At 44.3% G+C, this 72089-nt stretch overlaps 2 protein-coding genes across 5 annotated transcripts in view; both read left to right on the forward strand.

Annotated features, from left to right (window-relative positions):
- Positions 1-26765: 26765 nt before the first annotated feature.
- LOC123997481 (phosphatase and actin regulator 4B-like) lies at positions 26766-53271 on the forward strand. Its single transcript, XM_046301763.1, has 12 exons — positions 26766-28054; positions 28389-28469; positions 31588-32118; positions 40025-40357; positions 47511-47856; positions 48278-48549; positions 49634-49859; positions 49975-50030; positions 50481-50542; positions 51028-51165; positions 51343-51419; positions 51607-53271. Exons 1-12 carry the CDS (start codon positions 27766-27768, stop codon positions 51620-51622), a joined length of 2427 nt encoding a protein of 808 aa, XP_046157719.1. The 5' UTR covers positions 26766-27765; the 3' UTR covers positions 51623-53271.
- A 10722-nt stretch (positions 53272-63993) lies between these two features.
- LOC123997482 (regulator of chromosome condensation-like) overlaps positions 63994-72089 on the forward strand; it is a 9219-nt gene continuing 1123 nt past the window's right edge. The window contains exons 1-8 of one of the 4 annotated variants that reach the window (XM_046301767.1): positions 63994-64490; positions 65357-65488; positions 65680-65825; positions 67201-67380; positions 69254-69350; positions 69569-69691; positions 69843-69989; positions 71902-72021. In XM_046301767.1, coding sequence (XP_046157723.1) covers positions 65413-65488; positions 65680-65825; positions 67201-67380; positions 69254-69350; positions 69569-69691; positions 69843-69989; positions 71902-72021 — 889 coding nt within the window. In that variant the 5' untranslated portion in view covers positions 63994-64490; positions 65357-65412. Of the gene's footprint in view, positions 64495-65356; positions 65489-65679; positions 65874-67200; positions 67381-69253; positions 69351-69568; positions 69692-69842; positions 69990-71901; positions 72022-72089 lie in introns of all 4 variants that reach the window. The other 3 variants (XM_046301766.1, XM_046301765.1, XM_046301764.1) reach the window with 3 other exon arrangements.

Here is a 72089-nt window from a genome sequence, read left to right on the forward strand (position 1 = left end):
CCGAAGAACAGTGAGTTTCAAAGATCCATTTGCACTAGCTTCCTGTTGAACAGTGCTCTAAAACAGGTGGCGAGATTTTAAAAAAGTTTTTCAGGGGATAGGGGCGTTTTGGGCTCCTTGGGAAAGTGGGCCACAAGTCCCTGCGGTGAGTGGTGCTATTCTGGGGTAGGCTCGGTGATGACGTGTAGCCGACCCGGATTGAGAACAGACTCCATCTTCTGTCCGTATCCGAGAGGGGGGGCTGGGGAGCGGTGCTGATCGGAGAGATTCGCACGAGAGGGACTAGAGAGGCTGTAAGTCTGCCACTGCGCACCCAGCTCCAAAGACACCTTTGGCGGGGGAGAGATCTGGCATAAAGACCCTTCTGGAGCAGTGAGTATGGCACTGGGTCCACCTGCTTTAGACTCTGGTTCTGGACAACTGCAGTGTTTACCTTCTAGATGTGTTGTGCTAGATGCATGCCATTAGCTGAGAGTGTTGTCTTGGTGAAGTGTAGAGAACTGGGGATAACTATTTTTTTCTTCATTGTATTGGTGGCTGTTTGTGCCCAAAACCCAAGCTGCCCTGCTGTGAGAGGAGGTGGGCTGCTATTAAAAGATCACATAACCAAGCCAGCTGCTCCCGTTTCTGCTCTCATCTTAATTGAATCATCGCTAGTGGAGTGCGCCAGCCAGTGAGAGTGCACTCTACAAATGATTATACAGTGGTGACTCTAGCAACAAATAGTTTGTGATTCCTCCTGACCTGTGCTTTGTGATGCCTGATCTTTGGTGACTGTGGAGGGGGGGGATGTGTGTGTGTGTGTGTGTGTGTGTGTGTGTGTGTGTGTGTGTGTGTGTGTGTGTGTGTGTGTGTGTGTGTGTGTGTGTGTGTGTGTGTGTGTGTGTGTGTGTGTGTGTGTGTGTGTGTGTGTGTGTGTGTGTGTGTGTGTGTGTGTGTGATTGGGGGGGGTGCAGGCAATAGCAGGACTTAAAAGTACCCTCCGAGGCAGAGTTGTTGTAGGTTTAGTCTGTGTTGGTGGTAAAGAGTTGTTGTGGGTCTAGTCTATGCGGGTCACCTCAGATTGTTTGCTACGGCAAGATAATCTTTCATACCAATCGGAGCTGATCAGAATGAGTTATAAGACAACCACTGACTCTAAGTTCCTCGGGATAGATTCATTCAGCTACTCACCACGGTGGAAATCATTACGGTCTCTAATTAGTCAGGACTATCACTGACCAAGGTGTGTGCCAGGTCTTGCACCCTCCTGCTTGACAGTCAGTGTGAGGTGTTATGTGAGGTCAGGTGTTATCAGCTGTGGTCTGGACTGGAGACTGACATGTTATGATGTGTCAAAGGCAAGTGGAGTGTATTTCTGGCATCGCTATGTTGGAAAGGTGAGTGATTTGAAGTCTCTGGACTGTTTGACTTTGACACAGTGAGACTTGTGGTGGTGCAGAAAAGCATTGATTGAGCACAGCAGTTTCGCCCAGCAGTGAGACGGTTAAAAACTCAAAAGGGAACTAGGCCATGTACATCCCTTTTTCACAAGCACCATCCAGAGGGTGTGCTGTGAGCATGAGAGGGAGAGAGAGCGAGGGAGGGAGAGAGCACATTTCTTTGTTTCAAATTACATGCAGTGATGCATTCAAAGGCTGAGCATAAAGATGAGGGGATGACAAGATGTATAAGATCACACACACCTTTCTAAAATCGGGAAATGCTCGCCACTCTACTCCAGATTCTGCTGTTACTCACCAAGCCGTGGTGCTAGGCGGGTCGGGAGTGACTACTTGTCTTTCAATGCTAAAAGTCCAATGGCTGTGTGTGTGCGTGAGTGTGTCCATGCATTTATGATTGTGTGTGTGTCTGTGTGTAGTAGAGCAGTAGAACCCTGTGCTTGGCTGTGTCCTGAACATAATTATTACTTCATGGCAGGGCATTGATTGGATGGTGTGTATTTCTAGCTCTGGTCAATGGGGCCTCTCAGGACAACAGCCATCACATTGTTTTAACAGGCTTTTGTCCATGTAGTCATGGGTTAATAACACTGTTCATTAAAGAATAGTGATAGTCATTTGTAGGGCTGGGAATTGCCAGGGACCTCACGATATGATATTATTACGATACTAGGTGCCAATACAATATGTATTGTGATTCTCATGATTTTATATGTATTGCAATTGAATACTGTGATTTTATTGCAATGTTCAATGTTAGAAATATATTGCTCTCCATGTATGCTGCAGAGACTAGAGCCATGAGAAGTTTTGATCAGTTATGGAAATAAAAGTGCTGAAAACAAATTGGCTCTCTATAAAAAGAAGATTGAGAACAAGCTATGACGTTTTGGTGCAGGGAAAGCAAACTAGCACAAAAATGATACTGTGATATTTTCGAAATCATGTCATAACTTTTCTGGCCTTGCATTTATGGAAGTGTAAGTTGTTGTTAAATCATATATTAAGCATTAATCAGTTAAATTAGACATTGAACTTGAACCCTGTAAGAATCCTGGATCTAGCTGTCGGACAGTTTTTTTTTTATATAGAGATCTGAAAAATGCAGTCTAAGTAACATTTTGTGTCTCCTTTATGTTATAGGGTGAGCACACATCCAAAATGATGTATGCGATTGCAAAATCAAATGCTTCTAACTGAAAGAGTCACCTTCCCTTGTATTTGTATTTATTATGGATCTCAATTAGCTGCCAAGGCAGCAGCTATTCTTCCTGGGGCCTGGCAAAATTAAGGCAGTTATACAATTTTAAAGACATTTCAATACATTCATTACAGAATCCACAATACACTGTGTGCCCTCAGGCCCATACTCCATTACCACATATCTACAACGCAAAATCCATGTGTACGTGTGTGTATAGTGTGTATGTTACCGTGTTTGTGTGTATGTACGTGTCTGTGCCTATGTTTGTCACTTCACAGTCCCCACTTTTCCATAAGGTGTATTTTTATCTGCTTTTTAAATCTGATTCTACTGCTTTCATCAGTTACCTGTTGTGGAATAGAGTTCCATGTAGTCATGGCTCTATGTAGTACTGTGTGCCTCCCATAGTCTGTTCTGCTGCATGTCTTGTGGAGTATGCATGGGTGTCCGAGCTGTGTGATAGTATTTTAAACAGACAGCTGGGTACTTTCAGCTTGTCAACACCTCTTACAAAAACAAGTAATTGAGGAAGTCAATCTCTCTTCCACTTTGAGCCATGAGAGATTGACATGCATGTCATTTAATTTTAGATCTCCATGTACTTTTAAGGGCCAGCCGTGCTGCCCTGTTCTGAGCCAACTGCAATTTTCCCAAGTCCCCCTTTGTGGCACTTGACCACACGACTGAACAGTAGTCCAGGTGCGACAAAACCAGGGCCTGTAGGACCTGCCTTGTTGATAGTGTTGTTAAGAAGGCAGAGCATTGCTTTATTATAGACAGACTTCTCCCCATCTTAGCTACTGTTCTATCACCTCAACTTGCTCAATTTCAACATGATACATTACGAGATGCAGTTGAGGTTCAGGGTTAGTAAATGATTTGTCCCAAATACAATGATTTGTCCCAAATACAATGATTTGTCCCAAATACAATGCTTTTGTCATGTTTTGTCTTAGATTGTCTTGTCATTTTGCTTTTCCCTCTGTTCGTTTTCCCCCTGCTGGTCTTTTTAGGTTCGTTCCCCTTTTTCTCTCTCTCTTCCTCTCTCTCTTCTCTCTATCGTTCCGTTCCTGCTCCCAGCTGTTCCTATTCCCCTAATCAATCATTTAGTCTTCCCACACCTGTTCCCTATCTTTCCCCCTGATTAGAGTCCCTATTTCTCCCCTTGTTTTCCGTTTCTGCCCTGTCGGATCCTTGTCTATTGTTCTCCGTGCTGTGTCTGTGTATCGCCCTGTCGTGTCGTGTTTCCCTCAGATGCTGCGTGGTGAGCAGGTGTCTGAGTCTGCTACGTTCAAGTGCCTTCCCGAGGCAACCTGCAGTTCTTGATCGAGTCTCCAGTCTGTTCTCGTCATTACGAGTGGAATTATGTCTTATGATTGTAGATTTACTTTACTGGATTAAAGACTCTGTTTTCGCCAAGTCGCTTTTGGGTCCTCATTCACCTGCATGACAGAAGGATCCGACCAAAGAATGGACCCAGCGACTACAGACGCTCGTAACACTGCCGTCGAGATCCAAGGAGCCATGCTCGGCAGACACGAGCAGGAATTGTCTGCTGCTCGCCATGCCGTGGAGAACCTGGCCGCTCAGGTTTCCGACCTCTCTGGACAGTTCCAGAGTCTTCGTCTCGTGCCACCTGTTACTTCCTGGCCTGCCGAGCCTCCGGAACCTAGGGTTAATAACCCACCTTGCTACTCCGGGCAGCCCACGGAGTGCCGCTCCTTTCTCACCCAGTGTGATATAGTGTTCTCTCTCCAACCCAACACATACTCTAGAGAGAGAGCTCGGGTTGCTTACGTCATTTCACTCCTTACTGGCCGGGCTCGAGAGTGGGGCACAGCTATCTGGGAGGCAAGGGCTGATTGTTCAAACAATTACCAGAACTTTAAAGAGGAGATGATTCGGGTTTTTGACCGTTCAGTTTTTGGTAGGGAGGCTTCTAGGGCCCTGGCTTCCCTATGCCAAGGTGATCGATCCATAACGGATTACTCTATAGAGTTTCGCACTCTTGCTGCCTCTAGTGACTGGAACGAGCCGGCGCTGCTCGCTCGTTTTCTGGAGGGACTCCACGCAGTGGTCAAAGATGAGATTCTCTCTCGGGAGGTTCCTTCCAGTGTGGACTCTTTGATTGCTCTCGCCATCCGCATAGAACGACGGGTAGATCTTCGTCACCAAGCTCGTGGAAGAGAGCTCGCGTCAACGGTGTTTCCCTGCTCCGCATCGCAACCATCTCCCTCCTCTGGCTCAGAGACTGAGCCCATGCAGCTGGGAGGTATTCGCATCTCGACTAAGGAGAGGGAACGGAGGATCACCAACCGCCTGTGCCTCTATTGCGGATTTGATGGACATTTTGTCAATTCATGTCCAGTAAAAGGCCAGAGCTCATCAGTAAGCGGAGGGCTACTGGTGAGCGCTACTACTCAGGTCTCTTCATCTAGATCCTGTACTACTATGTCGGTCCATCTACGCTGGACCGGTTCGGGTGCTACATGCAGTGCCTTGATTGACTCTGGGGCTGAGGGTTGTTTCATGGACGAAGCATGGGCTCGGAAACATGACAGCTTTGTCCCAAATGCAAGTAACTTATTCCTTGCTACCCATTCCGAAACTACCAAGAGCTCTTTGTTAAGTGTTGCAGTCATTTCAGTCACTCTAGTAGCGGACGTATATAGTGTTGAGTCATGTGCATAGATAGACACACTGGCCATACTCAAAGCCAGTGGCATGTCTTTAGTAAAGATTGAAAAAAGCAAGGGGCCTAAACAGCTACCCTGGGAAATTCCTGATTCTACCTGGATTCTGTTTGAGAGGCTTCCATTAAAGAACACAATCTGTGTTCTGTTAGACAAGTAACTCTTTATCTTTTATGCTTTCTTCCACACAAAGTGCTGCTGGATTGAGCCTAACACAGGAACACAAGGGTGAAACCTAAATTCCATTATAGCAGGGGGTGAAAAGCCATAGCACAAGTTTTTCTAGCAGCAGACTATGAATGATAATGTCAAAAGCCGCACTAAAGTCTAACAAGACAGGCCCCACAATCATTTTATCATCAATTTCTCTCAGCCAATCATCATTTGTGTAAGTGCTGTGCTTGTTGAGTGTCCTTCCCTATATGCGTGCTTAAAGTCTGTCAATTTGTTTACTATGGAATAGCATTGTATCTTTTCCAGAAGTTTACTAAAAGTTGGTAACAGGCTGATCGTTTGGCTATTTGAGCCAGTAAGGGGGGGCTTTATTTACTATTATTGGGTAGGGGAATGACTTTAGCTTCCCTCCAGGCCTGAGGGCACACACTTTCTAGTAGGATTAAATTGAAAATGTGGCAAATAGGAGTGGCAATATCGTCTGCTATTATTCTCAGTAGTTTTCCATCCAGAGTGTCAGACCTTCACCTTTTCCACACTGACTTTAAGGAATTCAAAAATACAATTATTGTCTTTCATAATTTGGTCAGGTATACTTGGTTGTGTAGTTTCAGAATTTGTTTCTGGCATGTCATCCCTAAGTTTGTTTATCTTGCCAATTAAAAATTTAATTAAAGTAGTTAGCAATATCAGTGGGTTTTGTGATAAATGAGCCATATGATCAAATCAAATCAAATGTATTTATATAGCCCGTCTTACATGCTGTACAGAAAACCAGACTAAAACCCAAAACAGCAAGCAATGCAGGTGTAGAAGCACGGTGGCTAGGAAAAACTCCCTAGAAAGGCCAAAACCTAGGAAGAAACCTAGAGCGCAACCAGGCTATGAGGGGTGGCCAGTCTTCTTCTGGCTGTGACTGGTGAAGATGATAAAAAACATGGCCAAGATGTTCAAATGTTCATAAATGAGCAGCTTGGTCAAATAATAATAATCACAGTAGTTGTCGAGGGGCAGCAAGTCAGGACCTTAGGAGTAAATGTCAGTTGGCTTTTCATAGCCGATCATTAAGAGTATCTCTACCACTCCTGCTGTCTCTAGAGAGTTGACAACAGCAGGTCTGGGACAGGTAGCACGTCCGGTGAACAGGTCAGTGTTCCATAGCCACAGGCAGAACAGTTGAAACTGGAGCAGCAGCATGGCCAGGTGGATTGGGGACAGCAAGGAGTCATCATGCCAGGTAGTCCTGAGGCATGGTCCTAGGGCTCAGGTCTTCTGAGAGAAAGAGAGAATTAGAGAGAGCATACTTAAATTCACACAGGACACCGGATAAGACGAGAAGTACTCCAGATATAACAAACTGACCCTAGCCCCCCGATACATAAACTACTGCAGCATAAATACTGGAGGCTGAGACAGGAGGGGTCAGGAGACACTATGGCCCCATCCGATGATACCCCCGGACAGGGCCAAACAGGAAGGATATAACCACACCCACTTTGCCAAAGCACAGCCCCCACACAACTAGAGGCATATCTTCAACCACCAACTTACCATCCTGAGACAAGGCTGAGTATAGCCCACAACGATCTCCCCCACGGCACAACCCAAGGGGGGGGCGCCAACCCAGACAGGAAGATCACGTCAGTGTCTCAACCCACTCAAGTGACACACCCCTCCTAGGGACGGCATGAAAGAGCACCAGTAAGGCAGTGTCTCAGCCCCTGTAATAGGGTTAGAGACAGAGAATCCCAGTGGAGAGAGGGAAACCGGCCAGGCAGAGACAGCAAGGGCGGTTCGTTGCTCCAGAGCCTTTCCGTTCACCTTCACACTCCTAGGCCAGACGACACTCAATCATATGACCCACTGAAGAGATGAGTCTTCAGTAAAGACTTAAAGGTTGAGACCGAGTCTGCGTCTCTCACATGGGTAGGCAGACCATTCCATAAAAATGGAGCTCTATAGGAGAAAGCCCTGCCTCCAGCTGTTTGCTTAGAAATTCTAGGGACAATTAGGAGGCCTGTGTCTTGTGACCGTAGCGTACGTGTAGGTATGTACGGCAGGACCAAATCAGAAAGATAGGTAGGAGCAAGCCCATGTAATGCTTTTGTAGGTTAGCAGTAAAACCTTGAAATCACCCCTTGCCTTAACAGGAAGCCAGTGTAGGGAGGCTAGCACTGGAGTAATATGATACATTTTTTGGGTTCTAGTCAGGATTCTAGCAGCCGTATTTAGCACTAACTGTTGTTTATTTAGTGCTTTATCCAGGTAGCCGGAATGTAGAGCATTGCAGTAGTCTAACCTAGAAGTAACAAAAGTATGGATGAATTTTTCTGCATCATTTTTGGACAACGTTTCTGATTTTACAATGTTACGTAGATGGAAAAAAGCTGTCCTTGAAACAGTCTTGATATGTTCGTCAAAAGAGAGATCAGGGTCCAGAGTAACGCCGAGGTCTTTCACAGTTTTATTTGAGACGACTGTACAACCATCAAAATTAATTGTCAGATTGTACAGAATATCTCTCTGTTTCTTGGGACCTAGAACAAGCATCTCTCTTTTGTCCGAGTTTAAAAGCAGAAGGTTTGCAGCCATCCACTTCCTTATGTCTGAAACACAGGCTTCTAGCGAGGGCAATTTTGTGGCTTCACCATGTTTCATTGAAATGTGCAGCTGTGTGTCATCCGCATAGCAGTGAAAGTCAACATTATGTTTTCGAATGACATCCCCAAGAGGTAAAATATATAGTGAAAACAATAGTGGTCCTAAAACGGAACCTTGAGGAACACCGAAATTTACAGTTGATTTGTCAAGGACAAACCATTCACAGAGGCAAACTGATATCTTTCCAACAGATAAGATCTAAACCAGGCCAGAACTTGTCCGTATTGACCAATTTGGGTTTCCAATCCCTCCAAAAGAATGTGGTGATCGATGGTATCAAAAGCAGCACTTAAGGTCTAGGAGCACGAGGACAGATGCAGAGCCTCGGTCTGATGCCATTAAAAAGGTAATTTACCACCTTCACAAGTGCAGTCTCAGTGCTATGATGGGGTCTAAAACCAGACTGAAGCATTTCGTATACATTGTTTGTCTTTAGGAAGGCAGTGAGTTGCTGCGCAACAGCTTTTTCTAAAATTTCTGAGAGGAATGGAAGATTTGATATAGGCTGATTGTTGTTTAAAAATACTTTCTGGGTCAAGGTTTGGCTTTTTCAAGAGTGGCTTTATTACTGCCACTTTTTGTGAGTTTGGTACACATCCGGTGGATAGAGAGCCGTTTATTATGTTCAACATATGAGGGCAGCTCTTTCAGTAGTTTAGTTGGAATAGGGTCCAGTATGCAGCTTGAAGGTTTTGAGGCCATGATTATTTTCATCATTTTGTCAAGAGATGTAGTACTAAAACAACAAGAGTGTCTCCCTTGATCCTAGGTCCTGGCAGAGTTGTGCAGACTCAGGACAACCTGAGCTTTGAAAGATTACGCAGATTTAAAGAAGAGTCCATCATTTGCTTTCTAATGATCATGATCTTTTCCTCAAAGAAGTTCATGAATTTATTACTGCTGAAGTGAAAGCCATCTTCACTTGGGGAATGCTGCTTTTTAGTTAGCTTTGCGACAGTAGGCAGCAGCAAGCTCGTAAGCATTCATTTAACCTGTTGCGACGAGCAATCCCGTACCATAACGCAACGTCAACTATTCATGAAAACCGCAAATGAAATGAAATAAATATATTGGCTCACAAGCTTAGCCTTTTGTTAACAACACTGTCATCTCAGATTTTCAAAAAATGTTTTTCAACCATAGCTACACAAGCATTTGTGTAAGAGTATTGATAGCTAGCATAGCATTAAGCCTAGCATTCAGCAGGCAACATTTTCACAAAAACAAGAAAAGCATTCAAATAAAATAATTTACCTTTGAAGAACTTCGTATGTTTTCAATGAGGAGACTGTCAGTTAGATAGCAAATGTTCAGTTTTTCCAAAAATATTATTTGTGTAGGAGAAATCGCTCCGTTTTGTTCATCACGTTTGGCTAAGAAAAAAAAAAATTCAGTCATTACAACGCAAACGTTTTTTCCAAATGAACTCCATAATATCGACAGAAACATGGCAAACGTTGTTTAGAATCAATCCTCAAGGTGTTTTTCACGTATCTATTCGATGATAAATCACTCGTTGCAGTTTGGTTTCTCCTCTGTTCAAAATGGAAAAATGCACGCACCTGGAGATTACGCAATAGTTTCGACGGAGGACACCGAGCGGACACCTGGTAAATGTAATCTCTTATGGTCAATTTTCCAATGATATGCCTACAAATACGTCACAATGCTGCAAACACCTTGGGGAAACGACAGAAAGTGTAGGCTCATTCCTTGCGCATTCACAGCCATATAAGGAGACATTGGAACACAGCGCCTCCAAAATCTGGCTCACTTCCTGTATGAAATTTCATCTTGGTTTCGCCTGTAGCATTAGTTCTGTGGCACTCACAGACAATATATTTGCAGTTTTGGAAACGTCAGTGTTTTCTTTCCAAATCTGCCAATTATACGCATAGTCGAGCATCTTTTTGTGAAAAAATATCTTGTTTAAAACCGGAACGTTTTTCATCCAAAAATGAAAAACTGCCCCCAGAGGTTCAAGAGGTTAAACAGCACTTTCGTGCGTTTTGCCAGCAGTTCTTCGCAAGCACAGCTCTGTTTATGACCTAATGGCTGATGTAACCGATGTGAAATGGCTAGCTAGTCAGCGGTGGTTCGCGCTAATAGCGTTTCAATGGTGACGTCTCTCACTCTGAATCCTGAAGTAGTTGTTCCCCATGCTCTGCAAGGGCCGCGGCTTTTGTGGAGCGATGGGTAACGATGCTTCGAGTGTGGCTGTTGTTGATGTGTTCCTGGTTCGAGCCCAGGTAGGGGCGAGGAGAGGGACGGAAGCTATATTTTTACACTGGCAATACTATAGTGCCTATAAGAACATCCAGTAGTCAAAGGTACGTATATGAAATACAAATGGTATAGAGAGAAATAGTCCTCTAAATACTATATTAACTACAACCTAAAACATCTTACCTTGGAATATTGAATTCTCATGTTGAAAGGAACCACCAGCTTTCATATGTTCTCATGATCTGAGCAAGGTACTCAAACGTTAGCTTTTGTACATAGCACATATTGCACATTTACTTCTCCAACACTTTGTTCTTGCATTATTTAAACCAAATTTAACATGTTTCATTATTTATTTGGGGCTAAATGGATTTTTAGTGATGTATTATATTAAGTTAAAATAAGTGTTCATTCAGTATTGTTGTAATTGTCATTATTACAAATACATTTTTTAAATCGGCCGATTTAATCGGTACCAGCTTTATTTGGTCCTCCATTAATTGGTATCGGCGTTGAAAAATCATAATCGGTCGACCTCTAGATGAGATGATAGATCCATACCGAAATGGTCTGTCCACACCATGAGCGTTTATGATTGATCATGCAGAAAGAAAGCCGTAGAGAAGCCACGTTTCGACATTGCATATTAACCGTTAACGTCATGCTGTTAAAATAAATAATTTATTATAATTTACCGGTTTCTCGCAGTTATTTAACCCAGGAAAAGGGAGTGGTTTTGTGTGGTTAATCTTGGTAACCGAGTCCCCGCCATTCAATCCTAACCTGCACTGACACTTTTTCACCTCTCCCTTGACCCTTCACCATCTCTCCCTTGACACACACACACCATTCCTGTGCTCATCATTCATTCTCCCTGTTAAAGGTCCCTGTTACAGCAGAGCTGCTCGAGTTGGCTAAATGTGCTCACGCTCTGTTCCCAGGATTTAATATTGTCCTCCTGGCTATGACACTGTCACACCGAGCTGCAGCTAGAGTCCGTGTGTGTGTTTCAGTCAAGATGGACTTTTGGCTCTCTTTAATATTTAGTTTCCACACACCACAATGTGTTTATTGCCAATTGTTTTTATTAACTATATTAGAATTTAGATTTGGGTGTAAATCTGAAGAGGAAAAATGCAGTTTTCAAACAGTCGTTAAGACCGTGTGTGTTTGCGTGTCATAATGATGCCATTACCCTTCTCCTCACTCTAAATCCTCTAAATATTTAAGTATTGTTTTATGTGGAATGTCACTTGAGTTTATCGATCCCCATTAAAACTGGTTAAATGCTCTCCCCTCCCAGCTGTGTGTGACTGACTGTGTGTTTTGCTCTCTCTGGACAGCGGGACTGAGCCGAGAGGGCATCTCCGGGGAGGCCTGAAACCTCTCCCCACAGACCTACCTACTGCTGCTGAAGACCAACACCTCCCAACACCAATGACCTTCTACAGTGTACATCTCTTCAGTTTTGACATAAATACTATTCATGAAAGTTGACCTTTTTGCCATTTACCTCTGCAGGCTAATAAATGGCATATTATTATAAATAAAAATGTTGCCGCTTCTTTTTCAGGAACCGTTGACTGTTGCGCCACAGACCTTGTAATGGAAAGTCGTGGTAAGTTTAGCTTCTTATTCATTGTGGTTTGTGTAGTAGTGCAACATAGACCTGGGTGTGTTTATGGGGCAGTTTGTTTTTGCTGCTACTCGGCGCACAGCAGACAGCTATGGCGCCCTCTATAGGCTAGTGAGACAGGCTCCCTCCCTTTCTTGTTAGAACCAGTCTGTTTGTGTGTTGAGGTTCAGTTCCATCTGCCTGCTGAAGAGGCCTGGCCCAGTCTGTTTTCCAGGTCGACAGGTTCCGGGCTCATGCGGATTGGCCCAGCTCTCTGTCTCTCCCGCTCTCTGGAAGCCAGCCCATTTTGGAGGCTTTATGTGGAGCAGTGAGAAAATGCCGTACAACTACAGACTCCATATTTAGAAGCAGATAGAGAGAAAGGGAAGAGGAAAAGGCTTATACCTAGTCAGTTGTAAAACTGAAATATTCTCTTCTGCATTTAACCCAAATGGAGGGCTGCCTTAATAGACATCTACTTCATCGGTGCCTGGGGAAGAGTGGGGTTAACTGCCTTGCTCAGGGGCAGAATGACAGACTTTTTTACCCTGTCGGCTCTGGGATTCTTTAGCTGTGCTTGATTGAGCTTGCCTGGCACAATGGAACCAATAGAATAGTCCCCAAAGTGACAGCTTTGCAAACCTCGCCCACCTGCCACTCCAGACAGGCTCAATCAAACGCTCAAAGTATTTGAGGGAAAACAACTATTTAAACCCAGGAGCATGTTCAGAATAGAACTTTCAGATACTGTAGGAATGTATTCAAATCAAATGTATTTATATAGCCCTTCGTACATCAACTGATATCTCAAAGTGCTGTATAGAAACCCAGCCAAAAACCCCAAACAGCAAGCAATGCAGGTTTAGAAGCACGGCAGCTTGGAAAAACTCCCTAGAAAGGCTAAAACCTAGGGAGAAACCTAGAGAGGAACCAGGCTATGAGGGGTGGCCAGTCCTCTCCTCTGTGCCGCGTGGAGATAACAGAACATGGCCAATATTTTCAAATGTTCATAAATGACCAGCATGGTCAAATAATAATAATCACAGTAGTTGCAGCAAGTCAGCACCTCAGGAGTAAATGTCAGTTGGCTTTTCATAGCCGATCATTAAGAGTATCTCTACCACTCCTACTGTCTCTAGAGAGTTGAAAACAGCAGGTCTGGGACAGGTAGCACGTCCGGTGAACAGGTCAGGATTCCATAGCCGTATTCCATTCCGTATTGTGTAGAACAGATATGATTGTCTGTCAGATCAGGCCAGCTCAATTCACTCTAATCCTATCTGCGATGTCCAGAACGTTTCACATCACTGAATTACACCCCACGTCTGTTCAGTGTCCTATGTTGCATGTTGCATGTCACCCCAGGTAGTGGGTTTAAACATGCCCTTTGTTCTAACCAAAACAGCCTGGCTGGCTAGCCTTCCTCCTCTTCTGCCGATCTCTCTCTCTCTCTACCCTCTCTTATGAGAAGGAGTCGTTTGTGTTGGTCCCTTCACACTCCTTTCTCCCTCTGTCTCTGAATCTTGCCCAAACAGTTTGCACCTCTCCTTGGTAAACATAGGTTTCAAAGGCGTGCTAATCCCTCGGAGCCTGTTCAGATTCCGATAAGGATTCAGGCCCAGGATGGACAGAAAACAGCAGCCAACCAGCCAGCGTTGAAAATTGAGAAGTAGGGTCGTTCCACCTCAAAAAGCACAAGAAAGAGTGTCACGGAAGATTTCCTCCTCTTCATCTAAAGAGGTGAAACAAGGATCGGACCAGTGTGGTAGGTGTCCATGGTTTTTAATAAGAAAAACTAAACATGAACACAACTACAAAATAATAAAGTGAACTGGCAATGAAACAGTCCCGTGTGGTACAAACACTGACACAGGAAACAATCACCCACAAAATACCCAAAGAATATGGCTGTCTAAATATGGTTCCCAATCAGAGACTACGATAGACAGCTGCCTCTAATTGAGAACCAATCTCTGCAACCATAGACATACAATTACCTAGAAAGGAAACAGCCCCATAAACTTACAAAACCCCTAGACAAGACGCAACGCATAAATCCCCCATGTCACACCCTGACCTAACCAAAATAATAAAGCAAACCAAGATAACTAAGGCCAGGGCGTGACAGTACCCCCCCCCCCCCCCCCACACACAAAGGTGTGGACTCCCGGCCGCACACCTACATCCATAGGGGAGGGTCTGGGTGGGCGTCTGTCCACGGTGGCGGCGCGGGACGTGGACCCCACTCCACCATAGTCTTTGTCCGCTTTAGTCTCTTCCTAGGAACGGCGACCCTCGCCGCCGACCTAGGATTGGCAACCCTACTAAATGGCCCCACTGGACTGAGGGGTAGCTCCGGACTGAGGGGTAGCTCAGGACTGAGGGGTAGCTCAGGCTGGTTGACGGCTCTGGCAGCTCCTGGCTGACTGACGGCTCTGGCAGCTCCTGGCTGACTGGCGGCTCTGGCATCTCCTGGCTGACTGGCAGCTCCTGGCTGACTGGCGGCTCTGGCGGATCCTGGCTGACTGGCGGATCCTGGCTGACTGGCGGCTCTGGCGGATCTTGGCTGACTGGCGGCTCTGGCGGATCCTGGCTGACTGGCGGCTCTGGCGGATCCTGGCTGAATGGCGGCTCTGGCGGCTCCTTGCAGACTAGCGGCTCCTTGCAGACTGGCGGCTTTGGCGGCTCATGACAGACGGGAGACTAGCAGCTCTGGACAGACGGGAGACTAGCAGCTCTGGACAGGCGGGAGACTCTAGCAGCTCTGGACAGGCGGGAGACTAGCAGCTCTGGACAGGCGGGAGACTAGCAGCTCTGGACAGGCGGAAGACTCTAGCAGCTCTGGACAGGCGGAAGACTCTAGCAGCTCTGGACAGGCGGAAGACTCTAGCAGCTCTGGACAGGCGGGAGACTAGCAGCTCTGGACAGGCGGGAGACTAGCAACTCTGGATAGGCGGGAGACTCTAGCAGCTCAGCATAGGCGGGAGACTAGCAACTCTGGACAGGCGGGAGACTCTAGCAGCTCTGGACAGGCGGAAGACTCTAGCAGCTCTGGACAGGCGGGAGACTAGCAGCTCTGGACAGGCGGGAGACTCTAGCAACTCTGGATAGGCGGGAGACTCTAGCAGCTCAGCATAGGCGGGAGACTAGCAGCTCTGGACAGGCGGGAGACTAGCAACTCTGGATAGGCTGGAGACTCTAGCAGCTCGGCATAGGCGGGAGACTAGCAACTCTGGACAGGCGGGAGACTCTAGCAGCTCTGGACAGGCGGAAGACTCTAGCAGCTCTGGACAGGCCGGAGACTAGCAGCTCTGGACAGGCGGGAGACTCTAGCAACTCTGGATAGGCGGGAGACTCTAGCAGCTCAGCATAGGCGGGAGACTAGCAGCTCTGGACAGGCGGGAGACTAGCAGCTCTGGACAGGCGGGAGACTAGCTGCTCTGGACAGACTGGAGACTAGCAGCTCTGGACAGGCGGGAGACTCTAGCAGCTCTGGACAGGCGGGAGACTCTAGCAGCTCTGGACAGGCGGGAGACTCTAGCAGCTCTGGACAGGCGGGAGACTCTAGCAGCTCTGGACAGGCGGGAGACTAGCAGCTCTGGACAGGCGGGAGACTAGCAGCTCTGGACAGGCGGGAGACTAGCAGCTCTGGACAGGCGGAAGACTCTAGCAGCTCTGGACAGGCGGAAGACTCTAGCAGCTCTGGACAGGCGGGAGACTAGCAGCTCTGGATAGGCGGGAGACTCTAGCAGCTCAGCATAGGCGGGAGACTAGCAACTCTGGACAGGCGGGAGACTCTAGCAGCTCTGGACAGGCGGAAGACTCTAGCAGCTCTGGACAGGCGGGAGACTAGCAGCTCTGGACAGGCGGGAGATTCTAGCAACTCTGGATAGGCGGGAGACTCTAGCAGAGTCAGCATAGGCGGGAGACTAGCAGCTCTGGACAGGCGGGAGACTAGCAACTCTGGATAGGCGGGAGACTCTAGCAGCTCAGCATAGGCGGGAGACTAGCAGCTCTGGACAGGCGGGAGACTCTAGCAGCTCTGGACAGGCGGGATACTAGCAGCTCTGGACAGGCGGGAGACTAGCAACTCTGGATAGGCGGGAGACTCTAGCAGCTCAGCATAGGCGGGAGACTAGCAGCTCTGGACAGGCGGGAGACTCTAGCAGCTCTGGACAGGCGGGATACTAGCAGCTCTGGACAGGCGGGAGACTCTAGCAACTCTGGATAGGCGGGAGACTCTAGCAGCTCAGCATAGGCGGGAGACTAGCAGCTCTGGACAGGCGGGAGACTAGCAGCTCTGGACAGGCGGGAGACTAGCAGCTCTGGACAGGCGGGAGACTAGCAGCTCTGGACAGGCGGGAGACTAGCAGCTCTGGACAGGCGGGAGACTAGCAGCTCTGGACAGGCGGGAGACTAGCAGCTCTGGACAGGCGGGAGACTAGCAGCTCTGGACAGGCGGGAGACTCTAGCAGCTCTGGACAGACGGGAGACTCTAGCAGCTCTGGACAGGCGGAGACTCTAACAGCTCTGGACAGGCGGGAGACTAGCAGCTCTGGACAGGCGGGAGACTCTAGCAGCTCTGGACAGGCGGGAGACTCTAGCAGCTCTGGACAGGCGGGAGACTCCAGCAGATCTGGACAGGCAGGAGACTCTAGCAGCTCAGCACAGGCGGGAGACTCTAGCGGCGCTGGAGAGGAGGAAGGCTCCAGCGGCTCTGGACAGGTGAGGCGCACTGTAGGCCTGGTGCGTGGTGCCGGCGCTGGTGGTACTGGGCCGAGGACACGCACCTCAGGGCGAGTGCGGGGAGTAGGAACAGGGAGTACTGGGCTCTCGACACGCACAGGAAGCCTGGTGCGGGGAGCTGCCACCGGAGGGCTGGTGCGTGGAGGTGGCACTGGATAGACCGGACCGTGCAGGCGCACTGGAGCTCTTGAGCACCGAGCCTGCCCAACCTTACCTGGTTGAATGCCTGGTCACCCTGCCTGTGAGGTGAGGTAGAATAGCCCGCACTGGGCTGTGCAGGCGAACCGGGGACACCATGCGCAAGGCTGGTGCCATGTATGCCGGCCCAAGGACACGCACTGGAGACCAGATGCGTAGAGCCTGCTTCATGGCACCTGGCTCGATGCCCACTCTAGCCCGGCCGATACGAGGAGCTGGTATGTACCGCACCGGGCTATGCACCCGCACTGTGGACACCGTGCGCTCCACAGCATAACACGGTGCCTGCCCGGTCTCTCTCGCCCTCCGGTAAGCACAGGAAGTTGGCGCAGGTCTCCTACCTGGCTTCGCCACACTTCCTGTGTGCCTCCCCCCAAGAAATGTTTGGGTCTGACTCTCGGGCTTCCATCCGTGCCGCCTTGCTGCCTCCTCAAACCAGCGCCTCTCCGCCGTCGCTGCCTCCAGCTCTTCTTTGGTGTGGCGATATTCTCCTGGCTGTGCCCAGGGTCATTTCCCGTCTAGGAACTCCTCCCAAGTCCAGAAGTCCTGATTGCGCTGCTCCTCCTGCCGCTGCCTGTCACCACGCTGCTTGGTCCTGTTTTGGTGGGTTATTCTGTCACGGCAGATTTCCTCCTCTCCCTTTTGAAGAAGTGAAACAAGGATCGGACCAATACACAGCGTGGTATGTGTCCATGGTATTTAATAAGAAAAACTAAACATGAACACAACTACAAAATAATAAAGTGAACTGGCAACGAAACAGTCCCGTGTGGTACAAACACTGACACAGGAAACAATCATCCACAAAATACCCAAAGAATATGGCTGCCTAAATATGGTCAGAGACAACGATAGACAGCTGCCTCTAATTGAGAACCAATCTAGGCAACCATAGACATACAATTACATAGAAAGGAAACAGCCCCATAAACTTATAAAACTTCTAGACAGACAAAACACATAAATCCCCCATGTCACACCCTGACCTAACCAAAATAATAAAGAAAACAAGCAAAAGGCCAGGGCGTGACAAAGAGGATTTCGACGACACCCACCATTTCAAATTGTTCTGAAATCTTTTCTGATCAGATTAGCATTCGTTCAAAATTATTTTGTCAAAATATAATTTGATCTCTGAGACAATAAACTGATTGATTGCACCCAAATTGTCCATTTTAAATGAGAGGATTCATATAATATTCAATAAAAATATAGTACATAACATTAAATTTGGACCCCAACAAAAATCTTACAATGAGTAAGATTCCAATTGACACCCCACGCCAATCCGTATCAGTTTTCTATGTTTGACAAGTATACTGAACAAAAATATAAACGCAATCATTTCAATTTTATTGAGTAAAATCATTGAAATTGTTGCGTTTATTAGGAATACAGTCAAATGAAATAAATGAATTGGGCCCAAATCTATGTATTTCACATGACTGGGTAGGGGTGCAGCCATGGGTGGGCCTGGGAGGGCATAGGCCTTTACCCTTTAAAAAAAAATCCACTAATAACCCCATCTTACTTACTGTATGATTGCATATGAAAACCACAAGTATTTCACATTCATACAATAGAAACACATTTATATATACGAAGACAAAAATAACAATGTTTTTCTACATACCACTACCAATAAAGAAAACTGACAACAATACATTCAGCTTTAAGATAGTGGCACCTCCATAAAATCGTCTCTCTCTCAACCATCCTCCAGACTGAGCTGGTTTACCAGCTCGTGAGCACAATTTTACACAAAACCAATAACATGTAAAACGAACTCAGAAATCCCTAACAAATGGATTCTTAATAAAATCTCCCAAACAAAATCCAGTACAAGTAAGCTACTCAGCTACCTCAGCTAGCATCAAGCTAACATGTACTCTCGGTCATTGTAAATCACGTTCTTATCTCACTCAGTTCGACACAAAACCAACACAAAACCTTTCCTAATGTGAATACCTTGACAAGGTTGTTAACTAGCATGTTATTACATGTTCTTTCAATATTAGAAAGTTTGGAAGTTCTGTTACATACCTGCAATAGTAAAAAGAACAGACACAAGTTTACATCTGCAATGTTCAGGAGCTTTTTTTATTCTGAAGAATGGTGCGCGCACTTGGCCAGAACTTGCTGTTTTTTCTACTACCACAGTGCAACATCGCCATCTATTGGCCAGATGGACTGTTTTTTTTTCAACCCATTACAGCAACAGTTCTGGTGGACATTCCTGCAGTCAGCATACCAATTGCACGCTCCCTCAAAATCTGTGGCATTGTGTTGTGTGACAAAACTGCACATTTTAGTGGCCTTTTATTGTCCCTAGCACAAGGTGCAATTGTGTAATGATCATGCTTTTTAAATCAGCTTCTTGATATGTCACCCCTGTCAGGTGGATGGATTATCTTGACAAAGGAGAAATGCTCACTAACAAGGATGTACACACATTTGAGAGAGAGATTTTTGTGCTTGTGGAACATTTCTGGGATCTTTTCTTTCAGCTCATGAAACATGGGACCAACACTTTACATGTTGCGTTTATATTTTTGTTCAGTATAGTATGAAGCTGCGACTCAGAGAATTGTTTCTTCATATCCTATGTAATGCATTCCCATGCTAAAAAGTTAGCATTTAAAACAGTGGCCAGGTAAACATGGGTGTCATGGCATGCGGAAATGACATGGAATGAACCAGTACCGTCTCAATGAAGTAGATAGTTGTAGCTCTGTCATGATTGCTGACTGGAAGTGAATGTGAAGAAGGCTTTTGTGAAGCGTACGTGGCCATTTTAATGGCTAGCCATTGTGCATTCATTTTTCACGTTTACATTTGAGTCATTTAGCAGATGCTCTTATCCAGTGCAACATACAGGAGCCATTAGGGTTGTGCCTTTACTCAAGGGCACGTCAACAGATGTTTCACCTAGTAAGCTTGGGGATTCAAACCAGCAACCTTTCTGCTCTTAACCACTAGGCTAACTGCCACCCCATGACCACTTCAGCAGTACCAGCGACATCTCTGCTGATGGAATGCTGTGTGGTCTCAGAGCAGACACTTCCTCCTCTCTCTATCTGAACTACATCTCCATTGATAGAGGGCACAGATAGAAATAGATCTCTCTCCCAAAGGACAAGCTAGTAGCTTTGTACCTGCTCTGGTTTTCCGACTTTAAGCAATTTAATTTCTATGTCGGAAGTGAGTTAGAGAAGGTACCACTTTCTATATTTTTTTATTCGATTTTTCTCTCTCGGGCCCCACTTCCCATACTTTCAGTTCTCTGTGAATACTCACTCCTCTCAGCCCTACTGGCAGAGTTGATGTTAGGAGCCCCGTGTTCATGCTGTACATATACAGTGGGGAGAACAAGTATTTGAGACGCTGACGATTTTGCAGGTTTTCCCTACTTACAAAGCATGTAGAGGTCTGTAATTTATCATAGGTACACTTCAACTGTGAGAGACGGAATCTAAAACAAAAATCCAGAAAATCACATTGTATGATTTTTAAGTAATTAATTAGCATTTTATTGCATGACATAAGTATTTGATACATCAGAAAAGCATAACTTAATATTTGGTTAAGAAACCTTTGTTTGCAATTACAGAGATCATACGTTTCCTGTAGTTCTTGACCAGGTTTGCACACACTGCAGCAGGGATTTTGGCCCACTCCTCCATACAGACCTTCTCCAGATCATTCAGGTTTCGAGACTGTCGCTGGGCAATATAGACTATTGGGTTCAGGTCTGGAGACTGGCTAGGCCACTCCAGGACCTTGAGATTATTCTTACGGAGCCACTCCTTAGTTGCCCTGGCTGTGTGTTTTGGGTCGTGGTCATGCTGGAAGACCCAGCCCCGACCCATCTTCAATGCTCTTACTGAGGGAAGGAGGTTGTTGGCCAAGATCTTGCGATACATGGCCCCCATCCATCCTCCCCTCAATACGGTGCAGTCGTCCTGTCCCCTTTGCAGAAAAGCTTCCCCAAAGAATGGTGTTTTCACCTCCATGCTTCATGGTTGGGATGGTGTTCTTGGGGTTGTACTCATCCTTCTTCTTCCTCCAAACACGGCGAGTGGAGTTTAGACCAAAAAGCTCTATTTTTGTCTCATTAGACCACATGATCTTCTCCCATTCCTCCTCTGGATCATCCAGATGGTCATTGGCAAAGTTCAGATGGGCCTGGACATGCGCTGGCTTGAGCAGGGGGACCTTGCTTGCGCTGCAGGATTTTAATCCATGACGGCGTAGTGTGTTGCTAATGGTTTTCTTTGAGACTGTGGTCCCAGCTCTCTTCAGGTCATTGACCAGGTCCTGCCGTGTAGTTATGGGCTGATCCCTCACCTTCCTCATGATCATTGATGCCCCACGAGGTGAGATCTTGCATGGAGTCCCAGACTGAGGGTGATTGACCGTCACCTTGAACTTCTTCCATTTTCTAATAATTGCGCCAACAGTTGTTGCCTTCTCACCAAGTTGCTTGCCTATTGTCCTGTAGCCCATCCCAGCCTTGTGCAGGTCTACAATTGTATCCCTGATGTCCTTACACAGCTCTCTAGTCTTGGCCATTGTGGAGAGGTTGTGGTCTGTTTGATTGAGTGTGTGGACAGGTGTCTTTTATACAGGTAACGGAGTTCAAACAGGTGCAGTTAATACAGGTAATGAGTGGAAAACAGGAGGGACTCTTAAAGAAAACAGGTGTGTGAGAGCCGGAATTCTTACTGGATGGTAGGTGATCAAATACTTATGTCATGCAATAAAATGCAAATAAATTACTTAAATGGGATTTTCTGGATTTTTGTTTTAGATTCCGTCTCTCACAGTTGAAGTGTACCTACGATAAACATTACAGACCTCTACATGCTTTGTAAGTAGGAAACACTGCTGATTTTGCAGGTTATCAAATACTTGTTCTCCCCACTGTATAAGGTGGCTTCATAGAGACAGAATATGAATACCTCAGTGGGTGTCATTATTTAACCTTTGACCTGGATCTGGCCACTGTCAGGCCACATGCGCAGTCAGAGCCCACCGCTGCTCAAGAAACTACTTTCGTTACTGCTGATTTTGGTCTATTAAGCATCTGAGTGCCCCATTCAGAACTGTGGTGGGCATATAATAATAATAATAATAATATATGCCATTTAGCAGACGCTTTTATCCAAAGCGACTTACAGTCATGTGTGCATACATTCTACGTATATGAAGGGCTAAAGCCCGAGAGGTTAGCCAGAGAATGTTGGTAAATTCTGTTGTGGTAATATTCTCACTCACTCTAACACACACACACACACTAAAATACAAACACATATTTATACACCACCAGTGCAGCTCAAAGGAATGATTGGCATCCGTCTGAATGCTGACCGGAGGGAGGTTCAGTGAGAAAGGGAGAGGGTGGGGAGTACTTCAAGGGAGCAGGGAGGGTAGGTCTTACGGAGACCGAAAGAGGGAGGGAGAGGGAGGATTAACCGAAAGAGGTAGAGGGGAAAGAAAGTTGCAAAGAGTTGGTGGCGAAGTAGACAGAAAGAGGAGACTAGTGAACTTGGTTGAACAATCTGTGGACCAGGTGTGCTCCTCCTCTGCCCAGCACGGAGTGTCTATTCCTGGGTAGAAAGAGCAAAACAGGCCCCTCTGGGGCTGGATCATGGGACAGAGCCTTCCTCTGGAGACCCCAGCTCAGGACCAACACATCCCCTGCAGAGGTGAGTTTCTAGCTTACTTACTCACTCACTCAGTCACTCACATACACCTGCTCTATAATCAGTCTCACACAGTCACTCACATACACCTGCTCTATAATCAGTCTCACAAGTACACATTTATAAATAAACTCACACAATTTTACTCACTTATAAAAAATATCCTTAGTGATCAGTTTTTCAATTTCTTTTCAACATCTTGGGTGCTGAAAAAAAGTTTGGAGGGCATAGGAGAGGCGGGGCTGAAGATTGTGTAATCAACAATGTTGCACACTTTATTTATCTCTCTTTTACCACAGGGAATGCTAAAAGTCACTGGGATCAGGTGGATGAAGTTCAGCTGTGTGTGTGCGTGCACCTACATTACTGAGTGCAGGATACCCTTCTGACATGCTGTATGCAAAACAAAAAGATTAGCCGCACAAACACATGTCTCACTGTTTGCTGCAGTAAACTGAGATATTGAAACATTTTTCTGGGGGATTACTGGAAATATGATTGTCTGTCTGAATGTGTAGAGTGTTATTATGTGCTTGTTTTGGAGCCATTCCATCCAGCTTTCCCTCAGTATTGTTGTGGTCTGTTATCCCATGGAGGTTAAGCCTACGAGGTTGGGTTGTCTTGCTAGGTTATTGTATAGAGATTAAGTTAGGCAACCAGCGAGTAATCGGCCTAGTGTGCCACTTGTGTAACAAGTTAAACAAGCACACCATGCAAAAAATGGACCAGCCCATCTTGCATTTGAAATGCCAGATGGTCAGTTCGACCCTGTGTGTAGGTACTAGTACACAAAACCAGGTTGAGAGATGGCTATTTTTTTCAACCAAAAACTTTAGGTATTGGAATTACCTCTCTGTACCACCCACTAGTGACAAGTCAAAACTTATCTAGGCTCCATTTCAAAACATGGAAGGTGACTAGTTTAGGGTTGAGGAGGGAAAGGGTGGGCTTTCCTTGCGCTGCTTGAGGCAGTGGGTCTGCTGCTGAGGCCCTTTAAAACAACACTATCTGCTCTCCACCACATGCTCACGTGACTGCTCCTGCTATGAGTCAATGAGTCATGGGGCTGAGGCTAAACCTGGATCATAATTAGCTACAGTTTTTTACGCAAGATATGTGATAACTATGTTTCCATACTCAACGTTACAGCTTAGCTTATACAAAACGTTGCCATAGATTTCTCAACTAACCTGCTCTTGGCAATACTATCTTCGTTCTCGTGTCAGGTACAAGATTATTTTCTAAATGTCCGTGTCCAGTTGCTGGTGGTTTTACAACAAAAAAAATATTAAAACCATGTTTTGTATCGAGCGGGAAATGCCTTTTGCATGTGTGTAGATCTTTGTTTTTCTCGCACTGTGTAACTTGCTGTCATCTACTAGTAGAAACAACTAGTTCCTGCAAAGATGCTGGGAAATGCTAGATGTTCGTTGGCGAAGAGCCTCCCAGCACGGCACAAAACATGGATTGAAATGCTTTCGGATTTTTTTTCTCCTGATTTTTTGTAGAATCACCTGCAACTGGACACTCACATTTCTAAGAACATTTTCCCTAATGACCATTACTCAGGCCTCTTTCTTTTTGTGGTGGGAGACTTGGTGTGAGATGATATGTAGTTCGAAAAAATATATATATGACAACTCTTTTTATTGACTCGAGTTATGATTAGTTTTTCTGAGTGATTCATTCATTTTTTGTCGTTCTTTTGAACTGCTGGCCGCAATTAACACTACAGCAGGATTAATACGAGTCAAAGATCAAAGATCATAGTCAGTAAAAAATAGCTCAACTTCCCATCACTAGTCTGAGGTGTGGAATATGTTTTGATACCAGGTGTGGGTATTAGCATTGCTTTGAGGTCATCTCAGTCTGGCGTTTTCCACTAGATAGTAAAGCCACAAAGTCGAAAATGGCTATATTGTAAAAATGGGAAATCACATTTTAAGTAGATAAATTGTAGAAAGAGGTGGAATTTATGACGTTGTGGCTGTGGTAACTGTTACAGGCTTTGGTTTTCGAGGTTGGTTCTATTTAGTTGTGGATGCGCACTGATTGGAATTATCCTAGTTGATCAGGATGTGTAACACCTGTTGCCTCATTAGTCAGTCGTTAGTTTCAGGTGATATTTAAGAGCTACAGAGCCAATGCTTCAGTGGGCATCTCTTATGTGAAACAAAGCCTTTTTATCATGTCTCACCTGTTTGGTTTGTGCCACATTTATTTGCACTCCCTTACCTAAGTTGGTGTGAGTTGTCTTTTCCTTTAGTTTGTCTGGTATCAGGCAAATCCAGTGGGTGTTTGTTTGGCCAGCACCCAGTCAGTAGGCACCCCCTTGGATGCCTTTTTAAACCCCCACCTGTTTTGTTCTGGTTGTCAGAGGCTCATTTGGTAGTTGCCTATTTCTATTGAGCAGCAATTTACTAATGCATTACTAATGACGACCAAGTCTTGACCCTGTTTCCTTATTGGCAAGCTCTAGATGGGCTGGATTCCTGATTGGACAGCACTGTCTAGCCTGGTATCCTTGCTGTCACTGCATCATTCACTTTGAACTTTTCTTCCAGACCTCTCTAAGGTCTGTTTTTACATAAAATCATTGTACACAACAGGATTCTTCAAGAGGTCTGGGTGATTGATGATTTTTAGAAGGGAGTGATGATGATGGAGGGTTTATGGTATTGTTATACAACGGGTGGGTCTAATCTTTAATACTGATTGGAAAAAAACGCATTCCAGCCGGTGTCTATTCCACAAATTATCACCGGCTAAATCTATGACGTTAAAATGCCTATTTACTCTGTTCCATCTGACTGCGTAATCATCCCAGCCAAGTTATAAACTTGATCTCCATAATAAAAAGCATCTAGACATTATCTCAATTTTCTTTTACACTAACATTTAGTTTTCAACAGCAGAGATTTGTATAAACCTTATAGAACATAAAGACTGACAACTGGATAGCGTCTCTAGCAACCGAGCCGATAGAATGAACGATCAGCCAGCTTGGGTAGCAACCCTAGATTTGTGTCAGGACTATATCTTGTGGAAGAATGAAATGGTATGAATAAATGAATCAAAAAAATGTTTTTAATGAAAATATGTCAATCATTATTTGAATATGTTGGTAACCCGTTGTATAAAAGTGATAATGCCCTTGAAACCGGTGTTTTGAAGGATATATTGGCACAATTTGCTAACACCCCTGCCAATATACCGCCTTCTGGCATTATCACTTAATATTATGTCCTGTGTGCTTTATAGCCGATAGCCTGTACTATCAGTTGAAACAGGCTCTCTGTTTCCATGTGAGTGGTGGAGGTTGACTTTGTTCTCTGTCACAGTTAGAATCAGGGTGGAGTACCGTTTCCTCCCTTGTTTCCCAGAACCCTCCCCCCTTTCCTCTGTCCGAGTCACACAGCTGCAGACAGCCTACACACACCGGACCTCCACTCACTCTTCAGGCACGCTTTTGACAAGAAAATGGGTATAGGAAGGATCCATTTGGTCACCTTTCGAATCTCCGGGATAAGATCAACTGTATTTCCTGCTACCAGCTGAACGGAGTGAATGTGCTGCCGTGTGTTTCTGGTAGTATCAGTCAGTCAACCCACTGTGGATCTGGAGTGTGTCGGCCCAGCACAGCCATCATTTATCCTGCTTGAGTGGATTTTAACTGACCTGTCTGCCTGCCGTGCTCTCCTTGTCAGAGGCAAACTGTTCTGCCAGAGCCTGCTGTGCCTGTGTGTAGGAGAACCAAGGAGGTGTATGTGTTACAGACAACTGCGTTTAGCAACTCATTCTTTGGACATCGTGAACTGAATCCACTGGTTTTTGTAACTTCCCGAAGAGATGGCTGTACATGGTTTGGACCTGGCCTCTGGACTTTGATGTTTTGTCCGTATGTGGCTTTAGTAGCCTTCTGTGGGTCTCTGCACTGTCACAGCCGACCCCCGCCCCTCCCTATCTAGGGTGTTGGGATCGACTAGGGACAAGTGTTTGAGTTTTTGAACACAACCTTCTGCTTCCTCATGGCATGCTGCCTCAAGTCCCACCACCATGGAAGCTGGACCCTGACCTCTCACCCAGGTGACTAGCTCAGTAATATAACCTCCATGACCCTGCTTTGGAGCCCATTTCCACCTTTTGACATGTTTCCTCTACCTCCACTTCTGGTGTTTTGAAGCTAGGTATTGTATAGTATTATTACATCTGCCCATCAGCAGCTGGCAAATATTATAGTGTTTTATTAAGCGTGCGTTGTTGTGTGAACCGAATTGCTGGGGCAGTGTTATTGTCAGGACATCCTATGTTTGTGGGACTGGTTGGTTGTTTTGCCCCAGCCCTTCTACACTGTAAATATTATGTCTGCTGAATTAATACCTCCACCTTAGAGGAACCTGGCTCACAGAGATGTTCTGTGACAGGCCTTGTGAAGCTCAGCACCTTGTCAGTCAGCCTGTCAATCACCTGAGCTGTTACCATGGCAGCTGGATGTCTGTACGTGTCTCGGATAGAGACTCACTCAGGCCAAAGAGAGAGTCCTACCTCCAAATAATTTTAAAGGTGTATGACTCCACATTGTTAGTGAAAAAGCATAAAGAGTGCAATGTGTGTCTGTGTGCTTCCACATAGCCTGTTGTTGTTGAAAGGCTTATAACAATATTCTCCCAGTAGGGAGGAATGTGAGACTCTTGATTGTGGGACGCTATAGGCGGAGGCTAGTGCAAGAGGAACTCTCCCATCTCATAACTGTTGGTTACTTGGTTGTGAATGTGTGGAGGAGTACATGCGCTTGCACTATCACCCTGCCAAAGCACACACAGTCCCAGAGCTCTGAGCTAACGTTAATAACCTTCCTAATGAGCCTGGCACTCCATGTTCTTTAATCACGGTGCATATGGGTGTCAGGTTAGCATAGCTAGGCTAATGTTCCTCTGCACTTTACTCTGTGTGCATATGGGTGTCAGTCTAGCTCAGTTAGGCTATAGGCTAATGTTCTAATAGTACACTTTACTCAAGAGTGCATGGGCCAGGTTAAACAGCAGCTGGTGCACAAGGTTTTGCTCGCCTGAGTTAGAGCTCAGCTAGGCTACTGTAAAAAATGTCTGGGCAAGGGTTACCTCTGCTCTCTGCGCTGTTGATATGTTGCAGATGCCCAGTTGTGGTTGTCATAGTTCAACAGTGTTTCTTAACTCTCTATTCTTGTCTCTCTGACGCCATTGCTCCAGTTGATGAAGTTGACCACCTGCACACCACGACGGAGGGAGATGGGGACAGCACCCCTCTCCCATTCAAGGGCAAGGGCAAGTTCTCTACCCTTGGCAAGATCTTCAAACCATGGAAGTGGAGGAAGAAGAAAAGCAGCGAGAAGTTTACGGAGACTTCAGAAGGTTTGTGTTATGGTTTCGTTGTGTTTGTTAGTTTATGTGTTGCATTCAGTCTTTATCAAACGCCTTTTCAGTGTGTTTTCTTGTCTCCTGGTGATATGGCCAATTTTCCAGTATGTACAGTTCAGTCTGCTTTAACAAGATGATTGTTATAGTGGTTAGAATAATATGATTTTTATTTGAAGATCTGTAAACTTACATCTTTGACTTCTGGAACGTGAGATGACACTAAAATCTGAAGTATTATCTTTGGTTTTATATGCTATCTGGAAGAAATCTGAAGAAAAAAAACTCAGTGCATTAACGCACTGGCTTAAATTCTGTGTGTTGACGGCAGTTCTGGAGAGAAAGATGTCGATGAGGCGACCGAGGCAGGAGCTTATAGAACAGGGAGTGCTGAAGGAGCTCCCGGAGAATGGTAAGAGTGCTGCCACTGGTGATGTCACTCACTCACCAGATCCCCACATGACTCAATCAGCCAGTTCCAGTTGGCTCACTAACACTTCCACTTGCCCCGAAACTTTGAATGTTTGGCAAAAGATTGCGCTTGAGGGAGAAAGATGGCGCCGAAGGGTAGGGCTGCCGTCTTATCGGCTCTTAACCAACCATGCTAAAAAAAAATCTTTACGTTGTTCGTAACTTTTTTGTACATAATGTTGCTGCTACAGTCTCTTGTGACCCGAAAATAGCTCCTGGACATCAGAACTGGGAATACTCACCTCAAATTGGACGAGTCGGACTCGAGGGATATACTACGGACACCCGACCATGCCCAGATCCCTGTGATTCGCTGGAAAAGTAAACGTAGGTTTCACGTAAAGAAATCAGGATGCCTTGTGAGGATCAGGCGACGAGTGGCTAATCTGCCCTTGCCTTCCGTTCTGCTAGCTAACGTTCAATCGCTGGAAAATAAATGGGAGGAACTGAAAGCACGTATATCCTACCAACGGGACATTTAAAAACTGTAATATCTTGTGTTTCACCGAGTCGTGGCTGAACGACAACATTAAGACCATACAGCTGGCGGGTTATACACTATCGGCAGAACAGAACAGCAGCCTCTGGTAAGACATGAGGTGTGGGCCTATGCATATTTGTAAATAATAGCTGGTGCACAATATCTAAGGAGGTCTCAGGGTTTTGCTCGCCTGTATCTCATGATAAGCTGTAGACCACACTATCTACCTAGAGAGTTTTTATCTGTATTTTTTGTAGCTGTCTACATACCACCACAGGCCGAGGCTGGCACTAAAACTGTGCTCAATGAGCTGTATTCGGCCATAAGCAAACACGAAAATCTCATCTAGAGACTGCACTCTTAGTGGCCAGGGACTTAAATCAGTTTTACCTCATTTCTATCAGCATGTTAAATGTGCAACAAGAGGGTAAATTCTAGACCACCTCTACCCCACACACAGAGAAGCGTACAAAGCTCGCCCTCCATTTGGCAAATAAGACCATAACTTTATCCTCCTGATTCCTGCTTATAAGTACAAATTAAAGCTGGAAGCTCCAGTGACTGGGTCAATAAAATAGTGGTCAGATGAAGCAGATGCTAAACTACAGGACTGTTTTACTAGCACAGACTGGAATATGTTCCGGGATTCTTCACATGGCATTGAGGAGTACACCACATCAGTCACTGGCTTCATCAATAAGTGCATCGAGGACGCCGTCCCCACAGTGACTGTACGTACATACCCCAACCAGAAGCCATGGATTACTGGCAACATTCGCACTGAGCTAAAGGGTAGAGTTGCCGCTTTAAAGGAGCGGGACTCTAACCCAGAAGCTTATAAGAAATCCCGCTATGCTCTTTGACGAACCATCAAACAGGCAAAGCGTCAATACAGGACTAAGATCGAATCATACTACAACGACTCAAATGCTGTTCGGATGTTGCAGGGCTTGCAAACTTTTAGACTACAAAGGTAAGCACAGCCGAGAGCTGCCCGGAGACACGAGCCTACCAGACGAGCTAAATAACTTCTATGCTCGCTACGACGTAAGTAACACTGAAACATGCATGAGAGCATCAGCTGTTCCGGATGACTATGTGATCACGCTCTCCGCAGCTGTTGTGAGTAAGACCTTTAAACAGGTCAACATTCACAAGGCCGCTGAGCCAAACGGATTACCAGACTGTGTACTCCGAGCATGCGCTGACCAACTGGCAAGTGTCTTCACTGACATTTTCAACCTCTCCCTGTCCAAGTCTGTAATACCAACATGTTTCAAGCAGACCACTGTAGTCCCTGTGCCCAAGAACAGTAAGGTAACCTGCCTAAATGACTACCGACCCGTAGCACTCACGTCTGTAGCCATGAAATGCTGGTCATGGCTCACATCAACACCATTATCCCAGAAGCCCTGGACCCACACCAATTTGCATACCACACCAACAGATCCACAGATGATGCAATCTCTTTTGCACGCCACACTGCCCTTTCCCACCTGGACAAATGGAACACCTATGTGAGAATGTTATTATCTATTCTTTAATAACTCTACCTACATGTACATAATAACCTCGACACCGGTACCCCCCCGCACAATGACACATTGACTCTCTACCGGTGCCACCTGAATATAGCCCCGCTATTGTTATTTACTGCTGCTCTTTAATTATTTTTTATTCTTATCATTTACTTTTTTAGGAATTTTCTTAAAACTGCATTGTTGGTTAAGGGCTTGTAAGTAAGCATTTCACTGTAAGGTCTACCCCTGTTGTATTCGGGCGCATGTGACAAATCAAATTGATTTGATATATGTAAAGTGTAAGAAACATGTTGGACGCTCCACCACTACCCTACATATACCTATCCAGACCCTTCAGATCTGCAAACATTTAAGGGTTAGGGCAGCCAAGGGGGAGGGAGCAAATTGGAAATGGCTTTATCTTTATCAGACGGAAGTCCAGGGCTATCACACCTACACAGACCGCATAGTCGATGACAATAACAGCTTCAAATTCAGGACATTCAATGGCAGTTGAAGAAAGGCAAATTCACTCTCATGCTCCCTTTCAAACAGTATAACTGTATATTTTGGGAAGAAAATGACATGGCGTTTTTCTTGAGCTGGGGAAAGTGGAACGAATGGCACCTTGCAGCGAAATAGCTTTGAAAGTCAGTGTATTCTGTGCTCTTACTCTGCCGGCATCAGTGTTGCAGAGACCTGTTTATTAAACACATTTCACTACATGGGCAGAGCTCTGTTACGAAGGGGTTGGCAGTTAGGACACCTTTCTCAAACCTTACATTCTGAATAGGGCTGCGAAATCGTGTCCAGATGCACCGAGGGAACAAATCCAAAAGTCCATCCTGCCCTATTTCAACAAGCCAATTAAATTTGCCCATTTATACTCAAATATCAGAACATTTTGAGTAGAGATGATGGCTTTGTTAGATTTCTGGCTAACCCCTCCCTCACACTTGGTTGGTGACTCAAAGTAGTGTAGTTTATAGATCTTCTCATGTGTGCGTGATGATTGTATGTATGGAAAGTCTCACTGCTTGTATCCATTTTTGTGACAGAAGGGGACGATACTCACAGCCCCAAGCAGCCCTACGTGAAGAATGGCCACACCCTGCCCGTGGGTGGAGGTGGTGGAGGGGGCAGAGGGCATGAGAACCAGACAAGACCCCCCTCAGACTCTGGGATGAACCCCTCAGACTTTAAGATTAACCCAGCCTGGCTGCCCCAGCCAGAGGACCGCAGGGTCCGCTTCCCCCCGGATGTAGACCGCCATGGGGACCAGGGTGGCCCCAGAGGCTCCGGACATCAGGAGGAGGGCCAGCGAGGAGGTGGAGGACGGTCCCAGGGGGAGGGGAAGTCTAACATGGCCTGGCAGGGCCAGGTGATGGGCCAGGTGATGGGCCAGGTACAGGGTATGGGACAGGAGGAGGGTAGACGTGGGGGCAGACTACACCCTTCTGATGGAGACAAGCGGCCGGGCCTGCAGAAGGCGCCATCAGAGGACGGAAGGAGGAGTCGCCCTGCTGAGACAGCATGGAAGCCCACCCTCCCCCGGCACGCGTCCGCAGAGGAGGGAAGGGCCCGTAGAGGTGAGCTATTAACACCGACACATTCTTTTACTTTTAGATTTATATGTATTGTTGTGAATTGTTAGATATTACTGCACTGTTGGAGCTAGGAACACAAGCATTTCACTGCACACGCAATAACATCTGCTAAATATGTGTATGCAACCAATCAAATTTGATTTGACACATACACACCCTTATTCTGTAGAGTAGGGTGGAAGCTGTCCCTAGACACTGATCTAAGGTTTGTGTTTTTCCCCCTAATGGAAGATTTGAAAAGGATCAGCTGATCCTAGATCTTTGCATAAAGGCAACTTCTACCTGGAGCCTGGTTTTCTGACTGCCGCTCCCTCCCTCCCTCCTTCCAGTCAGTCTTCCTCCTCTTCAGTCCTCTGGTTTGGGCCCAGATATAGACAGGAGTCTCAGAGCCTCTTTGCTCCCCTGAGTCCTGCTCCAGCTATGCGTCTTATTCAGGAACAGAAGGAAATAGAAGGAATAGCTCATCGTCTCCTCCTTTCGTAATTAATGCAGCACTATCGTTTTAACCATTCCTGCCCTTAAAAGCTAATGCCTCTCAGCTCAACCGTAAACCTGCTGAAGAGCTAAAGCTAATTGATACAATTCCAGCTATTACACACTGAGCTAAATGGCATTTAGTGTCTGCTGTTTCTTTTAGATATTATGCTGTCCCTGATTTATCTTAATCTTCTCGCTTTCTCTTTCTCTCCCTCTATTGTCTCTTTTCTCTCTCACTTCTGACTCTTCCATTTCATCCCTCTCCTTTTCTCCCCTTTTCTCTCTCCCTTGGTTTTCTCTGACCTACCAGTGCCTTCAGAAATTTTTCACACCCTTGACTTTTTCCACATTAGTTGTTACAGGCAGAATTTTAAATTGATTCAATTTAGATTTTGTGTCAATGACCTACACACAATACCCCATAATGTCAAAGTGGAATTATGTTTTTAGAAGTGTTTACAAATTAATAATAAATGAAAAGCTGAACTCTTAAGTCAATAAATGTTCAACCCTTTTGTAATGGCAAGCTTAAATATGTCACTACAAAGATACAGGCACCCTAACTCAGTTGCAAGAGAGAAAGGAAACTGTTACAGAGTTTAGAGTTTAATGGCTGTGATGGGAGATAACTGAGGATTGCTCAACAACATTGTAGTTACTCCACAATACTGACATAAATGACAATGCAAAGAAGGAAGCCTGTACAGGAAACCTGTAATCCAACACAACACACCACGGAGTACCACTCTTCATATTTTCAACCATTGTGGCTGGATCATGTTATGGGTATGCTTGCCATTGGCAAAGACTAGAGTTTTTTTTAGGATGAAAAGAAATGGAATAGAGCTAAGCACAGGCAAAGTCTTAGAGAAAAACTTGGTTTAGTATGCTTTCCAACAGAAACTGGGAGATGTCCTGTCTTTGTCATCATTAAAGGTGAAGACTGTTATTTTATCAAATCAATCCTCTGTAATTATTATTACATGATTAAACTAATCATGTAAATTGTATTAACTAGGAAGTCAGGGCACCATGGAAAATCTTCAGATAACAAAGTTATAACTTTGATATTTGGTTCCGGTTGGAGCGAGTGGTCGCATCTGCACGTCGCTCCAACGGGTAGTATAACTTTTTCATTATATTTCATTATATCACAACGGTTTGATTTGTCTTATCTTAGCAATTTCTTCTCAGCTAGCTACATAGCCGTCTTTGTATCAAAGATAATTGCGTAATTATCGTATTTCGCCGTCCTAACGTAGTCTTCACTAGCCAGCTAGCTAACGTCCACTGATTAGCTGCACTGGAGAAACTGTTACACTCAACTGAACGACTTGATTAGTTTAGTGTTAGCTAGCTACATAGCTGTCTTTGCTGTCTTCGTATCATCGTATCATCGTATCCAAGATAATTGTGTTGTTTAGGTTTAGAGTGTGTAGTCTTAGAGTGATTATCTTAATTTACCGAGGTTAGCTAGCCAGCTATTTGTCGTCCTTAACGTAGGTGACTCTGCTAGCTAGCCAACGCTAGCCAACGTCTTCTGTATAGAACTCAACTACCCGGTCGCATTCACAGGTTGTATCACATTTTCACTTCATTTTCATTACAGTACAACGGTTTGATTTGTTTGATCGTAGCTAGCTACTTAGCTAGCTACATAGCCGTCTTTGTATCAAAGATAATTGTGTAGTCTAGAGCGATTTTCTAGGTTCGCTAGCCATCTATTGTCGTTATTTTAACGCAACGTAACGTAAACAACACTGCTAGCTAGCCTGCTAGCCCCCGAATAGCAACACTGCAGAAACTATTACACTCAACGGAACGACTTGATTAGTGTAGTGTCAACAACGCACCCACTGCCAGTTGGCCTACTTCAGCAGTACTGTATCATTTTAATCATTTTAGTCAATAAGATTCTTGCTACGTAGCTTAACTTTCTGAACATTCGAGACGTGTAGTCCACTTGTCATTCCAATCTCCTTTGCATTAGCGTAGCCTCTTCTGTAGCCTGTCAACTATGTGTCTGTTTATCCCTGTTCTCTCCTCTCTGCACAGACCATACAAACGCTCCTCACCGCGTGGCCGCGGCCACCCTACTCTGGTGGTCCCAGCGCGCACGACCCACGTGGAGTTCCAGGTCTCCGGTAGCCTCTGGAACTGCCAATCTGCGGTCAACAAGGCAGAGTTCATCTCAGCCTATGCCTCCCTCCAGTCCCTCGACTTCTTGGCACTGACGGAAACATGGATCACCACAGACAACACTGCTACTCCTACTGCTCTCTCTTCGTCCGCCCACGTGTTCTCGCACACCCCGAGAGCGTCTGGTCAGCGGGGTGGTGGCACCGGGATCCTCATCTCTCCCAAGTGGTCATTCTCTCTTTCTCCCCTTACCCATCTGTCTATCGCCTCCTTTGAATTCCATGCTGTCACAGTTACTAGCCCTTTCAAGCTTAACATCCTTATCATTTATCGCCCTCCAGGTTCCCTCGGAGAGTTCATCAATGAGCTTGATGCGTTGATAAGCTCCTTTCCTGAGGACGGCTCACCTCTCACAGTTCTGGGCGACTTTAACCTCCCCACGTCTACCTTTGACTCTTTCCTCTCTGCCTCCTTCTTTCCACTCCTCTCCTCTTTTGACCTCACCCTCTCACCTTCCCCCTACTCACAAGGCAGGCAATACGCTCGACCTCATCTTTACTAGATGCTGTTCTTCCACTAACCTCATTGCAACTCCCCTCCAAGTCTCCGACCACTGCCTTGTATCCTTTTCCCTCTCGCTCTCATCCAACACCTCCCACACTGCCCCTACTCGGATGGTATCGCGCCGTCCCAACCTTCGCTCTCTCTCCCCCGCTACTCTCTCCTCTTCCATCCTATCATCTCTTCCCTCCGCTCAAACCTTCTCCCACCTATCTCCTGATTCTGCCTCCTCAACCCTCCTCTCCTCCCTCTCTGCATCCCTTGACTCTCTATGTCCCCTATCCTCCAGGCCGGCTCGGTCCTCCCCTCCCGCTCCGTGGCTCGATGACTCATTGCGAGCTCACAGAACAGGGCTCCGGGCAGCCGAGCGGAAATGGAGGAAAACTCGCCTCCCTGCGGACCTGGCATCCTTTCACTCCCTCCTCTCTACATTTTCCTCCTCTGTCTCTGCTGCTAAAGCCACTTTCTACCACGCTAAATTCCAAGCATCTGCCTCTAACCCTAGGAAGCTCTTTGCCACCTTCTCCTCCCTCCTGAATCCTCCGCCCCCTCCCCCCCCCCTCCTCCCTCTCTGCAGATGACTTCGTCAACCATTTTGAAAAGAAGGTCGACGACATCCGATCCTCGTTTGCTAAGTCAAACGACACCGCTGGTTCTGCTCACACTGCCCTACCCTGTGCTCTGACCTCTTTCTCCCCTCTCTCTCCAGATGAAATCTCGCGTCTTGTGACGGCCGGCCGCCCAACAACCTGCCCGCTTGACCCTATCCCCTCCTCTCTTCTCCAGACCATTTCCGGAGACCTTCTCCTTACCTCACCTCGCTCATCAACTCATCCCTGACCGTTGGCTACGTCCCTTCCGTCTTCAAGAGAGCGAGAGTTGCACCCCTTCTGAAAAAACCTACACTCGATCCCTCCGATGTCAACAATTACAGACCAGTATCCCTTCTTTCTTTTCTCTCCAAAACTCTTGAACGTGCCGTCCTTGGCCAGCTCTCCCGCTATCTCTCTCTGAATGACCTTCTTGATCCAAATCAGTCAGGTTTCAAGACTAGTCATTCAACTGAGACTGCTCTCCTCTGTATCACGGAGGCGCTCCGCACTGCTAAAGCTAACTCTCTCTCCTCTGCTCTCATCCTTCTAGATCTATCGGCTGCCTTCGATACTGTGAACCATCAGATCCTCCTCTCCACCCTCTCCGAGTTGGGCATCTCCGGCGCGGCCCACGCTTGGATTGCGTCCTACCTGACAGGTCGCTCCTACCAGGTGGCGTGGCGAGAATCTGTCTCCTCACCACGCGCTCTCACCACTGGTGTCCCCCAGGGCTCTGTTCTTGGCCCTCTCCTATTCTCGCTATACACCAAGTCACTTGGCTCTGTCATAACCTCACATGGTCTCTCTTATCATTGCTATGCAGACGACACACAATTAATCTTCTCCTTTCCCCCTTCTGATGACCAGGTGGCGAATCGCATCTCTGCATGTCTGGCAGACATATCAGTGTGGATGACGGATCACCACCTCAAGCTGAACCTCGGCAAGACGGAGCTGCTCTTCCTCCCGGGGAAGGACTGCCCGTTCCATGATCTCGCCATCACGGTTGACAACTCCATTGTGTCCTCCTCCCAGAGCGCCAAGAACCTTGGCGTGATCCTGGACAACACCCTGTCGTTCTCAACTAACATCAAGGCGGTGGCCCGTTCCTGTAGGTTCATGCTCTACAACATCCGCAGAGTACGACCCTGCCTCACACAGGAAGCGGCGCAGGTCCTAATCCAGGCACTTGTCATCTCCCGTCTGGATTACTGCAACTCGCTGTTGGCTGGGCTCCCTGCCTGTGCCATTAAACCCCTTCAACTCATCCAGAACGCCGCAGCCCGTCTGGTGTTCAACCTTCCCAAGTTCTCTCACGTCACCCCGCTCCTCCGTTCTCTCCACTGGCTTCCAGTTGAAGCTCGCATCCGCTACAAGACCATGGTGCTTGCCTACGGAGCTGTGAGGGGAACGGCACCTCAGTACCTCCAGGCTCTGATCAGGCCCTACACCCAAACAAGGGCACTGCGTTCATCCACCTCTGGCCTGCTCGCCTCCCTACCACTGAGGAAGTACAGCTCCCGCTCAGCCCAGTCAAAACTGTTCGCTGCCCTGGCCCCCCAATGGTGGAACAAACTCCCTCACGACGCCAGGACAGCGGAGTCAATCACCACCTTCCGGAGACACCTGAAACCCCACCTCTTTAAGGAATACCTAGGATAGGTTAAGTAATCCCTCTCACCCCACCCCCCCTAAGTTTTAGATGCACTATTGTTAAGTGACTGTCCCACTGGATGTCATAAGGTGAATGCACCAATTTGTAAGTCGCTCTGGATAAGAGCGTCTGCTAAATGACCTAAATGTAATGTAAATGTAATATAACTATTCAGATATTTTAATATCTGATCAATTAGTCTTCTATTAATTAATTATTCTTTACCTCACGTCAGTCTCATCTGAACATCGTAAATTGTTGGATCTCTGCACAAACCCAGCCTGCACTATAAATCATCCATGCACCAATTTGATTAATTATTTATTTACTAACTAAATAATCACAGAAATGCATAAACAAACAAACCGTAGATATTGGTTACTAACAATGATAGGGAAGATTCCCTAGTGGGCGCAACCGATATGACGACTTGGTGGACAAAGGGAAGGGGGTGTGGACTGAGAGAGCTAGAAAGACAAAATGGATTCATTACACAGTCTATAATCATATACATTGAAATGCTAATCCTTCGCACATGAACGCTCACTCATTTAGGAATAATTGCAATCTATATATATTTACGCCCATATGTCGTTGTGATCTTCTCTGTTAGAATCATCAGTCTGTCTGTGGGAGAGTCAGTTCATCAGAGAGTCTCTGGTTACACATGGTTGGTTGTAATGGATACATCAGGCGTCCATTGTTCTTAGAGTAGATGTTTCGGTGGTTGTCGATATTCGCATCCCAAGTTTACATCATTTCTAGCTGCAGACTAGTAATTAGTATCTAAGATTTGCTCTTATTCTGTAGGGATTGATAGTCTCAGAGTTTAACCATTTCCAGGCATGTAGCCAATGCTCCACATGGTATGGTTTTCTAATCTTGGTACTCAAACCTGTGCCACCTCAGCTTACACCGAGGTATGCGTGGTCTTTACTTTTCACAATCAAAGCTCACTGTGGGTTTGTTTAGTCTGAAAAAGATTTTCTTAGGTAGGGGCTTTTATTCGTAACCGTAGAAAAGGCGGTTCCATGATGCCAGATCATGTCTTCGCTCACGGGGGCGTGGCCGCTGACTAGTTAAACTTTACAGGGAATACAATTCTATCAAAATGAAAGGTTAACATCACATTACGTTATTTCACAAAGAGTTTCATCTTTACTCATCAAGATTTAGATGCAAACACCATAATTGAGAAATGTACGCATTCAGAGATATAGTTGTGTGTTTCCTGTCCTCTATGAAGTTTCCAAATGAAACACACTCAACATAACTGCCCCTTAAGTGTCCATTGACCCTTCCCACATTCTCACAAGTGGACATTTAGTTTCATTTTCCCATTTTGGGGATTTAGGAGTTCTGCCACGTGAAATCCTTTGTTCACTCTGTGGTCTCTCTCTCTGCATGAAAAGGGGAAGAGAGTCTCCACCAGGAATTTACGACCTGAGATAATAGAACCTGGGTGTAGTAGAGAGTGAGAGAGGGTGAAGCCACTATCTACACCCAGAAAGGTCCACGTCATATGACAGAGACAAATTCACCTTTCAACAGGACAATTACCTAAAACACAAGGCCAAAATATACACTGGGGTTGCTTACTAAGACGACATTGAATGTACCTGAGTGGCCTAGTTACAGTTTTGATTTAAATTGTCTCTATGGCAAGACTTGGAAATGGCTGTCTAGCAATGTTCAACTTGACAGAGCTTGAATATTTTTTGTTAAGTATAATGGGCAAATATTGTCCTATCCAGGTGTATTAAGCCCTTAAGAGTGTCAGAGCTGTAATTGCTGCCAAAGGTGATTCTAACATGTACTGGCTCAAGGGGTTGAATACTTATCTAATGAAGATATATTGCGGTTTTATTTTGACATTGAGCATTTTGTGTAGATCATTGACAAAAAAAGGACACATTTTAATCCCACTTTGTAACACAACTAAATTTGAAAAAAGTCAAGGAGTGTGAATACTTTCTGAAGGCACTGTGTATCCTCTTTTCTCTGTGACATCAGCATGTGATAAAGACTTGTCTATAAATAAACTTCAGCTTTGAGAAATGGCGTGGGATAAGAAGCAGGGTGGAGGGTTAGGGGAATGGGGGGAGGGGGTTTGGTAATTACAGCACTGTTTGTCTATACAGCTGATCCCCTGATAATGACAATACACACACACTAGAGTGGCTGAGTGAATGGCACAAATTGTCTCAGTGCTCCAACCCAAGACTGAAACATTTATGTTTTTTAGGGAGATGCATAATGTGATGAGATGGAAAATATACTATTATTGAAAGAAACAAACACGCTCCGAAAAGCCTAGCAGTGTGTAGCGAGTTGCTGTGTGTACGGTCTTTGACACGAATGCGCCCATGTGTCTCTCATGATGATGATTAGTGATTAAATGTATAGTGCTCTTTAACACATGTATGTTATGTAACACATTTTTTGTGTGCTGTGTGTTTTGCAGAATCAGATAGCCATTTTGTGCCTGACCCAGATTCGCTGCGGGATACTCTCCGAGAGTCACTGCCCCCCAAACAGTCCATTATGCCCCCCAAGTGGCTGATAAGCTCCACCCCCGAGCCCGGCAGCGAACCGAACCCTGCAACCACATACTCTTCCTCCTCCTCGTCTTCCTCTGCAGTTGCAAAGCCTGCCCAAACTGTCTCATCTGCAGGCGCCAACACCCAATCTTCAGCAATAGTGTCCATTGCGCCATCCTCCACCCCCCAGGCGACCAAGCAGCCACCCCTCCCCCTGCCGAAGCCCGTCAACAGGGGCGTTAATGCTGCCATGTTGGGTGAGTAGTAGTACTAGTTGTGGTGGTTGTAGTTGTAGGGGCCTGTTTGATCACAGAATGGCAGAATTAGCCAATGAGATGCCCGGGGAGACCAGGTGCAGTTTGCATCGAAGCACACACACATTCACACGTGCACATGCACAATTAGTGGAGCTTCCACACGTAACTTTTAGTCGCGTGTCATATGCATACATGTCTGCAGAAGACTCATGTCACATGCATAGGGGTTACTACAAGGGACACGTGCACGTTGCACGCATTCTCACACACACACACACACACTTTGCCACTCTCATCCTTATAATGATGTTATCCCTGCGGCTCCAGCAGCTGTTCCCCAGCCAATGACTTAATAAGACTGAACTATTTTAGACAGCAGCAGCGGAGCAGATTTTCCCTGGCATTGTATCTCTCCCAGGACACCACTGACTCTGGTGGCTCTGAGCCTGCTGCTGCTCAGCTCCACGCGAAGACAATATTGTTGTTTTTGTTGTTACCAGGGGCGTTTCTCGTCAGGGGAGTCTGACTTTATTCACTGTTGTTCTCTTTGAGATCTGATACGCCTATTACCTTAGGACTGTTTTAAACACATTATTACGTATTATGTAGGTTGGTTGGTTTAGCCTGGAGCTAGTAGGCTTGGAAGTCATTTGCCGTGCACTCGTTTGTCACCTATTCGCCATCTATAGTCTGTCAAGCTATGTCATATGTACGTTCTAGAATGTGTGTAGATATTTCAGCTGTCATATTATGTAAACAATTCCGATGTATTAAACCATGTCGGATATGTTAATAAATGGGGCATAGAATGGGGCTTTTCATGATGTAGCAGGAAGGAGAAATGGCATTAAGAAGTTGCTTCGCTGATAAACTTTCTGCATTCTTCATTTGGTACAGTTACAATGCGTTCAGTTATTGTCTACAATACATTTTAGCCAGTACATTTTGTTAGGTAATGTTCAAACCAAGGTGTTCATAAACTACTGGGAAAACTTGTAGATCTAAAAACTCATCCGGCTTGGTACTGAATATGCAATCATTGCTTCCCCAGCTGTTGTTGAAACATATCAAACTGTATATGAATGCTAGATGAGCCTGTAGTGACTGTTTTCAAAGGTATTCCACTAGTTAGTTAGGAATATTCCTAACAGTTAGCTAGGTGCAGAGTGATTACTTCCAATGGCTAACCTAGAGGGCCCGAAACGGAAGGAGTTTTGATTTCCTCTTCACTTTCCCCACTTGGTGCCCCTCTCACAGCCCAGACAAGCCTCTCAGACACTTAGCGTAACACTCGAATTACACAGACCCTCTTGTTCTGGGTGCTAGTAGTGCGTTCAGTGTAAGCATATACACCTTGGTCGTGTCCATTAGACACCACACGTTTTGTTTTGAACAGGAAGGACTACCTAGACTGTTTTTAAAATGGTGTGCTACGGTGTGCCCTAATGAACATCACCCTAGTGTATGTGTAGTTAAGGTGACCAGATATTGGAAATGAAAATCTGGGCATGGACCTATAGTTAACTATCAAATGTCAATATATTCCATTCAAATACCTGTATTAATTATAACACAGAAATTGATTACCCCTCCACAGTTTTTTTAGGCTAGCCATTTTAGAATCACCTGTTTAGTAGGCCTTCATTTATCAATGTTGTGTACGAACAGAAATGTTCGTAAAACATGCGTGTGTGATTCAACAACTTAGGTTGGAGTCTTGTTAACAAACTATAGTTTTGTGCATGACACAAGTAATTTTTCCAAAAATTGTTTACAGACAGATTATTTCACTTATAATTCACTGTATCACAATTCCAGTAAATCAGAAATGTACATACACTTAAGTTAACTGTGCCTTTAAACAGCTTGGAAAATTCCAGAAAATTATGTAATGACTTTAGAAGCTTCGGCTAATTTACATCATTTGAATCAATTGGAGGTGTACCTGTGGATGTATTTCAAGGCCTACATTCAAACGCAGTGTCTCTTTGCTTGACATCATGGGAAATCAAAATAAATCAGCCAAGACCTTAGGAAAACAAATTGTAGACCTCCACAAGTCTGGTTCATCCTTGGGAGCAATTTCCAAATGCCTGAAGATACCACGTTCATCTGTACAAACAATAGTACGCAAGTATAAACACGATGGGACCACGCAGCCGTTATACCGCTCAGAAAGGAGACATGTTCTGTCTCCTAGAGATGAACGTACTTTGGTGTGAAAAGTGTAAATCAATCCCAGAACAACAGCAAAGGACCTTGTGAAGATGCTGGAGGAAACGGGTACAAAAGTATCTATAGCCACAGTAAAATGAGTCCTATATCGACATAACCTGAAAGGCTGCTCAGCAAGGAAGAAGCCACTGCTCCAAAACTGCCATAAAAAGCCAGACTACGGTTTGCAACTGCACATGGGGACAAAGATGGTACTTTTGGGAGAAATGTCCTCTGGTCTGATGAAACAAAAATAGAACTGTTTGGCCATAATTACCATCGTTATGTTTGGAGTGAAAAGGGGGAAGCTTGCAAGCTGAAGAACACTATCCCAACCGTGAAGCATGGGGGTGGCAGCATCATGTTGTGGGGGTGCTTTGCTGCAGGAGGGACTGGTGCACTTCACAAAATAGATGGCATCATGAGTCAGGAAAACTATCTGGATATATTGAAACAACATCTCAAGACATCAGTCAGGAAGTTAAAGCTTGGTCGCAAATGGGTCTTCCAAATGGACAATGACCCCAAGCATACTTCCAAAGTTGTGGCAAAATGGCTTAAGGACAACAAAGTCCGGGTATTGGAGTGACCATCACGAAACCCTGACCTCAATCCCATAGAAAATGTGTGGGCAGAACTGAAAAAGCGTGTGCGAGCAAGGGGGCCTGCAAACCTGACTCAGTTACACCAGCTCTGTCAGGAGGAATGGGCCAAAATCCACCCATCTTATTTTGGGAAGCTTGTTGAAGTCTACCCAAAACGTTGGACCCAAGTTAAACAATTTAAAGGCAACGCTACCAAATACTAATTGTGTGTATGTAAACTTCTGACCCACTGGGAATGTGATGAAAGAAATAAAAGCTGAAATAAATCATTATCTCTACTATTATTCTGACAATCTGACATGATATACTTGAGAATGTGAGTAAATTTAAGCACACCTCTGACCATGCGTACACAGCACCTTGTGGTAGAAAAGTCAAACCATCTACCAAAATGGTGGAGAAAGGATTGACATACTGGACCAAATCATAAACTAAGAAGAAAAAGGATAATACATGAATAGTTCATTCATGTATCTATTTTATAGACACTTCAGCTACTAATAGTTTTCTCAGGGTGCTATCGAATTCATAAACATGAAACCATTTCAGCCTAATTGAATAATAAAGTCAGTTAGAAAGAGAGTTGAATGTAAGGTTGAAGGCAATTTAGTTAAACCAGTTAAATAACATAAAAGGCAACACTGAGGAATTGTGACTTGTCCAAAATAGCAAATATTGCATTGCTGGAGGAACTGGCACAGGCTGCATTACGCAGGGAGCGTGTTTTCAATGAGTGTGCAGTTTTTTTTTTTGCTGAGAGCGACGCTTGGCTTATAAGTAGATTTAGTTTTCCAAGGCATATTTTATTGTATCACTGCAACCAACTCTCGCCAGTATTAGAAAGGGAGACTAAACGCACCAATGCCATCCCAATGCATACCCAAGTCCTCTCCACCCTGGGATTTTTGGCCACTGGAACATTCCAACGGGATATTGCGGATCGGTCTGGCATTTCACAACCAACCATGAGCCGATTATTGCCTGCAGTCCATCGCGGCATTATTTAATTGACCCCACAATACATCCAGTTTCCATACACTGCTGTGCAACAGGACAGAGGGAAAAGGGATTTCCATACCATAGCTGGATTTCACAATGTCGCAGGAGCAATTTGCTGCACCCACATCGCAATCGAAGCACCATCATTGAGCAAATTTAACTTTGTCAACAGAAAAGGTTTTACATTCTGTCAATGTGCAGATCATCTGTGATTCACATTTGGCTTTGTTGAATGTAGTGGCCAGGTGAGACACATGATTCATTCATTGTGCAGAACCGTTCATTCGGACTTAACCTCCAGGAAGGAGCTGTTAGGGATGGATGGCTTATTGGTAAGTGACTTGTGTTTTATTTGCCATGTTAGACCTCTACTGGGAAACAATATCTGAATGTTGTGTTCATAATTGCAGGAGTCTGGGGTTACCCATTGAAAACATGGCTGATGACTCCCCTCACAAACCCCTCAAACCAACAAGAGGCAAGGTACAACCAAGCCCACGTACACAGAAGAACAGTAGAGCGCACCATAGGCCTGCTGAAAGGGCGTTGGCTGTACTTATCTGGGACAGGAGGCACACTGTAATTTGCCGCTGAAATGACTTGCCTTCAAATGCCATTACATGAATGTAATACAATGTGCAAATTCCTTTTTAGGTTTGCTACATTGTGAAGGATTGCAGTGTGCTCCACAATATTGCAATCAAAATTGGTATTCCACTGAATGATCCACCTAGACTCGATGAGCCCATACCTGACGGAGTGTTTCCCACCACCCATAGCTCTGGCACTGAGGACAAGAGTCAATATCACACAACAGTTTTAGGTATCTGTTCTTCCAAATATTGTAATCAAATCGACAAGGAAAACACATTTACATTGCACCAGTATTTGTCTCTAAGGCTGTTGCATACATACTCCATCTGCTGTTTGAATCTTAGAATTGGTTTATTGATCTCGTTGTTTGAGGACTGCGTCAGTCAAAATATGTTGCGCAGCTGAAGTGCTTGCCAGAGAGGACACCCTTCTTGTGGGCCTGGGGATGGCTGAGGAGTCCGAAAAATCACCCACATCTGTAAAGATTTAATGTTTTGTAATTCTGGTTATATTAATTTTGTTACATTTAGTTTGTTATATTTATTGTCAAGAAAAAATATTTAGATGTGGTCCATGTCTGAATATGGTTGCGAAAATAAAGCTTGACTTACCATCAGTTGGTGTGTCTGGTATTCCTTCAGGGTCTGGGAGAGGATCCTCAGTATCACCATCACAAATGATGCCAGACACCGAGGTCTCTCCAATTATGCTGCCAATGCGCTGGTCCATAGCAGACAGTGAATAGTCACTCTACCCTTCTTACACTTATATCTTTCACTTCGGTGATGAAAAGTTCTATTTCTGCAGTTTTCTTTTGTGTTCTTTGATTTCTCTATGTTGGCGGACAGAAATCAGTGACATTTCTTGCAGATTTGAAGGGAAGGTTTGTGACCATTAGGGGTCATTTAGGGCGGTTCTTTATGTAAATGAGACTTCACGTGCACTAGCACAGTGTTTTAGAACGTGTCTGATTTATCAAGGCTAAATACTTTCCGGTGTCTGTAAATCAAGCATACGAGCAATTGATAAATACCAACTTTTTGGGGATTTGTACGAGATAATTTAGAAGCTTTTCTACGCAACATTGATAAATGAGGGCCCTGGTGGGCATGGTTGTTCATGCGGTGGTTACATGTGTGTATCAATGATCAACCATTCTCATAAATGGTCAAACAAGTTTGGTACAGGGATAGACAATTTGTACATGCAAATTTGACTGGATACAGCATTTTATTGTTGAAATATCAACCTAAAGGTAACTTCACAGTTGCATCTTTCTTTCTGAGGGATAATCGTGTATATTTTCAGGGACAGCTCTAGCTGGGGACAGGCCACTAAAGTTGGGGACTGTCCCTGTAAATCAGGGACGTCTGGTCACCCTATACACACTGTATACATTCAGCCAGCCTATATGAGAGCTGAAGGCATGCGTGTCATACCTCTCGTCCCCCGCCAGCCTCCACTCTACAGGGCGGTGTGAACCAGAATGACTCCCAACTGCCCCTCTACTGGTCCTGCTGGAAACGCGAGGGCGACTATGACGTCTACCTGTCCCTCCCGGTCTACCTGTGTCGGCGGGACGGCAGAGGCCTGCGGTCAGGTAAAACAAAGGATGCCCACCAATGCCCCTCTTCACTGGCATCGCCACAGCAACGTCTTCCCGAGCCTGCGTTGTGTGTGTGGCTGTATGCCCCCCCCCCTGTTAACGTCAACCTTCTGGTCACCAGCGTCATCATATTGCATCATCCTGACTTGAAATGCCTCATGCCAAATGCTACCTGGATGCTACTGCTGGACTAAACCTATAACGACCTGGATTGAGTGCTCTCTTATGCTCATGCCACGATAGGCTGCATGTACGCAACAAGGTTGAATGAGAGTGAGGTGTGCGTGTAAGTGGGTGTATGTGGGTGTCTGAGCACCATATGTGTACTACCACCTCTGGCATGTGAATGGGGGAGTAACTGAGTGTCTCCCATGATGGCTAGCTGTGGCTGCACAGCGCAGACCAGGCTGCCCCATAAAGGCTAATCCACACATCTGCTCTGGAGCAAGAAAGGAGAGAAGGGCAGATGAAGGGCTTGACTCTGTTTAAAGCAGATGTTATAGTCCAATCCTGTCTACTGCATGCTTCATGTCTGGCACTTTAATTGGTCAGCTGCTGTGATCTATTGTACTCCAATGCAGTATATGTCCATGGCTTTGTATTTTAATGCTATTTCATGTTAACACATCCGTCAGCAACTGCATCAAGCTTACATATTTAAAGGTTTGCATGCAGTCGCAAAATGTCTATTCCAGCTTTGTTGAACAGGGTTTTTTCATAATTCTCAGTTCAGAGATGCTAAGAAGCGATGGATGCATACTGGCCAAATCGATTTGTGTATGGTCTGTGTGTGTTCTAGAACATGTGTACTTATTCAAACCCTCACTGTAACCTTGATTGCCACATGCACCCGTTTGTAATGTAAGACCCTGTCGGATGCACTCATGTGACCTGGGTTTGTGGATCTATGGATTCATGTGGACTCAGTCATGTGATCTGGGTGTGTATATCCATTCATGTGCACTCGCCCATGTTACTTGGGCTCGATCTTACATGTAAATGGAGACGTAAACAAGCATGTGCACTCACTTGATCCGCAGTTGAAAGCCCAGATTTAGGTTAATAAAGTAAGTGAACATGTGTTTTTATCAGTGTGTGTGACACCTTCAATATACTGTGTTTCTCAATCCCACAGGCAACCTCACCCAGGCCGGTACCAGCCTTGTGCCAACTAAGCCCTCTCCACCGATGCCCCCCAAGAGGACTACCCCTGTCACAAAGCGCAACCCGGAGGACCCCTCTGCGTCCACCCAGTCGGTCCCGACCCCCTCCCCCTCACTGCTTTCTCCCGAGGACCATCATAACCACTCAGTCGGCTTCCAGATGCCTCCCCCTTCCCCGCCCTTACCCAACTACATCCCCCCTTCTCCCCCCCGCCAGCATCTGCACACGCACTACCTCCACCACCAGCACTCCTACCAACATCCCATCCCTCAGCCCTTGCTCTTTGACCCCCCAGCCCCACCAGTGAGCCCCCCAGCGTCCGGCCCCCGTCCCCCTGCACATCATGATCCAGAGGGCCCTGTCCAGCCCCGGCCAGGCCCAGCCACATCCCGACGGCTCCCAGCGTTCAGCCCACTCCCTGCTCTTTGAGACGCCGCCCGAGTACCAGGGGGACCGCGGCCGGCCCCTAGCCGTCAGCATCCAGCCTCTGAAACTGTGAGTCCAGTGGATATTTCATCAATGTTCTAGACTTGAGTAAAACACACACCTCAAACATTAGGTGTAAAGTTGGCAAGACCTTGTCTAGGACTTATGAATGAATTTAGCCACACAATCTTTCTGTGATGCCAATGATTTATTATCAGCTCCGTCAATAATATGTGACTGGCGGCTTTTCCTATTTCTGTTGAAAACTCATCTGATCTCCATTTCTCTCTCTCTCCCTCCTCTCTCTATCAGGGCTGAGGATGACTACTCTGAGGAGGAGGATGATGATGATGAAGAGGAAGAGTACGATGGGGAGCTTCCCCAGCCAGAGCTGGAGCCACGGAGCAGGAGGTGCATGGTGGGAGAGCCCAGCATCAACGTCATCCCCGAGGGGCCCAACAGCAGTGAGGAGGAGGAGGAAGAAGAAGAGCAGGACCTGCAAAGGGAAGACAGCGACTCGGACGGGCCAGTGCTCTATAAAGATGAAAATTCAGATGAGGATGAGGAAGATGAGCCTCCACCCAGTATGTATCTCTGTCTCACTTGAATTTGGTTATGGATAAACATTTATACTCAGATACAGCAGCGTCTTTAAAATACTGTAAAAATAAGTATGCCACCTAACAGACTCGGTGGCATATTAGAAGTGACTTACAGTAGCGTCAGCGCATACTTTTTTGTATGTGACTATAATACCTGTGGAAATGTATCCCCTGATTTGGCATTGTTAGCACTGCACTCTTACCAATTGAGCCACACAGGATACCAATACAGTGCCAGTCAAAAGTTTGGACACCTACAGTGGTTGCTCCACTAAAGGTTTTGCGATTAGAGGTAATTTGTGGTTTAGTACGGTACCCTGCGTCACTACTTCATTGCACCAGACCAGCACAAGGGGGAGTTAGGGCACTGATTATGTTTTTGGGTCCTACTGTGTCTCTAACTGACAATGAATGGGCGACATAAACCTAAATAGAAAACTATAATTGTGCACGACTTCAATATTACTTACTAAAAGTGTTGTTACACTAAGGTTTTTATTATTTTATTTTGTTAGGATTATTTTGCCTTTACTGTAGTGCTGTAGCCCACTCCCGACCGGTCACGTTGTACAGCGCCTAAGTGGCGAAACTGTCTAAGACACTGCATAACAGCGCATGTGCTGCTACAGATGCTGGTTCAATACCTGTGCTTTCTTCGAGTGGGAGACCCATGAGATAGATGACTGTAGGTTTTTGGTTTCTCTCCCTCTAAAAACAGAAATAAATCATTCTAAATAATTCTAATTCTAAGTAACAAACAGGCTTTATTTACAAATTAGTAACAATGTCTCTCCCCATGAGATCGTCAAGGCAAAGAGTGGCTACTTCGAAGAATCTCAAACATAAAAATATATTTTGTTTTGTTTAACACTTTCTTTTTGGTTACTACATGGTTCCATGTGTTATTTTTTGTTTTTTTAGTTTTGATGTCTTTACTATTATTCTACAATGTAGAAAATAGTACAAAATAAATAAAAAACCTTGGATGAGTTGGTGTGTTCAAACTTTGGACTTGTATTGTATATCTTTCTATACCTGACTACATCTCTCTGTGGTTCTTGTTCAGGTGCTTTGGCCAGCAGGGTCAGAAGGAAAGACACGTTAGCTTTGAAACTGAGTAACCGACACGCCCCAGAGAAACATGCTCGAGAGGACAAGTCCAGCAGTCACACCGAACGACGCACTCCCGGACACACACCAGGTCACACACACCAAGGGTCAACAGGGCTGACATGGCAGAGCAGGGAGCAATGGGAGGCCATACGCACACAAATAGGCTCTGCACTCACAAGGTAACAGATAAAGCCACACAGTCTCACTATCATTTTCTTCTCGCTCTTTCCTCTTCTCTCCACATATACACACACCAAATCTAACACAAGGTTGATGTGAACTTCTATCCTCTAGGCGTCTCAGCCAGAGACCCAGTGCAGAGGAGCTGGAGCAGAGAAACATCCTTCAACGTAAGTCTTTCCTACTCCCATCACAATTTTTCTGACAGGTGAAAGCTTTGTGGTGGAGGCATGGAGCGCTTGCCTTCACCCGTCCCATCATGTCTAATCAGAGAACTAAATGGAAGGGAGGAAGGAATAATGCACTTTTCTGGAATTAGAATGGGGCCTAGGTTTTCACCTAATCACAGCTCAATCCCCACTGGTATTTCTCTCTTAGTAAGGATTCTTGTTATTTATATAAATGAGGCCACATTCCAAGAGCATGAGGCCACTTCTTATCAACGTGGATTAGATTTATTTTATTTTATCTCAGTCGGTGTACTTGTGTATTTGTGCCTAGTACCTATATTAAATCCCATTGGAAAATTGTATTTTTGTGAAATAGACAGCAATTGCACAATTTGGTTCATGTCTATACAGGGTTCTAAACAATGGTTTGACTCTCTCTCTCCTTTTCAGCCAAGAACCAGATAGACAGGCAGGCGGAGGTCCGAGAGATCAAACGTAGACTCACCAGGAAGGTAAGACCAGTGACACACACGCACTACTGTTACCTGTAATAATATATTTCTCTCATTTAACAGAACATTTACGCACAGAGGAGTAACGAGTGAATTGTTATAAAACAAGCTGAGAGAAGGTAGTCTTCTTCAAGGGAGACTGGCAATGAGGCCCTTTATCTACTTCCCCAGATTCAGATGAACTTGTGGATACCATTTTGGCTTTCAAAACTACTTCTAACTTCCTTCATACAGAACACAAATTCATCTGACTCTGGGGAAGTAGATAATATAATAATATAATAATAATAATAATAATATATGCCATTTAGCAGACGCTTTTATCCAAAGCGACTTACAGTCATGTGTGCATACATTCTACGTATGGGTGGTCCCGGGGATCGAACCCACTACCCTGGCGTTACAAGCACCATGCTCTACCAACTGAGCTACAGAAGGACCACGGGCGCCATCCCTTTAAACTCTTCATTTAACTCCTCCTCTAGCTGAGTGAGAGGCCCACGGTTGCTGAGCTACAGGCCAGAAAGATCCTGCGCTTCCACGAGTATGTGGAGGTCACCACAGCCAATGATTATGATCGGCGAGCAGACAAGCCCTGGACCAAGCTAACACCCGCCGACAAGGTACAATCAGCTGTCAGTCATAGCTCCCTAAAGCCCACGGCTTGTAATGCACTTACTTATTGACACCAGTATATCTTATTGCCCAGTAATGAAAGTATATATTTCTGTATTTACTTTAGTAGTTAGACGCGGTCTTGTGCAAGTCTTAATTGTATTAACTTTCCCACCTTCGTCCAGGCTGCCATTCGTAAGGAGCTCAATGACTTTAAGAGCTCTGAAATGGAGGTTCATGAAGACAGTAGGATCTATACAAGGTACTTCCTCAGCCTATGGACAACATGTAATTGTGTAAATAACTTCATAATATAGCTCTCGCATTAACATACCAAGACATTTGTTTTGATCCCTTTAATTGGCTGCTCTTACAGCCTTGGAAAATACCTTTTTGATATGTTGAGTTGTTGTGATTGATCAAATTATCATTGATGTCCTTTTCTTTAGGTTCCACCGGCCTTAGTATCCACCCCATACTGGAAAACACTTACTTAACCAGTGGCCGGCAGAGTCTCTGGAGAGGAGTCACGGGGTCTTGGTGCTCCCTAAACAGACTTCCCTTTTATGTTGCTGAATGTACTGTACAGATCATCAAGGAAGGCCCTGGAATTGACTGAACGGAAAACAGGGGGACTGAGGACCAGATGCAGTATTTCTATCAGACAATAGGGGGTACCAAGTGCCAACAAAGTGAAGAGGTGGCAGAGGGGCTTGACCGAGATGGCTTACTGGGAGCCACTCTGCCGATGTGTGTTATCCTTCAGGGTTCCACTGACAACGACCTTTTGCCACCTCTTTCGATGTTGCCTTTTTTCTGATTTTACTCTGTATGGCACAGTTAACCCATGTTGCAGAGATGTAAATGTAATAACATTACAGTAATAATAGTCCTAATAATGACAGCTACAATAATAAACACATTAATAATAAATGTTAGAGACGAAGCTGCAGAAAGAGAATGAGGAGGAAGACGACTGTGGGATTTGCCATTCTCCTAACTGGAAAAGCTCTGCGATTTTTGTGCACTTCTGTATAGATTTCTGTGATTTCTTAGACTGAAACTTGAGTTCTAATAATGACAACTGTAATGCATAATATTTTGATCACATCAGAAATTACTGCTTTTATTTGAACCTGTTTCAATAGTGTGCATTTTTACATTTTAATAATTTAGCAGACACTCATCCAGAGTGATTTACAGGAGCAATTATGGTTAAGTGCCTTGCTCAAGGGCACAGCGGCAGATTTGTCACCTAGTCCGCTTGGGGATTCGATCAGCGAACTTTTGGTTACTGGCCCAACGTTCTTAACAGCTAGCCTGCCTTGCCTGTATTTATATTTGGCTGTGACGCGGGGTGAGCATTTGAGCTTTAACTAGTCATAGGAAAGAACACAACGAGGAGGTAGTTGGTGTGCTTTTCTTGTTTTGTTTTTTTTTGTCATTTTTTTTTTGCCAGACTGTGATCCCCATGCTGACAGTAGAATGCTGTTTTCATATCACATATTTCTTCATTTCGCTGCATGAGCCAACACACAGTGCAATTGTTGAATCAACACTTTTTTTATTTACGTTTTTTTGTGTGTTTTTTGTACTTCTCTACATAGGTCAAACCATGCAATGCTGCAAATAATAGCTGTTTTAAAATGCTAAGATTATGATGATGGCATCTTAAATAAAACAAAAGTTTAAATGTTACATTCTGTAAAGATTTGTATCAAAGTGCAGTTGGCATAGATCAGGATTTGATGAAAATTACACAATTAGTGGATTTTACGGTTGACAGGGAATCATTTCGGCAGGAAAATACTTTTTTATCTAGAGAAATGTTACATGCGTTGTATTCTGGCCAGTAGATTACAGAGTCCTTTAATGTACAGATGCATTTAGGTTACTGTTGTGTATATATTGTTCTTCCTTATTATTTGAAAATAAATGTTAACTATAATAGTATTATAGGTTGCTATTTTTCTAAGCACAAAATATTACTGTATGATTAAACACTACAACAATGGGAATCTTTAAGTGTTCAGTTTAACTTAGTTTTTTTACGAAATGTGGAATTTTAGTAACTGCCTGTAAATAGTCACCTATAATTAAAAACCTTAAATCACTCTGAGTCTTTCACTCTTTGAGTCCCACTTCCCATCTTCAATTGTGAAGATCCAGCTAAATCCTGTAATTCCAAATGAATGGGACAATATCTCTCATTCATCTGGGATTCAGGCATATAGCTGAAACACAAGAACCGACAAGTGGATCTAGACTAGTTAATATTTAAAAATAATAATAATCATTTCTGGGTAACTAGTACCTTACTGTAGTAGATTTCCATTAAAATTGTTTTTAAGAAATACATTTTTAGCAAAACAATATTTCTCAAGCAAGAACTACTTTGATAGGACTAATCACGTTTCCATCCAGTTTTTATGCGAGTAAATCATACCTTATAAAAAACATCACAACATGTGTGATGGAAACAGGAAGTTTTGGAACTATTTTATAAACGCTGCCATAATTCGCAGCAGGTCAGCTTGGTGGAAACACCTCTGTTGGGAAAATGTACATATTTTCGTTATGCGTATTTTAGAATATTCACATGAAAATGTGTCTCCAATTTAATGGAAATCTAGCTATTATCTGGGTAGGGAGGGGAAAACTGAAAACTAGCTCTTATTGGCAGGTTTGCATGAGGTTTGGAATTATTGTTATTGGTCTATTAACCAATTTACTGCATGGTGATGTTACCATCGAAAGCTGAAACTCCCACTCATGCAAACCTGCTGATTAGAAGGTCCTGTGTAGATAGCAACTATTAGGAAATGACGCTGAACATTTTTTTTCACTCTAGTGCTTGTTTCATCAGCTGATAAAATGTTGCCTAGCTGGGCCTTTAAATGTCCACAACAGTAAAAATCCACTTTTTCAAGATGAACGACGATCGCCAGAGTTTACCCATTTACCCAATTAGTATTGGTAGCATTGCCTTAATTGTTTAACTTGCGTCAAACATTTTGAGTAGCCTTCCTCAAGCTTTCCACAATAAGTTGGGTGAATCTTGGCCCATTCCTCCTGACAGAGCTGGTGTAACTGAGTCAGGTTTGTAGGCCTCCTTGCTCGCATATGCTCTTTCAGTTCTGCCCACAAATTGTCTATCGGATTGAGGTCAGAGCTTTGTTAGGGCCACTCCAATACCTTGACTTTGTTGTCCTTAAGCCATTTTGCCACACTTTGGAAGTAGGCTTTGGGCCATTGTTCATTTGGAAGACACATTTACGGCTGCATGGTCCCATGGGGTTTATACTTGCGTACTATTGTTTGTACAGATGAACGTGGTACCTTCAGGCATTTGGAAATTGCTCCCAAGGATGAACTAGACTTGTGGAGGTCTACACTTTTTTTCCTGAGGTCTTGACTGATTTCTTTTGATTTCCCATGATGTCAAGCAAAGAGGCACTGAGTTTGAAGGTAGGCTTTGAAATACATCCACAGGTACACCTCCAATTGACTCAAATGATGTCAATTAGCCTATCAGAAGCTTCTAAAGCCATGACATCATTTTCTGGAATTTTCCAAGCTGTTTGACGGCACAGTCAACTTAGTGTATGTAAACTTCTGACCCACTAGAATTGTGATACAGTGAAATAATCTTTCTGTAAACAATTGTTGGAAAAATTACTTGTGTAATGCACAAAGTAGATGTCCTAACTGACTTGCCAAAACTATAGTTTGTTAACAAAAAATGTGTGGAGTGGTTGAAAAACAAGTTTTAATGACTCCAACCTAAGTGCAAGTTAACTTCCGACTTCAACTGTATGTATACACATGAGTGTATGTGTATTTTTATCATGTATTATACAGGGCACATTTGGAAAAGAGACCTACTGTAGGTCTCAATATATCTTCCCTGTCAAAATAGAGGTTAAATAAAATAACAAATAAAACCACGGCCAGTAGAGAGGAACGGAAGAAGGAAAGGAAGCTAGGAATGGAGGAAAGGGTTAGAGGAAAGAAGGAATGGAATCTAGGAAAGAAAAAGGAGTTCACATGTTTGTTGTAGGGATTAACCATGGCCAGTAGATGGCAATAGTATTGGTTTTAGTGACAAGCTAGTTTTAGTCAGCGGCTGCTGCAGCTGGATAATATTGCCAGTGCATCCCCTCAGCTGTTGTCAGACACAGGTGAGTCTTGAAATACATTCTCTTCCTCAATAGTGTGCACTGAATTCTTACAAAGGTTGTCTATGGAAATACATGTTCTCCAACATGGAAGACAAACAGGTGGAGGTGAGATCAGGTGGAACCATTCTAGCCAATGCGACGGCAGATACGCATGTGAACAACAATAAATAGAGGACTCATCTTTGTATCTTGTGAGAGCAAATTTGCGTGAATCGATTGAGTGCTCTACGATAATGATGGCTGGTCGACGAACACACAATTTCATGTGTGTTGTATTGACCTGCTCCTTTATTAATAAGTGAATAAAGATTTAGTTTAAGTATTACTCTGACTTGTGTGATAAGTTTGCCTCTCCTCGTTTGATAGTAAAGAAATTAACCAACACAATCTATGCCATCATAGCGTCTGTGACAGCCACAATGGCTCAGCCCATGCTATCTCCATTTTAAAGTAGTACATTTTTCTTCTTCTTCATTGGCTGATTGCTCCCAATTCATAGGAAAGGGGAAGGGGATACCAAGTCAGTTGCCTTAATCAACGTCATCGGCGCCAGGAGAGCAGTTGCTGTTGGGGGTTAACTGATTTGCTCAAGGGCAGAATGGCAGATTTTTTCACCTTGCCGGCTCTGTGATTCAAACCAGTGACCTTTCGGTTACTGGCCCACCGCTCTTAACCGCTAGGCTACCCGCCGAAAACCCACCTATTAGCATCCAGAAAAGAAACATGTAATGCCGATGCTGAAGACGTCTATATTGGTCCGCTAATACAGGCAGTGGCGACCCATCATTCAGTTCAACTGTTTAGCAACAAAAAATATATATAATAATTTATTCTGTGTGTATATATATATTTTTTTGTATTGTTTAGTATGTTATTTTGGCATTAATACATGTCACATTTAGTTTGCAAAGAATGTAATATTTTTTTTTAAATGTAGTTAATAAAGCCACATACAAACATGGTCTCTTTTTTTGCTTTCTTAAGTAAGGCAGCTCCAAAATGCAGATATTTCAGCCTAGCTCAGTGCTTTGTGGTGGTTGGGTAGCCAGCGGAAAATAGGGGTTGGTAATGTTTTCTAGTTGCCGCCGTGATTGGCTCAGTGTTGTGGACGACATCCTTGTCTATGGTTGAACCAAAGAGGAGCACGATCGAAACCTCCACACGATACTGCAAAGGTCCCGCGAGAGAGGAGTCCGGCTCAACCCCGAGAAGAGCACAGTCGGCCCTACAGAGGTCAGCTACTTCGGACATTTTCTCACAGTGACTGGAATCAAGCCAGAGCGACAGAAGATCTCAGCCATAAAAGAAATGGAGCCACCAAAGAACCGTGCAGAGCTGGAAACAGTGCTTGGAATGGTCAACTACTTAGCCAAGTTCGCCCCCAGCCTCTCCAATGCTAATGCACTCCTGTGTCAACTGCTAAAGCAGTCCAGTGAGTCTCTCTGGGACAAGCAACACGACATTGCTTTCCAGAATGTGAAAGACTTGATCACGAGAGAACCAGGACCAATCCTTGCCTACTACAACCCCAACAAAGAGCTCAGACTCCAAGTGGACGCGTCAAAGTATGGACTAGGTGCAGTGCTACTGCAAGAAGGATATCTACGTATATGGACGACAAGTCATTGTGGAATCCGACCACAAGCCCCTTGAGTCAATCATGAGAAAACCACTAGCCGCAGCCCCGCCAAGGCTTCAGAGAATGATCCTTCAACTACAAAAATAGGATTTCACAATCACTCACCTCCCAGGCAAAGACATCCCTGTCGCAGACACACTCTCCAGGAAGTTTCTTACCTATAAGGACAGCAGCCTCAGTGAAGGCATGGACATGCAAGTGCACACTGAGTACAGCAACTTACCAGTTAGTGACACAAAACTGAAGGAGATCCAAGCAGAAACAGAAAAGGACTCACAACTCGCACAGCTGAGGAAAATCATACAGGATGGATGGCCTGAGCAGAGAAGAAAATGCCCTCAGAGCACCTCAGTTCATCACAATTGTTCCAGGATTCTATCACAGATCAACAGAATAATTTTCAAAGGAGAGAAAATCATTATTCCTACCAGTCCCAGAGAAGAGATTTTGACAAAGATCCATGCTGGACACATGGGCATGGAAAAGTGCAAACAGAGAGCATGGGACATTTTGTTTTGGCCCGGAATGTGCAAACAAATAGAAGACATTGTTGGTAAATGCACCATATGTCTTGAACGACGCCCCTCAAACACCAAAGAGCCAATGTTACCTCACTGTATCCCAGACCAACCCTGGCAGGTCGAGGCAACCGATCTGTTCACCTGGAACAACGAGGACTACATTGTAACAGTGGATTACTACAGCAAATACTTAGATCTCGACAAGCTTCACAGCACCACATCTGCAGCTGTGATACACAAGCTGAAAGCAGCCTTTGCCAGGCATGGCATTGTAGAGAATTTATTATCTGACAATGGGCCCTGTTACAAATCAAATGAGTTTGAATCCTTCACAAAAGCAAAGTAATGTCCTTGCTGAAAAATCTGGGCAGATTGCTAAATCACTCATGGACAAAGCAAAAGCAGACGAGAGACAGACCCCTAACTCAGTCTCCTTGAATAACGCAACACTCCAGTTGACATCTTCAAATCACCAGCTGTTGATGAGCCGCAGACTTCGCTCAATCCTTCCCAGCACCAACCAGCAGCTGCAACCTGAGGTCGTCAGCTACAAGGAAATGCAAGAAAAACGTACACAGAGACAACAACAACGAAAGCGATACTACGACAGGTCAGCTAGACCACTGCCACTACTGATCGACGGAGAGTCAGTTAGAATCCAGGAGCATGGCCTCTGGAAGCCAGCAGTCGTCATCCAGCCAGCTGACACTGAGCGTTCTTATCACGTCCGCAATGTTCTGGGGACTTTAAGTAGCAACCACCTAGCAGACCGGGTATGGTAACTGCTGGTGGTGAAGGAGACCAGACTACAGAGGTAAAAGAGGGAGTTTACCCAAAAGGGGTTTGTAGATGCACACATACAAATGTATCTTTCTGCGCACATAAAGTGAGGTCCAACCTACCATTTGGTACAAGGTGCAATGGTGGGTGAGTGACTTGGCATTTGTAATAAAGCGCAAGGATGCATGATAAACAGAGTCCAGTCTCTGTAAGATGGAGGTTGTATGCACATACAACAAGTCACCATAATCAGTTAGAGAGAAAAGTGGCCTGAACAAGCTTATTTCTAGTCATAACCGGGAAGCAAGCCTTATTACGAAAATAAAAACCCAATTTCAATTTAAGCTTTGTCACACGATTACCGACATGAACTTTAATAAATCTTCTTCGGGATTGGTGTCCCTTCCACGGGATGGTTGAGCTAACGTGGGCTAATGCGATTAGCATGAGGTTGTAAGTGTAACAGTATAATTTTAAACCGTCCCCTCGCCCATACCCGGGCGCGAACCAGGGACCTTCTGCACACAACGACAACAGTCACCCTCGAAGCATCGTTACCCATCGCTCCACAAAAGCCGCAGCCCTTGCAGAGCAAGGGTAACTACTACTTCAAGGTCTCAGAGCAAGTGACGTAACCAATTGAAACGCTATTTAGCGCACACCGCTAACTAAGCTAGCCGTTTCACATCCGTTACACTCACCCCCCTTTTGACCTTCCTCCTTTTTCCGCAGCAACCAGTAATCCGGGTCACGGCACCAATGTAACAGTATAATTTTAAACCGTCCCCTCGCCCATACCCGGGCGCGAACCAGGGACCTTCTGCACACAATGACAACAGTCACCCTCGAAGCATCGTTACCCATCGCTCCACAAAAGCCGCAGCCCTTGCAGAGCAAGGGGAACTACTACTTCAAGGTCTCAGAGCAAGTGACGTAACCGATTGAAACGCTATTTAGCGCACACCGCTAACTAAGCTAGCTGTTTCACATCCGTTACATAAGTAACAAGAATATTTCCCAGGACATAGACATATCTGATATTGGCAGAAAGATTAAATTCTTGTTCATCTAATTGCACTGTCCAATTTACTGTAACTATTACAGTGAAAGAATACCATGCTATTGTTTGAGGAGAGTGCACAATTTTGAACATAAAGTTATTTAAGGACAACTTGTCATCCAACCAAATACCTAGGTATTTGTAGGATGACACTTTTTCAATGGATAAGCCACCAGATGTGACAATGCAAACATGAATTAATTTTTTTGTACATTCAAGACCAGTTTGAGACTGTAAAGGAAGGCCTGAAGTGACTGAAAAGCAGTCTGGAGCTCTTCAACAGCCTGAACCAGAGAAGGAGCACATTAATATATAATTGTATTATCTGCATATAACTTTGCTGGTTGCATCCCATTTCCCAAATCATTAATAACAATTGAAAACAACAGAAGAGTTCAAATGAAACCCTGTGGCACACCTCTATTAATCTCAAGAAAGCTATACTTGTCAGTATTTACACATTGTGTTCTGTCAAAGAGAGTTCCTAAACCAATTTACTGAGACCAATGTTTCTGAGTCTACCTAGCAACATTTCATGGTCAACTGAATCAGAGGCCTTTGAATAATGTTGCTTTTTATCAAGTGCATTAATGATGTTGTTTGCCACTGCCATAGCTGCAGTAGTGGTGCTGCGCTCCAATCTAAAACCAGATTGAACCCCGCTCAGTATGTTTTTTTTCAATTAAGAAGTTTTTAAAACTGAGTTCACTAGGAATTCATAGACTTTGGCCAGGATAGGCAGTTTAGAGATAAGACGATAATTATTAGCATCTGAGGGATGTCCACTCTTTAGCAGTGGGAGGACATAAGCTGATTTACAAATGCAGGATATGATATTGGCCAAGAGACTCAAGTTGAAAATGTGAGCCACAGGTTCAGTAATAATACCAGCTGCTATCTTTAAGAGGTAGGGATCCAGGTTGTCTGGACCTGCAGACTTTTTGTGTCTATTGTCTTTAATGCTTTATGGACCTCAGTATAAGAAACAGGCTCAAAGTTAAAATGGTTCACATGAGGGCATTTTCATAGTTGACTGTAACAGAGCTTACATTAGTATCCTGGGCCACACCATTATCAAAAACTGAACCAGCAGATATGAAGTGCTTGTTAAGAAAACCTACAATATCAGCTTTATCTTCCATTTGAATCCATCATTAAATGGTCAGGAAGGCCAGAGGATACATTAGAACCTGACACTGATTTGATTAGCTTCCAGAACTTGGTAGGGTTGTTTAGGTTCTCTGTGACTGCATTTAAATAGTCATTTGATTTAGACTTCCTGATCCCATTTGGTGCATTTGTTTCTTAGCGCTCTGAAGGAGGCCCAGTCAACAAGAGCATTTGAATGTCTCGCTTGAGCCCAATATATATATTTTTCTTTCTAATGAATTATGCGAAGTTATCTTAAAACCAGGGATTGTGTCCCTTCCACCGATTCTAAATTTATTCACAGGGCTATGCTTATCACTAATGTGATGTGGGAGTCCTTATATATGTTCGCTTTAACCGCAAGCAATTAAATGTGGCTATGATATTCGAGAGAATTTCAGAGGTGTTAAACTCAGATATCACATAAATTGCAACCCCTCCTGCTTTACTCATCCGATCCGTTCTTTAAAATAACGGGTATCCACCCATCAATAGAAATCGAGTTATTTGACAGATTTATTTAGCCAAGTTTCCGAAAAAAAGCATTACGTCTGGATTTTTGTCGTTTTGGCCCATTTTCTAATCATGTCTATTTTTGGAAATAAACTTCTGACATTAACATGTAAGAGGCCAAAACCTGCGGTGTTTTTAAAATCATAGTTATTCGGTTGAGATTGCATGGCCCAGGGGTTGGTTGCACATTACCATCAATAAAAGCGAAACAATATATATGTTGCCCAATGCGTGAGGATTTAGTGAAGCCAGCACAATTGTCAATAAAACGAACTGTCTTTCGACACAGAAAAAAAGTCATTAAATAGTTTGAGATTTTGGAAGTATGCCATCAAGTGTAGGTCCAGTTGCGTTTGAGAATGGTAGAAATGTAATTGCAGAGAGACACCAAATTCCTGGTGGTATTGACATGACGGTATCGTCGGAGTGCTTGCAAATTGTATGGCATAAAGCATTCAGCCTATTTAATCCGGGATGGCATTGAATAAAGAGCAGGCAACAGTAACCGATACATAATGCCGGTTTTTAGAGGTATTGCAGCACAGGTGTGCAACGACCAGTAGAAGTGTAGAACAAGGTAAGTTTTCCAATTCGATAACCGCTTCTCGGCCCCTAGCCTTCAGTGCGCACCTGCGCCCACGTAGCAGGTATTGCGCGCAGACGACGGTCCTGACACGCAAGCTCCAACTCCAGAAAGGTGAAGAAAAAAATAAAGGTCTTCTCAATCTGAAATCATTGTACAAGTAAAATAGAGACTGAGATCTAAAAATAATAGCATCCACCTCCACATAAAAAGTATTTGCTTCTGTAAACAGGATCAGGGTCATTAAAACTTGAAAACTCTTCACTCTGATCTCAAGGATCCTACATACAAACGGACAGACTGATTGGCTACCAAATCTGATAATACTTTTGGAATATAAAAATACTTGCTTGGTATATGTTTTCCAGTCTTTTGAAATACATATCACTCTTATCCTGAACAATTGCATACATTTTCATACTGGTCTCATGTTGAATTGAACCCACAACCTTAGCATTGCATGTGCCATGCTCTACCAACTGAGCCACATCATCACAAACCACTACATGTCTCAATGTACTCAAATACTGTATTGTGCATTGTTTTTCTTCATGTTGATGGAAAGTCAACAGGTACAAACCTAGATGACCAGCCTATGTGCAATACAGTAATGTACATTTACATTAAGTGGTTTGTAAGAATGGTAAATGAATACACTACTAAAAGTGTTTGTTTTCCATGTTATTTGATCAAGAAAAATATTTAATTTGATGTGGATGTTTTGTGTCTTTGCCCATAACTTTTCACCTTTTGATGTAAATGTTTTGTTATTTCTGGATGCCATTAGAATTAGACAATTGTAGAGAAAGTAACAGGGCAACAACTTTTACAATTCCAACTATTGAATCCTGCAAGATACTGTTCTTCATAATTATACAACTACCCTTTTTGCCAAAGCTGAGATGCTGAATTTTTGGGGGGCCAGCGTTGTTGCCCAACTCTACATTGGTAGCTAATACTAGTAAAGGCCCAATGCACTACTTTTGTGAATTAAAAAAATAAAATAATAATATATATAATATAGCATTGATCAATACAGCTAACACAGTATATATATACTGTATATTTGATATTGTCTTTTGGGGGAGTGCTGCAGCACCGTCAGCACCCCTTCTTCCCGCAGCTACGCCTCAGTTGCCAGTCTGGGCCAAAGCCTGTGTTTCTGGTCTCGACCCAGTATCTCTTTTATGAATGACTTCGGATAATTCCAGAGTGTACCTTTACCTTTAACCCCTAATTTTTTTAAAGGGATTATCATTATCCACAATAGTATTGAAGACATCTGCAAAGAGGCTCAAAGCTAAATCTGGTTCAGGGACAGCTGAAATACAATCAAAGTCACTAAAATAAAGATTGTGTAAAAAGCCTGTTCATGGAAGTTTTTGAAGTTTCTCTGTGATGACACAAGGCTTAGATTTTTGTATTCTCACATCTCTAACACAAACAACTGGGTAATGGTCACTAATGTCTTGGCGCAAAGACACCCGTATAAACATATTTCTTCAAGGTATTCGTTAAAATACAATCAATCCGAGTTGACTTTGAAGGATCTTTAGGGTTGGGCTGTGTAGGCTTATTCACTAGCTGGCCTAGGTTTAGATCCTTAATACCTACCACATACATGTGTACTCCTCCTTTTCTTTCCTAGATTCCTTTCCTCCCATCATCTCTCCTTTTCCGTTCCTGCTTTTCCTCCTTTCATAGCGTTCTTTCCTTCCTTCCCAACCTGAATGTTCTCTCCCCCTTCCCTATCCTTATCACCTTACCTTTCCTAGCTCCTTTTCTCTGTTCTCTTTTCCTAGCTTCCTTTCTTTCCCTACATCCCTTTCCTCACCTCCATCCCTATCTACCTTTCCTATATTAATTTCATTCTTCCTTTTATTTCCTAGATTCCCTTTCTCGCTCTCTTTCCTTATCTCATTTCCTACCTTCCTTTCCTTTCCTAGCTTCCTTTAGAGAAGCACCTGCTATCAATATGCTTTGTATCCCACATTTACTCAAGTGTTTCCTTTTTTTTGTGGCAGATATCAACCACGACCAGTAGAGAGGAAAGGAACGGAAGAAGGAATGGAAGTTAGGAAAAGAGGAAATGAAAACACGCTAGGATAGAAGGAAATTAATCTAGGAAAGAAAAGGAGATCGCGTATATGTGGTAGAGATTAACCACAGTCAGTAGATGGCAATAGTATTTGTTTTAGTGACAGGCAAGTTTAAAACTGCAATATGTCATTTTTGGGGCAAACTGACCATATTCACATAGAAATATTTGTTATAGATCTGTCATTCTCTCATTCAAAGCAAGTCTAAGAAGCGCTAGATCTATTTTATGTGCGCTATTTCTATGCTTCCTGTTAAATTGAGTTTTTGCTTTACTTTGAGCTTTGTACATCAGCTTCAAACAGTTGGCAATACGATATTTTTTTGTTATGGAAAATATATTTCACAGCAGTTTAGCTGGTACAATGATTATCTACTCTAGAAGTGCTTGTTTTGTCACATTAACGTATTATAACTATTTGAATTTTAGCAAATGGCGGAGCGATTTCTGTATAGTGCAGCTTTAACACCTTGATCAGACTGACAGCCATTGCAGCATAATCGATTCTGCAGTCAAACTGTTTTTAATGGATATTGTGTGTAACAAAAGTTCAACATTGACCTTTTGCTACTATTTCTGTCAAGTCTATGCATACGTTAAGACTGCATTCATTTTTACTTCTCGGTACGTTCTAAATGGTACATACAGTGTGCAGTAATAAGTAAGACAGACGTCTAACACGGCCACTGTCTCTTTAAAAATTGATGGCGCGTGTTCTGTGTGGAACAGTTGTAGACTGAGATAGCATACAGTACACCACACGAGTGTGGCTTCGTCTCTGTCAGCTACCAAAGTGATCCACGGTACAGGCAAGTATGTGGGTATTTAATATTTTTACTTGGGGGAAAAACTCGTATATCCCGTTATCTTAAAATAGCTACGAGATATTTAGTTATTTGTATTAGTTTAGTCTGATATGTTCATCCATGTACCAATGAATCAGCTAGCAAGCTTTCAGATAACGTTATCCAACTCCTGTTGAACTTGTTAGCTAGCCTAGCCTTCCCGTTTAAAATGTAGCTAGATCGCGTTAGCTTTGTGTTGGTAAAATAGCGAACACGTTAGCACACTTTATGGTTTAAACAAACTAATTTTCCAAATATTAGCCAGCTAATGTTAGCTAGATAACTTAACGTTGTCATTGCAGTAACAGGCGCCTGTATGCGAACATTAGCTTAGTTCTAGCTGACGAATTTCTGTATTTACTTTAACAATGTAAGTTACACCAGTATAACACATGTACCGACAATTGAGGTCAGTACTAGCTATAGCCATCATCATGTTCTTGGGACGTGTGTCGTTATCATCTACATTGCTAAAGTTAACAGGGTGGTTGTTTGCAGCCGGGAGCAACTAGCTAACGTTATTGTTGTGCGCCTTTTCGGTCGTAACGTTGCACACCACCCTACTATAGTCCAAGTCTCGCTGCACGTACAACTTGTGGAACAGCTGTCCGCACTGGTTGAATGAATAGCTAGTTCCTGACATCTGTTCAAGTCAAACTACACTGCCCTCTTTCATGGGTCACATTTATTTTGTAACTGATATCCTACTGCAGCAATATTACTGTACCCTAGTTTTGGAACTGTTATCTGGAATAGTTCTTCCTCTAATGACCTTCCTAAAACAATTGTTTGCTATTTTAAATGCAGTCTTAATTTTCTGTTCATTACAGGCTTGTTTCCCCCTCAAGTCTTCTCACACTAGTTTTGTGCAGGGTCTGTTGCAGCCATGCCTGCAAAGAAGGCTCCTAAGAGACAAAAGGAAAGTAAACGAGAGGAAGTAAAGGATCCTAAGAAAGTTAAAGGTAGGCCATGGACTAACTCCATTAAGCCAATATCAAGTCTATTGTGAGATGTTCAATCTCTTTGTCAAGCCGACTGCTTGAACACACCCTAGTATGAGTCCTTTTGAAATAAAATCTTCATCAGTGTCTCTGCTTGTTAATTTTGCTGTTTTCATAAAGATACTACAGTTTGGATTAAACAATACTGTTAGTGTCAGTTTCCCACAGCAGCCATGGGGAGGAGAAGGGTCTGGTTCTAGTGCTGGGCCAAGGGGACGTAGGACAGCTGGGTCTGGGAGAGGACATAATGGAGAGGAAGAGGCCGGCCCTGGTGACACTGCCTGAGGGTGTGGTGCAGGTAGCGGCGGGGGGCATGCACACAGTCTGTCTCAGTGACACTGGAAATGTGAGTGAAGGCGGCAGATCCAACTACACCTTCAAGATACTGCATCCGATTTCATAAATTCAGATTAACCATGCTACTGGTCTTTTAAAGCAAGCTCAATTGAGAATATCTAAGAGCTTTATAGTTCAGGCCCTGTATTCATGAATTGTCTCAGACCTGTGTTTATTTCATCAACAATTACAAAAAATACTTGTCAATGACTTTTTTTTCCTGACAACCAAGTGATGATAACGATATGTGATGCCCTGAAGAAAAACAAACTATTGAAAAAATATTTTTCATTTGGAGAATTCCATGAACTCTTATGATAGTGTCCAATCATGAGCATGCATGCCTTTGGAATATAATGCAATCCTCTGTGGTCTTTCAGTTGCGCTGGCTGATTAAGCTGATCTGTCTGGCACTGCACACACAGCTACCAGGAGGACACTCCAGTAATTCCTCTCTTTTGAGGACCCTTCAATTGTAACTAACCTCAACTAGAACCAATGTTTACACTCTTACTTTCATATGGGCTATTTTTGCTTTGATCACATCAGAAGCTCTTACTTTGTGCTCTGTTATTCATCTGTGATGCTCTCGCATGTGGCAATTGCGAGGACCGTTGCTTTTTCTTGATTGGAAATGCTAAGGCTGAAGTGTTAGGAGTACATTAATAATTTTGGAGTTGTTGGAAAGCTCAGGTTTTCCCACTTTTTAAAAAGGGGGGGGGGGATTACTGTTATTTACCCACATCACAAGGTTGTGATGGGGAGAAAATATGAGTTGTATGGGCCTAAATTGTTTAACCTGTAGGCAAGGCTTTGTAGCCAATATGATAAATTATGGCTGCATTGTTTACAATCTGCCACAAGCAATGTTGCCAGCTATGTGGAAATAGCCTTGTCCAAATAGGCCTACTATTTTATTTATTTATTTCACCTTTATTTAACCAGGTAGGCAAGTTGAGAACAAGTTCTCATTTACAATTGCGACTATCTTAATGTGAACATTTATTGAAGTTGGAGGTAAATATTAATTATTTCATGAGGGGAAAAATGTAGAGTAAAATGTCCTATTTTGTCATTTGTCACATTTCTAAACCGCCTGATGGCTAAGACTACAAGACTAAATCTAAAATGGCTGTCAAAATTAACACTGGCTCATCAAGTGCTGATCTAGGATAGTCATCTCACTCTTATTTTAAAAGGGAAACTGATCCTAGAGCAGTACTCCTACTTGGGAGATACTTTGTGAATATACATGCTGGACTAAGATTAATCTGGGGCTGGGAAACCGTATTTTAATGAAATATGACTTAGTAACCAGATGCTTGTCACTGGTGTAGATCTACACGTTTGGCTGCAATGATGAGGGTGCTCTGGGTCGAGAGACGACAGAAGAGGGCTCCGAGATGGTGCCAGGGAAGGTGACCCTGGACGAGAGGGTGGTTCAGGTGTCTGCTGGGGACAGTCACACAGCTGCACTCACAGATGATGGTGCAGTATACATTTGGGGCTCCTTCAGGGTGAGTAGGGGACAGGGTTTAACAGCTGTCAAACACCCTGGAAACTGTTGCACCATTCCGTTACTCAATCTTAAATTGACTTGCATCTGCCTTAAAATTGTATTCCATTTGATTAGTTTATTAGTCACATGCTTTGTACACAACAGGTGTGGACTAACTGTGAAATGCTTACTTATGGGCTTTTCTCAACAATGCAGTAGAAATTAACATTAAATGAATAAATACACAGTGAGTATAAAACTATTTTTTTGAAGAATCAACAACAAGTGGTACACAATCATGAAGTGGAACAACATTTATTGGCTATTTCAAACTTTTTTAACAAATCAAAAACTGAAAAATTGGGCGTGCAAAATTATTCAGCCCCTTTACTTTCACTCCAGAAGTTCAGTGAGGATCTCTGAATGATCCAATGTTGACCTAAATGACTAATGATGATAAATACAATCCACCTGTGTGTAATCAAGTTTCGTATAAATGCACCTGCACTGTGATAGTCTCAGAGGTCCGTTAAAAGCGCAGAGAGCATCATGAAGAACAAGGAACACACCAGGCAGGGCCGAGATACTGTTGTGAAGAAGTTTAAAGCCGGATTTGGATACAAAAAGATTTCCCAAGCTTTAAACATCCCAAGGAGCACTGTGCAAGCGATAATATTGAAATGGAAGGAGTATCAGACCACTGCAAATCTACCAAGACCTGGCCGTCCCTCTAAACTTTTACAAGAAGAAGACTGATCAAGGAGATCAGGAGAAGACAAGGAGAAGACTGATCAGAGATGCAGCCAAGAGGCCCATGATCACTCTGGATGAACTGCAGAGATCTACAGCTAAGGTGGGAGACTCTGTCCATAGGACAACAATCAGTCGTATATTGCACAAATCTGGCCATTTCTTAAAGATATCCATAAAAAGTGTTGTTTAAAGTTTGCCACAAGCCACCTGGGAGACACACCAAACATGTGGAAGAAGGTGCTCTGGTCAGATGAAACCAAAATGGAACTTTTTGGCAACAATGCAAAACGTTATGTTTGGCGTAAAAGCAACACAGCTCATCACCCTGAACACATCATCCCCACTGTCAAACATGGTGGTGGCAGCATCATGGTTTGGGCCTGCTTTTCTTCAGCAGGGACAGGGAAGATGGTTAAGATGGATGGAGCCAAATACAGGACCGTTCTGGAAGAACCTGATGGAGTCTGCAAAAGACCTGAGACTGGGACGGAGATTTTGTCTTCGCGACAAGACAATGTTCCAAAACATATAGCAAAATTTACAATGGAATGGTTCAAAAATAAACATATCCAGGTGTTAGAATGGCCAAGTCAAAGTCCAGACCTGAATCCAATTGAGAATCTGTGGAAAGAACTGAAAACTGCTGTTCACAAATGCTCTCCATCCAACCTCACTGAGCTCGAGCTGTTTTGCAAGGAGGAATGGGAAAAAATGTCAGTCTCTCGATGTGCAAAACTGATAGACATACCCCAAGCGACTTACAGCTGTAATCGCAGCGAAAGGTGGCGCTACAAAGTATTAACTTAAGGGGGCTGAATAATTTTGCACGTCCAATTTCTCAGTTTTTGATTTGTTAAAGTTTGAAATATCCAATAAATGTCGTTCCACTTCATGATTGTGTCCCACTTGTTGTTGATTCTTCACAAAAAATACAGTTTTATATATCTTTTATGTTTAAAGCCTGAAATGTGGCAAAAGGTCGCAAAGTTCAAGGGGGCCGAATACTTTCGCACGGCACTGTAATTAGGAATAAAGTAACAGATAATAAACAATAGCAGCAGCATATGCTACTTATCATATACCAAATTAAGGTAACCTGCAATTCTCACTAATTTCACACATTGTCCCATTTGCTTTAGGATAACAGCGGAGTCATTGGTCTACTAGAGCCTCTGAAGAAGGTTACTGTGCCTGTCAAGGTCCCCATGAAAGGGCCTGTGATGAAAATAGCATCAGGTGAGAAATGGGTGATCTGTCCCTAAGCTTTAAGGTTTCTCTGCAGAAGTTCTGCTTTCCCGGAGGTTTTGACCACGTTCAACAAAAATATAAAGATTAGAACTGACTTGATTCCTTATTCTGCAGGTCAGAGGCATGTTTGTCCTACAGCTACCATATAGTTTCTTGCTCAATGCTGTCCTGGTTATAAGACAATATTCATGACCTCTGACCCCCAGGTAATGACCACTTGGTGATGCTGACAGCAAGCGGTGACCTCTACACATCAGGCTGCGGAGAGCAGGGGCAGCTGGGAAGGGTGCCGGAGCTCTTTGCCAACCGAGGGGGCAGGAAAGGGCTGTGTATGTACCAACTGAAACCATTTATTTTGACACAGTATTCATTCAGCTGTAGTTTGGGTGTGAGCACTTGTATGATGAATGGATATCTGCACCATTATTCTCTGTTTTGACTGCTGTGGGTGACAGGACATGTGTTTCTGTATGCTTACAGTGCGGTTGCTGATACCTCAGATTGTGAAGGTCCAGTCTAGGGGCAAGGTTCACTTCACAGATGCCTTCTGTGGGGCTTATATGACCATTGCTGTGTCAAAAGAAGGCCACGTCTATGGATTTGGACTGTCAAACTACCATCAGCTTGGTGAGTGTTAGATAAAATTGTATTTGATAACTTTCGAATCAAATCAAATTTGATTTGTCACATACACATGGTTAGCAGATGTTAATGCGAGTGTAGCGAAATGCTTGTGCTTCTAGTTCCGACAATGCGGTAATAACCAAGTAATCTAGCTAACAATTCCAAAACTACTACCTTCTAGACACAAGTGTAAGGGGATAAGAATATGTACATAAAGATATATGAGTGAGTGATGGTACAGAGCGGCATAGGCGAGACAGTAGATGGTATTGAGTGCAGTATATACATATGAGATGAGTATGTAAACAAAGTGGCATAGTTAAAGTGGCTAGTGATACATGTATTACATAAAGATGCAGTAGATGATATAGAGTACAGTATATACATATGAGATGAATAATGTAGGGTATGTAAACATTATATTAGGTAGCATTGTTTAAAGTGGCTAGTGATATATTTTACATCATTTCCCATCAATTCCCATTATTAAAGTGGCTGGAGTTGAGTCATTGTGTTGGCAGCAGCCACTCAATGTTAGTGGTGGCTGTTTAACAGTCTGATGGCCTTGAGATAGAAGCTGTTTTTCAGTCTCTCGGTCCCAGCTTTGATGCACCTGTACTGACCTCGCCTTCTGGATGATAGCGGGGTGAACAGGCAGTGGCTTGGGTGGTTGTTGTCCTTGATGATCTTTATGGCCTTCCTGTGACATCGGGTGGTGTAGGTGTCCTGGAGGGCAGGTAGTTTGCCCCCGGTGATGCGTTGTGCAGACCTCACTACCCTCTGGAGAGCCTTACGGTTGTGGGCGGAGCAGTTGCCGTACCAGGTGGTGATACAGGATGCTCTCGATTGTGCATCTGTAGAAGTTTGTGAGTGCTTTTGGTGACAAGCCAAATTTCTTCAGCCTCCTGAGGTTGAAGAGGCGCTGCTGCGCGTTCTTCACGATGCTGTCTGTGTGGGTGGACCAATTCAGTTTGTCTGTGATGTGTACGCGAGGAACATAACTTACTACCCTCTCCACTACTGTTCCATCGATGTGGATAGGGGGGTGTTCCCTCTGCTGTTTCCTGAAGTCCACAATCATCTCCTTAGTTTTGTTGACATTGAGTGTGAGGTTATTTTCCTGACACCACACTCCGAGGGCCCTCACCTCCTCCCTGTAGGCAGTCTCGTCGTTGTTGGCAGTCTCGTCGTTGTTGGTAATCAAGCCTACCACTGTTGTGTCGTCCGCAAACTTGATGATTGAGTTGGAGGCGTGCGTGGTCACGCAGACGTGGGTGAACAGGGAGTACAGGAGAGGGCTCAGAACGCACCCTTGTGGGGCCCCAGTGTTGAGGATGGAATGGGGTGGAAATGTTGTTGCCTACCCTCACCACCTGGGGGCGGCCCGTCAAGAAGTCCAGTACCCAGTTGCACAGGGCGGGGTCGAGGCACAGGGTCTCGAGTTTGATGACGAGCTTGGAGGGCACTATGGTGTTAAATGCCGAGCTGTAGTCGATGAACAGCATTCTCACATAGGTATTCCTCTTGTCCAGATGGGTTAGGGCAGTGTGGTTGAGATTGCAGAAATACTGTAACAGAACTTGGTTTATCCTCCAAATCAATCTTCCAATTTGAGCTTTAATTCATCTTAAACTATAGGTTTCCATCCACTTGGCAAGGTTTTCATGGGAAACTTAAAGATCTTTATAAAGAATATGCACGTTTTTACTTTGATATGGTTATATCAGTATGTGCATAAAGGGATTGCCTTTTTAAAATTTTTTATCAGACATGTACTTTACTTGTATAGAAAAAGGTTGGCTGGAACCTGGTTATTTATGCACACTCTGAGTCTCTGTGCTCTAGAATTGCAGTTGGGTGGGTTGGAGAGTGTCACACAGTACCCGTTGACCATAGACTTCTGTACTGTTTCCAGGGACCAAACTCATCAACACATGCTTTGTTCCAATAAAACTTACCTCCTTCAAAAACTCCACCATTAACTGGATTGGCTTCTCAGGGGGACAGCACCACACAGTCTGCCTCGACTCTGCCGGTAAGCACATTGGGGCCCATCTTTTATTTTAAACACTCTTGATCAACTATGTCAGAGGTTGGACTGTT

The sequence above is a fragment of the Oncorhynchus gorbuscha genome, linkage group LG15 (assembly GCF_021184085.1).
Source record: "Oncorhynchus gorbuscha isolate QuinsamMale2020 ecotype Even-year linkage group LG15, OgorEven_v1.0, whole genome shotgun sequence".
In the NCBI taxonomy this organism is placed as follows: domain Eukaryota; kingdom Metazoa; phylum Chordata; class Actinopteri; order Salmoniformes; family Salmonidae; genus Oncorhynchus; species Oncorhynchus gorbuscha.

Bases quoted from the DNA above. Each gene is read 5' to 3' on its own strand.
- LOC123997481 (XM_046301763.1), top strand. From the start codon at position 27,766: ATGTCTGGGCAAGGGTTACCTCTGCTCTCTGCGCTGTTGATATGTTGC. The intron at 47,857-48,277 runs GTCCGGCCCCCG...TCTCTCTATCAG, and splicing joins CCACCAGTGAGCCCCCCAGC to GGCTGAGGATGACTACTCTG. The intron at 48,550-49,633 runs GTATGTATCTCT...GTTCTTGTTCAG, and splicing joins GGAAGATGAGCCTCCACCCA to GTGCTTTGGCCAGCAGGGTC.